This window comes from Muscardinus avellanarius, assembly GCF_963383645.1.
Source record: "Muscardinus avellanarius genome assembly, chromosome: 3".
NCBI lineage: Eukaryota > Metazoa > Chordata > Mammalia > Rodentia > Gliridae > Muscardinus > Muscardinus avellanarius.
The window spans coordinates 80,945,304-81,017,392 of record NC_137788.1 but is presented as its reverse complement, the minus strand read 5'-3'; the positions used below and the strand labels follow the sequence as shown (position 1 = coordinate 81,017,392).

Sequence of the window (72,089 nt, the reverse complement as noted above, 5' to 3'; positions counted from 1 at the left end):
CTAACTTCAAGCTCACCAATCTTTCTTCCTTCTCTCTCTTTTTTTTAAGCCCATTTGTTGTTTTTATTTAAATTTTAGTTACTGTATTTTTAATCTTTTTATAGTTTCTGACAGTTATTTGTATACTTATGTGTATATACAATGTGTGTGTGTATGTGTGTATGTGTGTGAGTGAAATAACTGCTTTGAATTCTTTGTATTCTATCTCCCAGATTTGGACATACTGAGAATCAGCATAATTGACCCTCTTTTTTTATGGGTCAAACATTCCTGTTTTTTGGTGTAGCATGTAATTTTGCTTGAAAACTGGACACTATAGACATGTTTTAGTGATTGGATTCTGTTAAATGTTCTTAGAATTATTGACCTTTGTTTTAGGTAGGTAGTTAACTTGTCTGGCCTTAGAATGTGAACTTAGTTTTTCCTGGGATATGTAGTAGCCGACATTTTTCTTTGGCTTGCAGTTGTTGCTTTTTTGGCTTGGTGTCTTGGAGTTGCCCTGTCTGAGTAACCTGGTTGTCATCCAGAGATTTGGGTAGAGTTTATAGTCAGATTTTGAAGCTTGTCCTATGTGTTTGTGGGTTTTTTTTTTTTTTTTTTTGCTTCCAGGCATGCTACTGATTTCTCCTGTTTTGATGAACCCAGGCTCAGGATCTGTCCTGGCACTTCAACCTTACAGGAGTTTCAGCTTTCTGCTCCCCAAACTGCACATCTGGGAAACATACTGTGCTGAAAAAGCAGCAAACTCACAGAACAGTTGTATTTTCCAAATGTAATATTTTGTCTGATCAGTTCTTATTTTTTTCCTCAACCCCCGTCTCCTCTCTCCTCTGTGTATACATTTGTCATCAAGTGATAAGGACACGGTTCATATTCAGAATTTTTCTTTCATCTCTCTATTCTTCTGTCAACCTTTCTCCATTTAAATTTCTGGCTACTTTTCTAGGCCTAAACTGGGTCCTCGGATGATACTATCTTTCTCCAGAGATAATTTATGGTTTTTTTTTTTTTTTTTTTTTTTGCAGTATTGGGAATGGAACCCTGGGACATTCTACCTCCAAGTTACACTCTCAGCCCTATTTCTTATTCTTTATTTTAAAACAGGGTCTCACTGAATTGCAAAGGGCCTCACTAAAGAGCTGAGGCCCTTTGAGCTGGCCGTGAACCACAATCCTTCTGTCTCAGCCTCCCAAATGCTGGGATTACAAGTGTGCACCACCATACCTGGCTTGCGATAATTTATGTTTACTTGGGCCAGACACCCTGGTTATATAGCAATTTGGAATTAATATTTTAGGGATTGAGATTTTTGCTCTTTGGCTATCTGGGTGTCTTCAATAGAACTGCAGTACATTCAAAAACACTTTCCTTTTGGATGACTAGAGTTCTCTGAAGTCTTAATTAGTAGTCAGCATATAGTATGTGTGGTAGTTAGATTTCTGTTGCTGTGACAAAATACTTAAGAGACAATTTAAAGGAAGAAAAGTTTGTTTTGGCTCCCAATTGAAAGGTTTCAATCCCTAGTTGCTTGTTGCTTTGAGCCTTTGGTGCCATAGTATGTCATGGAAGCTGGGAAGCAGAGACAGAAGGGAAGGGGCCCAGGTCACAGTGTTCTCAAGAGCATACCCCAGTGACCTAATTTCTTTCCACCAGGCCCCACCACCTTCTAGTAGTCAACTGAGCCTTTAGCATATGGGCCTGTGGGGACATTTAAGACCCAAACCAGGATAATATGACTCCCATCTTTTGGTATCCCTGATTGTACAACAGTGTCATATATACTCATCAGTTCCTTAGCTGCTTTATCTGCATTGGCAAACCACCTTAATGTAAAAGCGTCCCCATATGTTAGATTTACATCTGTAGGTTTCCATCTTCTGTGGAATCTTGGTTTGGTCATTTCTTATTGTTGTGTTAGTTTCTAATGCTTTCAAGTTGATGGTTTTAATTTATTTATTACCTTTAATAGGTCTCAGTGGGAGTGATGAAGATTAACTTGTCTTTTCTGCTACTACTGTAGTTATTCTAGGTATGCTTGGAATGATGAATGATTGTGATTAGGATGGTATCTCTTGGCTTGGATTTTTTCTCTGGTAACTTCATTCTTTTTTCTTCCATATTCTCTCAGTGAAGGAGGCAAAGGTGGCCACTGACTGCTCTGACTTAGATCATTCTCATAGTTGTTTCTGCTAAAGAATGACACTTTTCCAGTAGTTTTTTGTAAACATCCTGAAAAGGATTCTAAATCTCCCACTTTAAGCTATATTCCCATCTGTGAACAAATTACTGTGGCAAGGAGGACAAAATACTCTGTTTAGCCTGGGGATTGTTTGTTCATTCCTCTAACCAGGGACCTAGGATTGCGGTATCTTTGTCAGGTAGAAATATTTTCCTAAAGGAAGCTGGGCGTGGTGGCCCTCGCTTGTAATCCCAGCATTCCGGAGGCTGAGACTGGAGGATCATGTTTCTAGGACAGCCTCAGCTACTTAGTGAGGCCATCTGCAACTCGGTGAGACCCTTTTTCAAAATAAAGAATAAAAAATAGGGGATGTAGCTCGGAGGTCAAATGCCTCTAGGTTCCATCCCCAGACCCCCCCCCCCCAAAAAAAAAGAAAAGAAACATTTTCCTAAAGGAAAATTAGGGTGTCATTAAGAAAATTAGAAGGATTGATCATTAAATAAGGTAGGAGATTGCTTTGTAACAGTTTTCATAGACTTTGGGGTATCCTGAAAAGTTTTGCTGTGTGGTTGGATTCAATAAAAACTGTCTAGGAACAAAATTTCACAAAAATTACAACTGGTGACACTTTTCAAAAATTATATATGAGTTTGAAAAAGCTTGTAACAGCATGTTTTGTAAGTCACTGCTAAATAAAGAAGAAAATAATTTTTTTCTTTTTTTTCCTTTGTCTTCAAAAGTGAAGATCTGTAATGTTATTCTATTTATTTATTTTTTTTTTCGGTACTGGGGATGGAAGGCAGGGGTATTCTACCTCCGAGCTGCACCCCCAGCCCTATTTTTTACTTCTTTATTTTGAAACACTGAGTTGCAAAGGGCCTAAGTAGCCGAGGCTGGCTTTGATGCACAATCCTCCTGTCTCAGCTTCCCAAATGCTGGGATTATAAGCGTACAGCACCACGCCTGGCTCTCAAATGTTATTCTAAAAATACTGCTAAGGATAAAAAATTGAATTATGATATTGAAAATAAAATTGATATTCTAGTTAATTCCTGCTTATTCAGTTAACTATTACTGTATATTACTCTGAAGATTGGTTTAAAACTGTAAACATGAGTTATTAGAACAAGTTTATGAGTCAACTAAGCAATGTTTCTGGTTTTAGCCAAGTTTATGATTCTGCATTTAGCTAGCTGGTCAGAAAGGTGGCTTTGCTGGTTTTAGCTGGGTTCTATCACATGTTTGAGAGTTGATTGACTATAAGTTAACCTAAATGGGTTGGAACATCTGAAGTGTCCTCTGATTCTTCAGCAGTAAAGGTGTTTTTGTTTTTTGTTTTTTTGTGAGACTGGGTGTGGAACCCAGGGGCTTTTCTACCTCTGGGCTATACTCCCAAACCTATTTTATACTTTTTTTGCAAACATCCTGAAAAAGGATTAGAAATCTCACACTTTTAGCTATATTCCCATCTCATTAAGTTGCTGAGAGCCTCACTCAGTAGCTGAGGCTGGCTTCAAAGCTGTGTGATCCGCCTGTCTCAGCCTCTCAAGCACTGGGATTACAAGCGTGTGCTACCACACCTAGCAAAAGGTTTGTTTTCATGGTGGTAGTTGAGTTCTGAGAGAGCAAAAGTAAGGTCCCTTGAGGCTGAGGCTCTGAACTGATGAACTGACATCTCTTGCATTCTACTGGCGTTCCTTATAAAGTCAGTACCAAAATTATGGGTTTGGGGAAAAAAAATCTATCTGCTAATGAGAGAAACTACAAAGTTTCATTGCCAAATACGTGGATAATGGGGTGATACAGAATTGGGACTATTTTTGTGGTCATGTGTTTTGATCTAACTTATAAAATCAGATTAATTTTTAATATAAGTTTAGTTCTGGTCTGATATTTCAGTAGAAATTATGTTTGAGTATAGATATAAACTGTGTGTGTGTGTGGGGGGGGGTACTGGGGTTCCTGGAAACCCTTCTACCCCTACACTCCCAGGCCTATTTGATACTTTGTATTTGGAAACAGGGTCTCTTAAGCCAGCACAGCTGGCTTCGAACCTGCATGATCCTCCTGTTTCTACCTCCCAAGCGCAGGGATTACAAGCGTGCGCCACAACACCCGGTGTTTTTTATTGTTTTTAACATGTAGATTTAAAATAAATTTTTATCATATATCCATAGAAAATCCTTCTAAAAATTAGGTTCAATTGCTATTATAAAAACGATAGGCCCAGTATTGGTAAGGGTATGGAGAATAGGGAACCTTTGTACACTCTTGTTAGGAATGTAAGTTAATATAGCCATTATTGAAAACAATATGGAGATTCCTGAGGAAACAAAAATTAAAGAGTTCCCCTATGATCCAGCAATCCCACTTCTGACTATATTGCTAGAGAAATTGAAGTCACTATGCTTTAAAAGTTATCTATACTCTATATTAATTACAGCATTATTCACAGTAGCAAAGATATGAAAGCAACCCAAATCATTTGCTATTGGATGAATGGATAAAGTGAGTATAGACACAAAAGAATTCTTGTTCAGCTTTACAAAATAAGGAAATTGTGTCATGGTAGAAGACTTCAGGCTAAGTGAAACAAACCAGTAGAGAAAGACCAAAACTACATGATCTCAGGCTGGTTAGGAATGGGGTTTGAGAATTGAGAAAAGAGGCACTGTTTATCAAAGGATACAAACTTTGCTGGGCGTGGTGGCCCACCCTTGTAATCACCATGCTTGGGAGGCAGAGACAGGAGGATCACACAGATTTGAAGCCAGCCTCACGGCTTAAGAGACCCTGTTTACAAATAAAAATATAAAAAATAGGTCTGGGAGTGTAGCCTGGAGGTAGAAGGGTTCCATCCCCATTACCACCAAAAAAATAAATAAAATAAAAGGATACAAACTTTTCGGAGGAATACGCTTCCATAAGCTATTGGCACATACTAATAATATGACAATAATAAATAATGCATTGTATTTTTCAAAATTGATAAAACTAGATATTGAATGTTTTAGCACAAAAGATAAAGTTATGAGAGTGGATTTGTTAATTATTGTAATTTAATCATCTTACAATGTAAAAATATACCAAAACATCATATTGTACTTTGTTTTTTTTTTTTTTTTTTTTTCACAGTATTTTTTTTATTTTATTGGTGCACTGTATTCATACATCATAGTGGGATACAAACTTTTGTAGACATACATGCACACATCGCCCAGTCAGCCCCCACCCAATCCCCACCCCATTCTCTCCCCATCCCTCCTTCCCATTCTTGGCTTAGTAGTTGACATCTAGTATTATAGCAATTTATCCAAAATTAAAAATGATAATCTCACATAACAGTTTCATTTGTCTGATACCAAGCATTTGATGATTTAAAGATAACATTTCAATATTTCTTTTTGCTTTCTTTCTTACCAGAGCATATTTTTTTCTGTTTTTTTAGGTGAAACTATCATATATTTATATATTTATTTTTCAGAAAAAAATCTATCCTAATATGGAATATGAATTCTAGATACCCAAAACAATCTTGAAAAAGAACAAAGCTAGCAGATATATATTTTCTGATTTCAAACCATATAAAGCTACAATAATTGAAACAGTGTAGTACTGTTCTAAAGGCAGATATATAGACCATTGGAGTTAAATACAGGCCTAGAGCTAACTTCTTCCCTATATTGTCAAGTTATTTTTGACAAGGTTTCCACGAAGATTTGGTGGTGGAAATAATAATCTTTTAACTAAATATTGTTGAAAAATAATAATTACATGGAAAAGAATAAAGTTGGACCCTTACCTAATCCCACATACAAGTATTAACTCAAACTAGATAAAAGACCTAAATATAAATCTTAAGACTATAAACTTTTAGGAGAAAATCTGGGTCATAAAACCTCACAACATTGAAATTGGCAGTGATTTCTTGGATATGATTTCAATGGCACAGGCAACAGAAGAATATACAAACTCCCTAAAAAATAAAAGAAAATATTGTATATCCAAAGACAATGTAAACAGAGTTAAAAGTTACTAATAGAATTGGATAAAATATTTCCAAATGCTATATCTGAAGGTATATTAATATTCCAACTAGAAATCCTAAAAATTAACAACAATAAAGGCAAACAATACCCTTTAGAGATAGGTAAAAGACTAACATAAATAATGAATCTCCACAGATAACCAATCTTAGTTGTCTGTTGGATGGAAACTCTTGTTTCTCTGGTTCTGGTGAGTGTTACCTATTTCTTCTTTGTAGTTAATCTCTTTGAGTATTTTCTCTAGCGCTGGTTTTGAAGACATAAATTCCTTCAGTTTCTGTTTGTCATGGAAGCTTCTTATTTCTCCATCTAATTTGATAAAAAGTTTTGCTGGGTAGGAAATTTTTGGCTGGAAGTTGTTTTCTTTCAGAGTTTGGAATATGTTACTCCAAGCCCTTCTGGCTCTCATGACTTGGTTTGGGAAGTCTGGAGTGATTCTAATTGGTTTGCCTCTGAATGTCACTTGGCCCTTTGTTTTTGTTGCCTTTAAAATTCTCTGCTTGGCTTCCACATTGGTCATTTTGACAATTATATGGCGTGGGGATCCTCTTCTCGGATCCTGTCTAAAGGGAGTTCTATAAGTTTCCTGGATCTGTGTATCAACCTCTTGCTCTATATTTGGAAAATTTTCTGCTATTACTTCCTTGAAGAGATTGTTGATCCCTTTGGTATCACTTTCTTTTCCCTCCTCTATTCCAATTATTCTTAGGTTAGCTCACTTAAGATGGGCCCATATTTCTTCAATGTCAGATTCCTGCTGTTGGATATCTTTTTCTAGATTAGAAACTATGCATTCATTTTTGGATTGCTCATCTTCTAAGAGCGAGATTCTGTTCTCCATGTGGTCTAATCGGTTGTTTGTGCTTTGAATTGAGGCCTTTACTTCATTAATTGCATCCTTTATCTCTTTTTGGCTCTCTCTGAGTTCTTTTCGAAGCACCTCTATTATTTCTACAGTTATTTTCCTGATTTGATCTTCTAGAAATCTCTGATTTTCTGTTTTATCAGGTTCTGATGTTGTGGGGTTGTGCACATTCATTACTCCAGTGTTATTCCTCTTTCCCATGATTTCGGAGGTTTGTGCCTTCTCTGGGTTCTTCCCTTGGGTCACTATGGCTTCACTTAAGGTGCTCTGGATCTCGAGTCTGTATTATCTCAGACTCCACTACTCCTTTACTGGGTTGTATCACAGAGTCTCCGACCCAGGGAGTCGATAGAGACTGCTTTAAACTATGGGGGGTGCCAGGTTGCACGCTCTCCTATGGTGTGATATCTCTGCCACCACCACTCCCTCACTGGGTCAAGTCCCAGGAGGCACAATACTGGGATTTCTCCTCTGTGGCCCGCAATTTGACTCACTGTTCTTGAGTACGTAGATGTAGCTGTACTGGACTCGGTGAATTCACTGCTGCTGCCGCCGCCGGTGGCAATATGGCGCCTCTGCCACGCCCTCGGCCATGAGGCTGGCCTATTTTTTCTTCTCTGGTTTTGATTTCCACTCTGAATCCCTGCAGCGTGTGCTGAGCTCAGCCACTGGGAGCTTTAAATGCTGTCTGCGCCGAAAGATCCCGCCTGGCTGTTCCGCATCGGCTCACCTCGGCTTGCTGTAGCCGTCCGTTGAGTTCGCCGCTGCCGCCGGCAGTATGGCGCTGCTGCCGCGTCCTCGGGCGCGTGTGTCTCCTCTGTGGCCCTGAGCTCTGTTCTCAGTCCGCTTTCTCTCTGGAGCCTAGTCGTTTTTTTGTTTTTCTGGTGATGGTGTTTTCTGGCTATGAAAGGCGCTCTTTTTGTGGTAATGGAGATTGGTTGTTAGCGGGACTCTTAAGCCCCGCTTTTCTCGGTCGCCATCTTCCCGGAAGTCCCTGTACTTTGTTAATATGTACTATATAATAGTTATTTGTCAAAAATAAAATGAAATAAAAATGTTAAATGTGTCTAAAATGTGGTTTGGTTTTGGGGGAATAAATGCAGTTAAAATGTTTTCAGATTTTGAGGTATAACTCTGAGCAGAGCAAGAGTTCAGCAGTTGAAGCCATCTTATATAGATGGTATATAGTATGTACATGGATGTGGTGTTGGTGTCTTTAACTTTTTTTGTGGTAAATGTACATAAACCAAACTTGTAAAATCATTTTTAAGTGTGTATTCAGTTAAGTACACGTAGGTTGTCACTGTGTTTATATACACATATATTTCTCATAGAGAAATATATGTGTATATAAACACATATAAATATGTGTATTTCTCATAGAGGTTCAAGATCAAGGTGTTGGCTAGTTTTGTTCCTCCTGATGCCTCTCCCTACGATAGCCTTTCCTCTGTATATGCATCCCTGTCTCTCTTCTTACAAGAACAGAATGTTGGACTAGTGTCTAATCTTTACGACCTCATCTGATTTATTTACCTCCTGAAATGCCCTTTCTTCAAATACAGTCACATTTGGGGTTAGGGCTTCAGTATATGAATTTTGGAGGGAAGAAAACAAATCAGCATACAACACCTTTTTTTGTAGTGATGCATCTTAATTCATTTCCATGAGAAACTGCTGCCATAGTATGTTAACTTCCTTTGGATTAGCACAAACTGGGAGACTTTAATAACGGAAATTTATTCTTGAGTTCTGGAGGCCAGAACCTTAGTTATTATTAGAGGGCCAAAATCCAAGTGTTGGCACAGCCTTTCTTGCCCGGCTTTAGAGAAGTGCCTTCTCCCTCCCCGTCTCTCCCTTCTAACTTTCTTTGTACTGGGAATTGAACCCTGGGGGTTCTGCCTCTGAGCTACATCCCTATTCCTTTTTTATTTGGAAACAGGATCTCATTAGATTGCTAAGGATCTTGAACCTGTGACCATCCTATTTCAGGCTTCTAAGAACTGGGATTATAGGTGTGCACCACCATGCCTTTTCCTGATCCTGATGGCTTCTGGGATTCCTGGCTTTATGCCTTTAATCTTCAAGGCCAACATTTTCAAATCTTTATAATCTGTCTTCTATGTGTAGTCAAATTCCTCCCTGCCTCCTCTTAATAGGGATATGCATGTATGCACCTAGGTCTCACCCAGGTGATTCAGAATGTCTCAGTCTCAGATTTTCTAACTTGCAAATGCCTTTCCCCCCATATATGGTAACATATACCAGTGTCCAGGGTTAAGGGTGTGGATATAATTTATAGGACCATTTTTTTGGTAGCACTTTGTTTTTTAGCAATCATGCCCAGCAATTTATAATGGATTTTTAATGCTCTCACTTTGATTTTATAGTTTAACAGGTCATTGTGTAGTTCTGGCCTAGTGAAAGTTAAATCAGTTGGGTGGTAGAGACAATATTCTCATATAGACATTACAGAAAATTCTAGGTCTGTGGTTTTTCAGTGTGTGTTCCCTGAAATAGTACCAGCATCATCTTTGGAACCTGTTAGAAATATAAATTCTCAGACTTAACTGTAGGCCTACTAAGGTAGAAACTCTAGGGGCAGAACCTCACAACCTGTTTATTTTCAGCCCATCAGGTGATTCTGATGCATACCAAAGCTTGAGAGCCACTTTTCTAGATGATTAACACTATTACTACTAAAACTATATTTGTCTTACTCTCCAAATATCTGTTTAAGACTAGTACTTAAATGAATCTATGATTTCTGGTTTATAAACTTTTAGGGATAGAAATATTTTGTACCAATTCATAGTACTGATAATGATACATGTACTGATATTGTACATGATACTGATAATTCACAAAAAGATTGCACTGGGTTAATTTTTCTGTTTTATTTTTGTGGTACTGGGGATTGAGTGGACTGGGTTAATTTTTATCCATTGTGTTTTTATATAGATGTTGTTACTCTATAAAGTTGTGAAATTAATTTGCTCAAGAAGATTGCACTAGGTTGATTTTTATCGTTGTGTTTTTACTTGAATGTTATTTCATAAAGTAACATTTTTGTGTTCAGAAGTGATAATACATTTTGTTTTCCAGTCCTTGAAGATGTAAATTAATTTGTTAGCCTGAGTTTTATTATCTATTATCTGCTTTATCATCTTCTATATCCCATGCATATTTTGGGTTACCACACAGAATTTAATCTCTTATTCAGCTCTCATTGTTAGGCCATTGTTAGGCTTTTACTATCTGCCAGTGACAGTGCTAAAGTGAAATAAAGGAATTCTTGACCTCATTGTGGTGATGCTATGGATCAGAAGATAAGTAAGCGGACAGGGTTGATAGAAAGCTTTCACCTGTTGCTAATGCAATTGAGAAATGGAATTTTACACAGATAAAGAAATTTCAAAAGGCTCTGCCAGGATGGCTGAGCTAAATATTGAAGGATTAATAAAAGGTATTGACAAAATTAAAAGATTAGAAGATAGTAGTTGACCATGTGAAAAGGTATGAAAGTTGAGAGAGCCTGGACCATTCTGGGAATTAAAGAGGTTCAGTATGGTAGAAACATGGATAATAATCAAGCAGTAATTGGAGATAGATAAGGCTGAGATCTTTGATAAGTATTTTAAGCATGGAAGGGCATGTTCACAACAACCAATATAAAGTGACTGCTCATAGTTCTGAGAACAAATTTGAGATGATAGTAAGCTTGGAAATGAAAAAGTTATAGTAATCTAGATAAATTAGTACAGAACTTGAAGCATAGAAAACCATGGTCAGGATAACCAGTATAGACTGACTACTCAGACTTCCAAGAAGGACAAATTTGAGATGATAGTGTTTAGAAATGAAAAAGTTATAGTAATCTTGATAGAGAATTTTATGTATGGTGGTACCACTTTGGGGAATACAAAGTTCAAAATAGTAACAGATTGGTTTCTGGTAGGGGAGAAGAGATGTGTAGAGTTTAGACTGCTGACCTTTTAGAAACTGAAATGTAAAATAGGAGTAGGTAGATTTTTTTTGCAAAGTACATTTTCAGTGAATTTTGGGGGTGTAAGTCACTTTTTAATAGATTTGAGAGTCAAATTGAGGAAACAGCAAAGTATTCTTTGAACAGTGGTGCCGAGCCTTTTGTTAGCACTTAAAGCAGTATAAGTTTTTGTGATAACTATTAACATATTCTTTTATGCCATCTCATACTCTTACTTTTATCTTTTATTATTCTTGGCTTAATTTTGTTATGTATGTGATATTAGATAAGTAGTGATATAGAAATACATTTTTATTTTTACTTTTATTTTTTTGTGGTCCTGGGAATTGAACCCAGGGACATTCTACTTCCAAACTACACCCCTAGTCTTAGTTTATTTTTTTATTTGGAAATAGTCTCACTAAGTTGATGTGAGCCTCACTGAGTTGCTGAGACTGGATTTGAACTTGCTCTCCTCTTGTCTAAGTCTGCCAAGTACTACGATTACAGGTGTGCACCACCACGCCTGGATTACGTTTTTATTTATTTCTATTTTATTTGTGATGCTAGAGATTGAACCCAGAGCATTCTGCCTTTGAGCTACTTCCCCAAACTGATTTTTATTTTTTACTTGGAAAGGCCTCCCTAAATTGCTGAAGCTAGCCTCAAACCTGTGATCATCCTTTCTCAGCCTTCCCAAGTACTAGGAGGCATACACAACTATGCCCGGCTAAAACATGTTTTATTAGTAAATACAGTTAGCTTTCCTTATTCGTGGGTTCTGTATCCACGGATTTAACCAACCCTGTATTGAAAATATTTAGGGGGAAAATGTTTGTGACTTTTTCTCTTTGGTCCCTAAACAGTACTATATTACACAGCATTTATAATATGTAATATGCTATTATATAGCATTTACATTGTATTAGGTATTGTGAGCAATTTAGAGATGATTTAAAGAATATAGAAGGATATGCATAGGTTATCTGCAAAGACCACCATTTTCTATAAGGGACTTGAGCATCTGCAGATTTTTTGAGGGGTTGTGGAACCAAGTTCCTTACATATACTGAGAGATGACTACTAATTTTAGCTATTGCCCTTGCCATACTATTAATAAAAATAAGTTATAGAAAAATTTAGGAAGAGAACCAGAGGTTTGTTTCTCATTGTGAATAGTAATGTTCCTCAAAAAAAAAGGTACTTAATGATCATTTTCTGAGACTTAGATTGGTCTAGTATAACACTACTTTTTTTATACTTTATCAAGAAAAAAATGTTTTGTTGCTTTTAACTTTAAAGAATAGTGTATTGTAGATACTGTTATTCATACCCAAAACAAAACTAAATGATGTTTTTTATATTCATTCTTTTAGGTTTCATTTAATTTCGGATGAGATTGTTCTTGCAGCGAGATGTTAATAAGACAAAATCTGGGTAAGTAGAAGATTACTTTGTTAAATATTTCAAATCACGGTAGGAATAATACAAAAAGTTTGTTTTTAAAAATGTGCTTTCAAAAGTCAAGAATCAAAGATTTTTTTTAGTAAAATTTTAAAATGTGAAAATAGACTTTTTGACAAACAGCTCAATTGATTTGATAGGAGTAAAAAAGCAACTATGAAATTATAGAACTAAATTCTTAGTTTTCTTCCTTACTTTGAGGTTATCTAAAACAAACAAGTTTCTAGTAATTGTTCTAACCTGTTAGCAAATCAAGTCGATCTGGCTTAACCTCAAGATTACTTAACTTTTCACTATTTATTTATTTACAAGATTTGTTGAACTGCTTCATTGCTTTCCTTAGTTGATTATGGTCATTGTGAATAGTCCTTGCTTTTGTGAATTTTACTTTATTATTTCTGTTACTGAAATCCTCCAACTTGTGACTTAAAAAAAAGTCATTATTAAAAAGTTACTGTAGTGTTCAGAATTGTAAATGATTGTTTTAATGTTTTTTTTGTGTGTGTGTGTGTGTGTGTGTGGGTATGTCTACTCAGTGACTTTTCTAACATAGCTTTCTAAGACTCTTAACTCTGGAAAAACTGAATTGTGATTATGTACTTTTGGCTTAGCATGTTAAAGAATGCTTTTTCAAGAATATAAGCTGTTAGGTGCTAAAAATCATATTATTGGCATGTGAATATGGCATCAGAATATAAATAGAGTTAAAAAAGAATACATTCATAAAATTGCAGTTTACTTGGTCTTTCTCTAATCCTACCAAATATCCAAATGTTTTAAGTATCAAAATGTGTTGACTTCAATGTTTGTTTAAAAAAATGCCTATGATGATAAGTGCTATAATTGAGTAATGTATAGTTAATGTAATTTCAACCATCACTTAGTCATACTTCAAAGCAAAAATTTTCTTTCATTGATAGTATGCACTAACAATTCTAGTTTAGTTTATTTACTCTTTTCTGAATAAGTGCTTATTTTTTATTATAGAACCTTTTATGTGGTAGGTTTTGTATGTAGAAATATTTTATTTTTTACTTAATATTGGACTATTTCTTTTTCTAAAGTATTTTATTTTTGTGGCATTTGATATAAAGAACACTATCTTCTTGAGATGGAGAATAAGACAAACTTACAGATTTTGTTTGCTAGTTGAATATATAGTGAGCTTTTGTTCTCATTACTTATTAAGTTTGAGATCGCATGTGGGGTGACAACTGGTTTAACTTATTTGACCTTACTTTATGTTGTTATATAAAATAACAATTTTATATATTTTTTATCATGGTACAATTTACATATGGTAACATGTAAAATTTAAATCATAGAGCTGAATAACTTTTATCTATGTTCACACATTTAACCTTCATCTAGATCAAGATAGAGAAAATTTTAGTATACCAGAAAGTTTCTTGTGTTCTTCCCTTTCCAATCTAGTAGCCTTCCCTTGAGGTAAGCGTCTTTTTGAATTCTATCTGCAGTTTGTTTTAGCTATGTTAGACTTTATAGAGATAGAATTATATATTCTTTTGTATCTTACTTTTGTCATGTTTTTGAGTTTCATCCATGTTACTGTGTGTGTATGTATATATATAAATAAACTATAATTTTTGAGTGTGAGTGGAATTGGGGATTAAACCCAGGGGTATTTTACCATAGAGCTACACTTCCTGCCCCCCTCTGTTTTTTCCATTTTGAAATAGGATCTTTGCTAAGTTACTACACATTAACCTCAAACCTGCAGTCAGTCTCAGCCTTCCAAGTACTGGGATTACAGACATGTGCCAACTGTGCCCAGCTTTCTATAAAATATTTATATGTTCTGTCTATAATTTTGTTTATTAGGTTATCTAAGTCTCTGGCCTTACTTGCCTACCTTTGTATAATCCTTCCCTTTCTCTCTCTCTGTCTCTTTCATTGTCCTTCATTACCTGTAGAATAAAATGTAACCCATGTAACCATGGCATGCATCATTTCATTAGAGCTGTGCTCACAGGCCTAGAATTATATAAATAAACTAAATATATTTCTTGCCCTGGTTCTAGTCCCAAGTATATATTGTTACATTCTCCAACAATTGCCAATACTTTTTCTCCTGGCTACCAGGTTATTTTCTGAAATAGTCTATTCCAAGCATCATATGAGCTTTGAAGTTGGCCTGCCTGTACTGCAATAGGTTGTATTTAAACTGTAAGTTCTTTGAAAGCCAACACCATCCATGTCTCATTTATCGTAGTAGTATAATGCTTAGAATATTTTATGTACTCAGTGAATGTTAAACATGAATCAAGGGACATAGTTCTCATCAGACAAATAGGGATTCAGAATGCTGGCTGGAATGGGAATTGGGCATTGACATTTTAATTGCTGTTTGGCCATATGGAGCCAATGAAGACAATCCAGAGGCAGCATTATAAGCGTTTTGAAAGAGAGAATGTCCTTTAAATCTTTTTTTAATCCAGTTGAATAAAACGACTAATAATACTCTTATTCAGAATTTAAGACTATTATTGACTTTGATTACTATTTCCAAGCAAAGCATTCATTTATATTGTAGAAATTGAAGTATTTGCTACTAGAATATTCTCTTTGTGGGTTTTTACTAGTTATTTATTTAACTTGAAGATTTTCAAAGATGTGTTGGACTATTATAAGTAGATGAGGAAGATTGGTCACATATACAAGAAGTGAAGAAAACTTTTCCTCCTCCCTGATAGTGAAAAATGGAGGATGAAATCTTGAGCTGTAACATTTTTGTTTCCTGTAATTAGGAAGCTTGCTATTTATTGAAAATTTTATTTTGTCATCATAGGTACGTAATACAACATATATAAATGAATGTACTTTCTTAAGAATGAAGCATTTTTAAATTTTCAAAGTATTTTGACTAGTGTTCTTTTTATTTAAAATTTGGCTAGTTGGGTTGGCTGTAGTAGTCACCTGGGATTTTTATGCTTGAAGCTTGACTGCCCTCTAGCAAGTCCAAAGCAAGGCGAAGTTCTCCATTGGGATGCATCTTCTCCTCAATGCAGCTTCTGCTGTGGAGGTTGAACAGAGTTGAATATTGGTTGACCCCTTCGTATGCTATTCATTTCTCTCCGTATCATGATTTTCTTACATCATTACCAAGTATAGAACCTCAATTATCTTTTATTTCATCCTCATGTCAAGTGTGTTTAGTTTTCTTGTTGATTTGGTCATTCAGAGAAATTTAACCATGAAACTGCTTGATATATATGGCTCTATAAAGATTTTAAACTAATTTTTCTCTTCAAAGGCTGATGGGTATACCTCACTTCTAATATTTTCTTTACCATTTGAATTGGGCCCTGAAAAAAGTTGTAGAGTTTTGATTGGAGAATGACTTTAGGAAAGTTGGGGGCGGGGAGAACTTTTATTTTAGTTCTTAGAGATTACTTTGTATAGCAGTTTCTTTCTTCCTTCCTTTCTTTCTTTCTTTCTTGCTTTCTTGCTTTCTTGCTTTCTGTGGTATTGGGGTTCCTGGAAGCCCTTCTACCTCAGGGCTACACTCCCAGACCTATTTTATATTTTTTTATTTGGAAACAGGGTTCATTAAGCCAGCAAGATCCTCCTGTCTCCACCTCTCAAGCATGGGGATTACAAGCGTGCGCCACTATGCCTGGCGTATAGCAGTTTCTTTTAACTGGATGTTTGTATTTCCAAATTTATTGGCATTTTCTTAAATGTATTGGTGTTTATATATATATATATTTTTTGCGGGTATGGGGATGGAACCCAGGGACATTTGACCTCCGAGCTACACCCCCTGCCCTGTTTTTTCTTCTTTATTTTGAAACAGAGTCCCACCAAGTTGCAGAGGGCCTCACTAAGCAGCTGAGGCTGTCCACAAACCATGATCCTCTAGTCTCAGACTCCTGAATGCTGGGATTACAAGTGTGTGCCACCACGCTGGGCTTGAAATTCATTGTTTTGAATTACTTCTTAGTTTTGTTCTTTTGAACTATTTAAACAAATATGATTTTTTTTTTTTTTTTTTTTTTTGGTGGTACTGGAGGTGGAACCCAGAGGCTTTCTACCTCTGGGCTATACTCCCAGACCTGTTTTATATTTTATTTGGAAACAGTCTAAGTTGCTGAGTGCCTCACTAAGTAGCTAACTAAGGCTGGCTTCAAACCTGTGTGATTCTCCTGTTTCAGCCTCCCAAGCGCAAGGATTACAAGCATGTGCCACCATGTCCGGCATAACAAATCTGATTTTAAACCCATCAATAAATAATCCTGTGAAAGTCTTCATATTGGTATTAATTTAATTATTTCAGTTACACTTAACAATATCAGGTTCAGAATAATAATGGCTTGAGGTAAGGTGCATAGTTGTAAAGGTTGCACCTAAGTTTTCTGACTTCTTAGTGACTGTTCTTTTGAGGTGACTGTTAAAGGTGATATTTGAAACTTTTGGACTAAAGGCCTCCCTGTAATCTAATTGGTGTTCAGTAAATATTCATTTAATGTTTTATTGGTTCATCTAATGGTGCATGAATTGGTTGTTGGTTTTTAGCTCATACTTGATACTAGTTCCTAGTCTTAGGAAGAAAGATTATTAGACATGAAATTAGAAGTTTCAGTGTTGTGATAGTCTTATGTTCCTGAAAAGTAAGGGCACTATGTGTTTGATTTGTTAATGTATATTTAAGCACCTAGGGCAACAAATATTTATTGAATGATCAAATGGAAATATTACCTTATAGAAGAATGACAAACTGAAACTTGAAGGAAGTTGATAATTTATCTAGATAGAAATTTGGGGAAGGACTTTTAGTAGAAAAAAACAGCGTATATAAAAGATGAGAGGTAAGTGAAAGGGAAAATTGGTAGAACTGAAAAAAAAACCCCACGTTTTTGAGTATAGAATTCAACATAAGGTGTGGGGAGTTGAGTGGCTTTTCCTGAGATGGCTGGGCCATTTTATTGACACTTTTATAAACCATTTAAAAGGAATTTGGATTAATAAATTAATGAGAAACCATTGAGGGAGTTAAAATGTAAGGAAAGGATGTGATAATATCTGTGGGATTATTGTTGTTCGGGGCTGGGAATGGAACCCAGGGCCTCATGAATGTTTATGCACATGTCCTACTGTTGAGCCCCTTTCCACCTAAAATATTGATACTTTAATGTCTAATATGATACTTTAATATCTAATCAAATTTTCTCAATTAAGTAATAGCAGTGGCATATACTGAAGCCCTGTGATTAGAAGGAAAATGGATGGGGGATTAGAGAGGTGACTAGTGAGTTGGATCCAGGGCATTGTACCTCCGTGCTACACCTCTAGTTCTATTTTTTAGTCTTTTTATTTTTTGCAACAGGGTCTCACTGAGTCGCAAAGGGTCTCGCTAAGTAGCTGAGGCTTTCAGGGAACCTCTATCCTCCAGTCTCTGCCTTCTGAATGCTGAGATTAAAAGCGTGTGGCACCACACCCAGCTTCTTTGGACTCTTCTTGGCGTGCCTATCGAATATTTCTTCCCTCCCTATAAGGAAAGATACTTCTCATAATAGGCTTATTAGGGGAAAAAGGGAAAGTAAAAAACTGACCTTCTGCTGGGGTGTGGTGGCGCAGCTTTTAATCCCAGTACTTGGGAGGCTGAGATAGGAGGATTGCTGGTTGAAGGACAGCCTCAGCAAATAGTGAGATTTTTATCAACCTAGCAAGACTCTTTCAAAATAAAAATAAAATAGGGCTAGGAATGTAGCTCAGAAGTACTAGGAATTTCCTGGGTTTGATCCCTAGTGCAACCAACAAAACAAAACAAAACTGACCTCCCAAAGTAATATGGCCTGTTTCTGCTGTTTTCAAACGCAGTCACATGTTGAGCTGTTTGGGTTCAGGGGTTCAACATATGAATTTGGGCTGGACACAAGTGAATTTGTAACAATGAGCTCAAAATATTCTTCTGCATAAATGATTTAATAGGGTGAATTAAATTACCCAGAATTATTTATTAGATGCTGCTTACTGAAGAATATCTGTCAAAGATGATGACTTTGATTTTTGTAATGAATACTTAACCATAACTTTAAAATATAATAATAAGATGTAATGTACTGACCAGATTTGTGACTTTTGGTTTGCTGTGGTCAATAAATATGCATTTATTTATCAGTATATACTTAAAGTATTTAGGGAGAGAGCTATAAATCTGGGGAGTAGTTACAGTAAACCCTAATTTTATGTACTTATGGCACGATTTTGTAGGGAGTGCTAAGGATTAAATCCAGGGCTTCAATATGCTAAGACTGTACTCTTACCCCTCAGCAACACCCCTACCCCCACAAATTTGTTTTAAGAATTTATTCTAACCTATTTTAATTATCATTATGGTATTACCATTAAAGAAACAGTAAGTTTGTACTTACTGTCAAAATTATATAGTTCAGTTTGGGTATAGTCATTGTTTATATACCAGGAAGCTAATGATAGAATAATAAGTGCTATGAAGATTTAAATTATTCTTATTTTCTCAATTTAGAAAAGTAGTAATAGTATTGGAACCATTGTCTAGAGTGTGCTTGTTTCTCACATCACATATTAAAATGAAATATATGGCCATATTGCCACCGGCGGCAGCAGCAGAGAATTCACCGAATCCAGTACAGCTACATCTGCGTACTCAAGAACAGTGAGTCAAATTGCGGGCCACAGAGGAGAAATCCCAGTACTGTACTCCCTGGGACTTGACCCAGTGGGGGAGGGGCGGTGGCAGAGATATCACACCATAGGAGAACGTGCAACCTGGCACTCCCCACAGTCTAAAGCAGCCTCTCTCGACTCTCTGGGTTGGAGACTCTGTGATAAAACCCAGTAAAGGAGTAGTGGGGTCTGAGATACTACTGACTCGAGATCCAGAACACCTTAAGTGAAGTCATAGTGACCTAAGGGAAGAACCCAGAGAAGGCACACAAACTTCCGAAATCATGGGAAAGAGGAATAATACTGGAGCAATGAATGCCCACAACCCCACAACATCAGAACCCGATAAAACAGATTTCTAGAAGATCAAATCAGGAAAATAACTGTAGAAATAATAGAGGTGCTTCGAAAAGAACTCAGAGAGAGCCAAAAAGAGATAAAGGATGCAATTAATGAAGTAAAGGCCTCAATTCAAAGCACAAACAACCGATTAGACCACATGGAGAACAGAATCTTGCTCTTAGAAGATGATCATTCCAAAAATGAACGCATAGTTTCTAATCTAGGAAAAAATATCCGACAGCAGGAATCTGATATTGAAGAAATATGGGCCCATTTTAAGAGAGCTAACCTAAGAATAATTGGAATAGAGGAGGGAAAAGAAAGTGAAACCAAAGGGATCAACAATCTCTTCAAGGAAGTAATAGCAGAAAATTTTCCAAACATAGAGCAAGAGGTTGATACACAGATCCAGGAAACTTATAGAACTCCCTTTAGACAGGATCGGAGAAGAGGATCCCCACGCCACATAATTGTCAAAATGACCAATGTGGAAGCCAAGCAGAGAATCTTAAAGGCAACAAAAACAAAGGGCCAAGTGACATTCAGAGGCAAACCAATTAGAATCACTCCAGACTTCCCAAATCAAGTCATGAGAGCCAGAAGGGCTTGGAGTAACATATTCCCAACTCTGAAAGAAAACAACTTCCAGCCAAAAATTTCCTACCCAGCAAAACTTTCCATCAAATTAGATGGAGAAATAAGAAGTTTCCACGACAAACAGAAACTGAAGGAATTTATGTCTTCAAAACCAGCGCTAGAGAAAATACTCAAAGAGATTAACTACAAAGAAGAAATAGGTAACACACACCAGAACCAGAGAAACAAGAGTTTCCATCCAACAGACAACTAAGATTGGTTATCTGTGGAGATTCATTATTTATGTTAGTCTTTTACCTATCTCTAAATAGTATTGTTTGCCTTTATTGTTGTTAATTTTTAGGATTTCTAGTTGGAATATTAATATACCTTCAGATATAGCATTTGGAAATATTTTATCCCATTCTATTAATAACTGTTAACTCTGTTTACATTGTCTTTGGATATACAATATTTTTTTTATTTTTTAGGGAGTTTGTATACTCTTCTGTTGCCTGTGTCATTGAAATCATATCCAAGAAATCACTGCCAATTTCAATATTGTGAGGTTTTATGACCCAGATTTTCTCCTAAAAGTTTATAGTCTTAAGATTTATATTTAGGTCTTTTATCTATTTTGAGTTAATATTTGTATATGGGATTAGGTAAGGGTCCAACTTTATTCTTTTCCATGTAATTATTATGTTTCAACAATATTTAGTTAAAAGATTATTATTTCCACCACCAAATGTTCGTGGAAACCTTGTCAAAAATAACTTGACAATATAGTGAAGAATTTAGCTCTAGGCTTTTATTTAACTCCAGTGGTTTATATATCTGCCTTTAGAATAGTACTACACTGTTTCAATTATTGTAGCTTTATATGGTTTGAAATCAGAAAATATATATCTTCTAGCTTTGTTCTTTTTCAAGATCGTTTTGGGTATCTAGAGTCCATATTCCATATTAGGATAGATTTTTTTTTCTGAAAAATAAATATATAAATATATGATAGTTTCACCTAAAAAAAATAGAAAAAAAATTTTCTGGTAAGAAAGTAAAAAGAAATATTGAAATGTTATCTTTAAGTCATCAAAAGCTTGGTATCAGACAAATGAAACTGTTATGTGAGATTATCATTTTTAAGTTTGGATAAATTGCTATAATACTAGATGTCAACCACTAAGCCAAGAATGGGAGGGAGGGATGGGGAGAGAATGGGGTGGGGATCGGGTGGGGGCTGACTGGGAGTTGTGTGCATGTATGTCTACAAAAGTTTGTATCCCACTATGATGTATGAATACAGTGCATCAATTAAAAAAATAAAATAAAATATTAAAAAAAAAAGAAAAAGAAATATACACTCCCCAAACTGAAATATAGGAAATTAGCTAGTTGATTAGGTTTTAATTTTTTTTGGGTGGGAGATAAGTTGCCTATTTTCTCCTCATTTTGATATTATCCTGTAGTGAACTATATTGCTTATATAGCCTTTTAAATTTTTAGTACATATCAATTCCTTTATATATATTTGATGTTATTTACTTCAAGGTAAAAATGACTGATGAGGCATGTGAGTGAATATGACTTACATATATACACTAATTGATATAAGGCCTATAATACCAAATTATTTTTCGTGTGTGTGGTACTGGGAATTGAACCTAGGGGCCTTCTACCTCTGAGCCACACTCACAGCCCTATTTTTTTATTGTTTATTTTGAAACAGGGTCTCACAAGTTGTGGAGGGTCTCACTAAGTAGCTGAGGTTGGCTGTGAACCTGTGATACTCCTGCCTCAACCTTCCAAGTACTGGGATTCTGAATATGCATCACCACATGCGGCTTTCCATACACTTTTGATTGATTGTATAGTAATATATTAAGATAAGTTTGAAAAAAAAAAGACAAATTTGTATCTTTAGTACACACACTGGTGACTATAGAGGGCCTACCAAGAGCCATGTAGTGTATCTGATGAAACCAGTTGAAGTTAAAAGGAAAATTTGCTTTAAGTTCTGTAATTGACTGATTGCAGCAACTTATTGTTCATTTATAGTTAGCTTATTTTTTTCTGTGTCCCTTCATTTAGGCTGCCCACCACCTTCTAGTTGCTCAAAACACAGTTCATGCAACATAAGGCAGGGTTCTTTTGGAATCATGGGGAGGAGTTTTCTTGTAACTTAGCTCCATAGGGAGAGAAACCATAATCATTTGGGCCTAGTTTGAATATTTGAAAGCTGAAAGGAGCAGTTCTGCAAGAACATATGACAGAGGAACTTGAGAGAGTTGAGGAAGGCTTTCCATAATAAATGACCTTGAGAACTAATCTGAAGGGAGATTATGAGTTAACTAGATTTGTGTGATACAGGGTTAAAGAGCAGAGGATATCAAACCAAGTGAACTGCATATACTGAGGCCCTATGATTAGAAGGAAAATGAATGGGGTTTAGAGAGGTGACTAGTGAATTGGATCACTGAGGACTGGTGGGAGGAAAGGGTGAGACCGAAGTGGAGAGGTATGCAGGGCCCAGCACAACTATTTCAGCTGTATTAAGGATTTGAAGCTATGTTCTGAGAGAAAGGATAATAGCTACTATTTTAGATACCAGGGACATGTCAGTGAAAAAAACATGTCTTTGTCTTCTAAAAGCGTATAGTGGGAGAGAAAAAAAAAAAACCCAATCAAATATATTAGTAAGAATACCTGTGTGCTCTATATGAACTATGAAGAAAAATATAAGTAGAGAGGTGAATAGAATTACTATCTTATTTAGAATGGTCTAGGAAGAATTATGAAGGAGATAATTAGGCACACATGTGAAGGAACTGGTCCATACATGTGGTTGGAGGTAGAACTTAAGGTAGAGAACATTAAGGGCAGGTAGAGTACCTGAAACATGGTCAAAGAATAGCAAGGAGGCCCATGTGAGTGGTAGAGGATGAAGTCTAAAACTAAGCACATTGTAATTGGATTGAACATGAACTATATGACACTATTTTGATAAAGTTTAATACTAAAATTTGTCATTTGCTGGTAGGACTTCATGATATAAAATATTTTGAGCTAGGTTTGATGGTATAATTCCAGTATTTGGGAGGCTGATCACAGGTTTGTGGTCAGCCTCAGCTACTTAGTGAGGCCCTCCCCAACTTTAAGATCTATGTTTTGTCCTCCTTCTTTCCCTCCCCCTCACTCTTTTATGAGTAAAGATATGACTATTTTGGGGAGTATTTTTTAATTGAAAATAAATGGCACACATTTAAACTGTACTTGGTGCGCTCTCCCTCCCATCCCCGTTTCCCCTCCCCCCACCTCTCAACAATATAGCATGGTCCAGGGTAACCATGCTATATATTCATAATTTTACATATTCGGATGTAGCCCCTCATTAATCAAGTTCAGCCTTCTTCCTCTCCTATCCTTTCATTCAAACTTTGCTGAGATTTCCCTTCCATTATCGGGAGTCCCTCTGGTATCCCCAATGCTTCCTAGTTTGGAATATTAGAGGAAAGATATGTCCCTACTCTTTCTGCCTCACTTTCTTTTTGCGGTACTGGGGATGGAATCCAGGATCATTCTACCTTTGAGCTACATCCCCCGCCCATTTTTTTTTATTTTTTATTTTGAAACAGGGTTTACTAAGTTGTGGAGGGCCTAAGTAGCTGAGGTTGGCTGCAAATCTGTGATCCTCCTGTCTCAGCCTCCCAAGTGCTGGGAATATAAGCATGCGCCACCACACCCAGCTTTGTCCCTTTTTTTTTTTTTTTTTTTTGGTGGTACTGGGGGTGGAACCCAGAGGCTTTCTACCGTCGGGCTATACTCCCAGACCTATTTTCTATTTTATTTGGAAACAGGGTGTCACTAAGTTGCTGAGAACCTCACTAAGTAGCTGAGGCTGACTTTGAACCTGTGCAATCCTCCTGTCTCAGCCTCCCAAGCACAGGGATTACAAGCGTGTGCCACCACGCCTGGCTTAGCTTTGTCCTTTTTAAAGTAAGAAACATATACTCTTAACTCACAAGTTCAAATATAGAGTGGAGTGTTTTGAGTTGAATTATGTCTCCCCACCATACCCCATATTTCTGTATTAAGATCTAACCTCCTACTCCCCGGAGTGTGACCTTATTTGGAGATAGGATTTGGAGATAGGATATGTATGTGGTATGTATATATGTATGTATTTGAGATAGGATATATACATACATACATATATGTGTGTGTGTATATATATATGTATGTATGTATGTATATGTATATATGTATGTTTTGGAGATAGGGTATGTATGTATGTATGTATGTATGTATGTATGTGTTTGGTACTAGGGACTGAACCCAGGGGAGTTCTATCTCTGAACCATAATCCCAAGTACTGGGATTACAAGTGTGTGCCACCATGTCTGGTTGGAGATAGGGTCTTTACAAAGATGCTGAGTTAAGGTGATAATGGTGGGCCTTACTCCAATTGTAACATGTATTTTGATAAAATGGGGACATTTGAGCACCAAGATATTCATAGTGGGAGGACGATGGGAGAAACATTGGAAGAATATGGCCATTGGAAGTCAAGGGAGATCTAGAACAGATCCTTTCCTCACAACCCTTAGAAGGAACTAACCCCACTGATACCTTGATCTCAGATTTCTAGCATCTGGGACTGTGAAAATAAATTTCTGTTATTTTAAGTCATCCAGTATGTAATATTTTGTTCTAACAGTCCTAGCAAACTAACACAGGTTTTAGATAAAGAACACAAGTTGTTTCTCTACTCCTCCTTTGCTCTTTCTCCTCCCCCCTCCACACCTAGCAAGGGTAACAGAACACTAGGAAACCTTTCAGACCTTTTGCTCTTTCAGCTTGTGTGCGTGAGTGCACTTATATCTTTTAGGAAAATGTGGTTTTGAAATATAAATCCTACAGCATTATAGTCATAGTTCCTTGCCTTCTAAGAAAGTTTTAACTTTATAATTCTGTCATAACACATATAACTGCTTTCCAAAAAAGTTAACCTCTTCTCTTGTTTCTAAACTTTCATCAAGATTATACAATTGTTTTTTTTCCATTCCAATATAATATTTCAGTATATCTTTTTCTGTTACTTCCAGGTGATATTTTAGGAAAAGAATTTGCTACCACTTGGTGGCACTACACAGCTTAAAATCAATTAGATTGTCTGTTGTTAACTGTTGTTTTTCACAAATGACTAAATTCAGAGGGGATCTATTTGATATGAGCAACTTAATATTGAAAATGTATCATTTTTGTTGTGCAGATACAATAATTATTGGGATTGGGAAATATGGTTCTTATTAAAATGTGATGGAATATAAAAATCTAAGCCAAGGCTAAGTTTAGTGGGTAGGTATACATTTTTGGTAAATCTCCTTTAGTTCAGGTATAATTTGTCATTTGTGTAATTTGTCATTCTACCTTAATCCTATAAGTCTGTATGTAAGAAAAATATTTTAAATATTAGTAACAAACATCTTCAGCTTTAATATTAATTAGCATTTTTCAAGGTATGTATTTTATTTTATCTTATGTAAAGTGAAAAAGCTGAAATTTTTCAGGTGATCAAGGTAAATAAAACATTAGGAATATAAAATTTAAAGATATTTAATGGGTTTTTCTGTAGTATATTGAAAACCCAAGCCATTCTTTTTTAGGATCTTTTACCCATTTTATTTAATTATACAAAGGATCTTGAAGTATAAGAAGTGAAAATATATCATGTTTCAAGACATGATTTTTACTCCTGAATAATTGACTAATACCATAATAAGTATTTGTCTAATATATTGTTTTCCAGCCAGGTGTGGTGGCCCATGCTTGTAATCTCAGCATTTGGAAGGCTGAGACAGGAGGATTGCAGGTTCATAACCAGCTTCAGCTACTTAGTGAGGTTCTCTGCAGCTTAGTGAGACCTTGTTTCAAAATAAAGAAAAAAAGTTGGGCATGGTGGTACACGCTTGTCATCCCAGCATTTGGGAGGCTGAGACAGGAGGATTGCAGGTTCGTGGCCTGTCTTAGGTACTTAGTGAGGTCCTCTGCAACTCAGTGTGATTCCTTGTTTCAAAATAAAGAATAAAATATTGGGCTAGAGTGTAGCTTGGAGGTAGAATGTCCTTGTAGTTCCATTCCCAGTACTACCAGAAAGAAAGAAAGAAAGAAAGAAAGAAAGAAAGAGAGAGAGAGAGAGAGAGAGAGAGAGAGAGAGAGAGAGAGAGAGAGAAAGAAAGAAAGAAAGAAAGAAAGAAAGAAAGAAAGAAAGAAAGAAAGAAAGAAAGGAAGAAAGGGCTGGGGGTATACCTCAGAGGTAGAATGCCCCTGGTAGAATACTCTTCTATTTCCAGTACCACACACATACACAAACACACACACAAAAAGAGTAATAATATATTACTTTCCAGGTTATATATAAAACACAAAAGATAGCACTTTATATATTTTTAGAAATTAAAATAAAATATGTACAGGAAAATGTTAAAAGTGTAAATTTATAGCTCAGTGAATTGCCACAAAGTAAACATTTTCTGCTGTCAGCAAGCCAGAACCCCTGTGTTTTCTTTCCCAATCACTATTCTTTTCCTTTTTCCTGGAATAGCCACTAGGCTAACTTCAAATAATGTTTTTTTTCTTTGCTTGCTTTTGAACTTTTATATAAATAGAAGTATACAGTAGTACTATTTAATCCCTGGCTTATTTTGGTCAACATTATTTTTGGGAGATTCTTCAATATTGTCAGATATAGGTACAATTCACTTCTACGATTTTATGATTTATCTTTTTACTATAGGATTTGGGGGCTGAATAATGCTGTCATGAACATTTTTTAAAAAAACATGTTTCTTAGTCATGTTATAGTTTAGATCTGGAATGTCCCCCAAAGTATCATGTGTTGATGGCTTGGTCTTCAATGTAGCAGTGTTCATGGGTGGGACTTTTAGAAAGTCATTTCATCATGAAGACTTTAACCTCATGAGTGGACTAATCTGTTCATAAGGTGGTAGAAACTTCAGAAAGTGGGGCCTAGCCAGGAGTGGTGTGGTGGCACATGCTGGTATTCCCAGCATTTGGGAGGCTAAGACTGGAGGATCTCCGCTCGCGGACAGCCTCAGCTACTTAGTGAAGCCCTCCGCAACTCAGTGAGACCCTGTTTCAAAATAAAGAATAAAAAATAGGGGGTGTAGCTTGGAGGTCAAATGCCTCTGGGTTCCATCCCCAGACCCGCAAAAAAAAAAAAAAAAAAAAAAAAGGAAGGAAGGAAGAAAAAGAAAGTGGAGCCTAATTTGAGAAAGTAGCCCCTTGGGAACTGTACTTTGTTTCTCTCCTTTCCTGCCACCACAAGGGGAGCAGTTCTGTTGTTCTACCACTTCCTGCTATGAGTTTTCTTTTGCTAAAGGTCCAAATCACTGGGACCAAGTAAGCATAGTTGAAACCGTGGAAACTGAGCCAAAATAAATCTCCTCCTTTAAGTTGTTTTTCTCAGGTATTTTGCCATGATAAAAAGGTAAAACAGTGTGTATGTGCAACATTTATGTTAGATGGATACCAGATGATGATTCTGGGTCACCAATGTGTGAAGTAACATAATTGTTTTCAAAATAGTTGTATGATCTCTTCAGTAGTATATGATTGTTCTTGTTGCTTTATATCCTCATAAATGCTTGGTATAACAGTCTTTTTTTAATTTTAGCCCCTCTTGAGAATGAGTTTTCCTGATTTCAAATAAAATTTAGTACTTTTTTATAATTTTTTTTTATTTATTTTTTTTTTTTAGTTTCTTCTCCCACCTCACCAGTTTTTTCCTCCTCTTCTCTTCCATTGGGGTTTCTATCCTTTTGTTTTTAGGAATTTTAATATGTTCTAGTTATAAGCTCTTAGTTCATTAAATTTATTAAAAATATATCCTACTTTGCCTTGAATTTCCTCTCAGTGTTATCTTTTAATGAAAGGAGGGTCTTAATTTTAGTGCAGCTCAATTTATGATTGTTTTCCTTTATTTTCATAACTGAGTGGGTGTAATACTCCTGGCAACTGGTAGGTTGGGGTAGGGATGCTGCCAAAATGCAACCATACTACAATGTATAAAATAGTTATCTAGCCGGTGTCACTAATAATAAGGTTGCTTTTTCCCCTAGATACCAGTAGTACTCAGCCAGTATGACAGTCTAGAATGTCTCCACACATTTCCAAATGATTTAAACCCAGTCGATATTATTTGAACTTAGAAAAAAGTTTTAATCGTTTATTTTTAAAATAGTATCTCGTTACATGGTAATATAAATAAAAATTTATGAAAAACATACTTTGTATAATAATGTTTAGTGAGAAAAGCAGCATTGTTTTGCATTAAAAAATCTCTTAAATGCCTTAAAGTTGTTTTTATTCTCATACCTGCTTCTGTTTTAATGTTAGGATATTACAGGTCATATGTCTTCTGGAAAACTCAATTGTACACTGGTGATAAAATGAGAATGAAAAAGACAAATATAGTTCTGGTATTATGAAAATAGTTTTGGTATTTAAGTATTTTCTTTCTATAGTTAATTAGTGGTCCCATTCAAAACACTCTTCTTTCCCTACTAAATGGTCTTGGTACCTTTGTTGAAAGTCAGCTGGCTATAGGGTATTGGGTTTATTTCTGTACTTTCAATTTTATTCCGTTGGACTATATGTCTACCTCTCTGCCAATCTCAGTTTTGCTATTATACTTTTGTATTAAGTTTTCAAAGCAGGTTGTATAAATGGTCCTACATTGTTTTTCTTTTTCAACATTATTTTTTACTATACAGGGCTTCTTGCAGTTTTATAGGAATTGAGGATCTGCTTTTTTTTATTTCTGCAAAAAGGCCTTTAGCATTTTGATAAGGATGCATTAAATCTGAAAAACACTTTAGGGAGTCTTGAAATCTATGAATATGGCCTATATATTTAATTTCTTACAGCAGTGTTTGATAGGTTTAGTATTCATGTCTTTTACCTCTTTGGGTATATTTATTTTTAGAATATTTTTAAATTATTGTTTTGGATGCTATTTTAAGTAGAATTTTCTTAATTTCTTTTTCAGACCATTCATTGCTAGTCTATAGAACCACAACTGGATTTTTGGGTGTTAACATCATATCTACAAGTTTGCTGACTTTATCTAGTAGTTTTTGTGTGTATGTGCATGCGCATGTGTACACACATACTATGGCGTTTTCTTTATATAAAGAATAATTTCATCTTCATGTAGAGATCATTTTTCTTTCTATTCAATTTGGATTTTTTTTCCCCATACTGGGGATAGAACCTAGGGACATCCTACTTTAGAGCTACATCCCAGCCCTATTTTTTATTCTTTATTTTTATTCATTATTTTGAAACAGCGTTTCATATATATCATATTGATTTTCTTTCTCATGTTGAACCACCCTTGCATTCCTGGGATAAATTCCACTTGGTTTTGGTATTTTTTTTAGAATTTTATTGGTACAATGTAATTATTTACTGTAGTGCAGCTCAAAGCGATGCATTCATATATACTCACAATCTCTTGTTTGTATGTTATTTGGTTTGTTTCTCTCCTCAAGCCTAATTTCCCCCTCCATTCCCTTCTCTCCTGATCCCATTCCACTGGTCTATATCTTCATTATCTTGAAGTCCCATTTCTTTTCTTTCTTTTCTTTTCTTTTCTTTTTTTTTTTTTTTTTTTTTTGGTGGTACTGGGGTTCCTGGAAGCCCTTCTACCTCCGGGCTACACTCCCAGACCTACTTTATATTTTTATTTGGAAACAGGGTCTCTTAAAGCCAGTGCGGCTGGCTTCGAACCTGCGCAATCCTCCTGTCTCTGCCTCCCAAGCGTGGGGATTACAAGCGTGTGCCACCACGCCCGGCGTCCCCTTTCTTTTCTATTTTCTCTCTAGCTTCCACATATAAGAGAAAACATATCCCTTGACTTTGTGTGTTTGGGGGGGTACTGGGGGGTGGAATCCAGGAGCTTTCTACCTCTGGGCTATACCCCCAGCCCTATTTTTATATTTTATTTGGAAACAGAGTCTCACTAAGTTGCTGACAGCCTCACTAAGTAGCTGAGGCTGGCTTCGAACCTGTGCGGTCCTCCTGTCTCAGCCTCCCAAGCGCTGGGATTACAAGCGTGGGTCACCATGCCAGACATCCCTTGACTTTTTGAGACTGATTTCATCTCAGTATAATGTTCTCTGGTTCCATCCACTTTCCTACAAATGATATAATTTCTTCTTTATGGCTGCGTAGAACTCCGTTGTGTGTATATAGCACATTTTCTTCATCTATTTATCTGTTGCCAGACACCTAGGTTAGTTCCATAATTTGGCTATTGTGATTTGTATCACAATACAATATGCATGTATCACTATAATATTCTGACTTTTTAATTATTCCTGAAAATATACAGAGGAGTGGTTATAGCTGGGTCATACGGTGATTCCATTCCTAGTCTTTTGGAGGAAACTCCATACTGATGTTCATAGTAGCTATATTAATTTACAGTTCTGCCAACAGTGTATAAGCATTATTTTTTCCAGCATTTAGTATTGTTAGTTGGTTTATTTTTTGTTTTTTTGTTTTTTTGCATTACTGAGGAATGGGACCCAGGGGCATTCTACCTTCGAGCTACATCTCCAACTCTATTTTGTATTCTTTATTTTGAAATAAGGTCTCACTGAGTTGCAAAGGGCCTCACTAAGTAGTAGAGACTGTCTGCGAACCCTCCTGTCCCAGCCTCCCAAATGCTGGGATTACAAGTATGTGCCACCACACCTGGCAGTAGTATTAGTATTCTTGATGATTGCCATTCACACTGGAGTTAGATGGAATCTCAGTGTAGTTTTGATTTGCATTTTCCTGGTTATTAATGTTGAATATTTTTTCATATATTTTGTCGACCATTTTTATTTTTTCTCTTAGGCAATGTCTATTCAGCTCAGTTGATTACAAAAGCAGTTGCCTGCTTTTGGCTTTGGGGTTATTTGTTCTTTTAGTGTTAAATTTTTGAGTTCTTTACATGCTCTTATTTTTGTTGTACAAAAACTTTTTACTTTCATACCATGTCATTTATTGATTCTCATTTTTATTTCCTGAAAGTAATGTGCTTTGAGGATTTTTTGTTTATAATCATAAGTGTCTATAGTTTTCTTTTAGCATCTTTGTTAGCAGAATGCTGAGCTCATAAAATGTATTAGGACATGTTCCCTTCTCATCCATAGAATTTACCAGGAGAACCATCAGGTCCTTTGAGAGACTTTTCCTTTGAGGGTGGTTTATTTTATTTCTGATTTAATCCGTATTTATTATAGATTCTTTAAGAATTTCTTTTTCTTCTTCAGCTAGTTTTGGTAGTTTGTTTCTAGATTAGCTAATTTGTTGATTATCTAGTTGTTCATGGTACCCTAATAATCTTTAATTTTTCTCAATTCTGCAGTAAGGTTTTCACCTTTTTTTTCAGTATTGGAGATAATTCTACCTCTAAGCTATACCCCCAGCCCTTTTTTTAAAATTATTTATTTATTTATTAGATTTTTTGTGGGGGGGTACTGAGGGTAGAACCCAGGGGCCTTTTCTACCTCCAGGCTATACTCCCAGACCTATTTTATACCTTATTTGGAAACAGGGTCTCTCTCCCTAAGTTGCTGAGAACCTCACTAAGTAGTGAGGCTGGCTTCAAACCTGTGGGATCCTCCTATCTCAGTCTCCCAAGTGCGGGGATTACAAGCATGTGCCACCACACCCGGCTTTTATTATTTATTTTGAAACAGAGTCTTAAGTTGTAGAGGCCTCACTAAGTAGCTGAGGCTGGCCATGAACCTGAGATCCTCCAGTCTCATTCTCCCAAGTACTGGTATTACAAGTGAGCGCCAACCACACCCGGCTTCCACTTTTTTAAAATAATAATTTGCATTCTATTTTTTTCTGAATCAATTTCTTTGTTAATTTTGTAGATCTTTTCAAAGAATCAAATTTTTATTTCACTGATTTGGGGGGTACCAGGGATGGAAACCAGGGTCATTATACCCCCGAGCTACACCTCCACCCCTATGTTTTTATTTTATTTTATTTTATTTTATTTTATTTTATTTTATTTTATTTTATTTTGGTGGTACTGGGAGTGGAACCCAGAGGCTTTCTACTTCCGGGCTATACTCCCAGATCTATTTTATATTTTATTTGGAATCAGGGCCTCACTAAGTTGCTGAGAGCCTCACTAAGTAGCTGAGGCTGGCTTCGAACCTGTGCTATCCTCCTGTCTCAGCCTCCCAAGTGTGGGGATTACAAGTGTGCGCCACCACGTCCGGCCACCCCTATGTTTTTTTTTTGTTTGTTTGTTTTTTTTGTTTTGTTTTGTTTTGGAAACAGGGTCTCACTGAGTTGCGGAGGGCCTCGCTAAGTAGTTGAGGCTGTCCGAGAATTGTGATCCTCCGGTCTCTGCCTCCCAAATGCTGGGATTACAAGAGTGCACCACCATGCCTGACCTATATTTCACTGATTTTTTAAAAAAATTTAAATTATTAAAAATTGTACACACAAACACAACAGGTACCGTGTACTGTTTAAATCAGGTTAAATATGCCCAGTCAAATATGTATCTTTTATTATTTTATTTTTGTGGTACTGGGAATTGAACATAAAGGCATTCTACCTCCAGTCTATACCCAGACCAGTTTTATTTCTTATTTGGAAACAGAATCTTACCAGGTTGGTGAGAGGCTGTCCTCAAACCTGCAGTCCTCCTGTCTCAGCCTCTCAAGTACTAGGATTACAAAAGTGCACCACTATGCCCTGTGTATCATTTCTTTATGATGAAAACACTCAGAATCCTTTCTTCTAGCTTTTGAAATTTTTATCATTATATATGGTCACCTTACTGTGCAGTGACATATTAAAACTACTTACTGCTAACTATAATTTAGTACTCTTTAATCAACCTTTTCCCATCCTTCCCCCTTCTAGTCTCCTCTTCTAGTAATGATGGTTATACTCTCAACTTCTGAGATAACTTTTTTATTTTATTTTTCTTATTTTTTATTGTGCATGTGATCATACATCTTAAATGTACATGTATCTTAATATACAATGCACAAGATGGTAGAGGCATACAGGTATACATCACTCATTTCTTTATATCTTACATATGAGTGAGATCATGAGATACTTTTCTTCCTGTACATGGCTTATTTGACTTAACATAATGGTTTCCAGTTCTATCCATTTTGTACCAAATGGCAGAATTTCTTTCGTTTTATGGCTGGATTGTACTTCCTTGTATATTTCTACCACATTTTTAAAATCTATTTTTGAGTTGGTGGACATTTAGATTGTTGCCATTTCTTGGCTATTGTGAAGTGTTGAAATAAACATGGAGTGCAGATATCTCTTTGACACACTGATTTCATTTCCTTTGGAGAAGTGAAATATATACACACATACATACCCAGGAGTAAGAAAGTTAGATCATATGGTAGTTCTGTTTGTTTTGTTTTGTAACAGAGACTTGCTGTGTTGTCCACTGACTCAGATATCTTGGTTCAAGTGATCCTACCTCTGCACCAGGCTTTAAGTTGTTCAGGCACCTCTATGTGGATTTCCATAATGGCTAATTAACATTCCCTTCAACAGTGTGGAAGGTTGCCTTTCCTCTACATCCTGACCAGCACTCTTTTGTCTTTTGATACTACTTATTTTTACTGGAGTGAGATGGTATCTCTTGTGGTTTTGATTTGCATTTTCCTGATGTGAAGTTCAGCATTTGTACCTGTTGGCTGTTTGTATATCTTCTTTGGAGAAGTATGTCTATTTAGGTCTATTGCTCACTTTTTAATTACTTTTTTTGCTGAATTTTTTGAGTGTCTTAACCCCTTGTCAGATATAGTTTGCCAGTATTTTTTTTTTAACAGTTCTGTGGGTTGTCTCTCTATTCTCTTGCTTTTTAGTTTGATGCAATTCCTTTTGTTTCTCTTTTTGCTTTTGTTTTCTGTGCTTTGGGGAGGGGGTGTCCAAAAAGTCCTTGTCCATTCCAATGACCTGAAGCATTTCATCTATGTTTTCTCCTGGTCGTTTGATGGCTTTAGGTCTTATATTTCAGTCTAATCTATTTTGAGTTGATTTTTGTAACTGGTAAGAGAAAACTCTATTTTTCTAATCTCATATCATCTCTAACATATTTTTCTTTCTTTTACTAGCTTTGGGTTTATTTTGCTCTTTTGTAATTTGAAAAATGTAATATTAGGATTTTAATTTGAGATCTTTTTAAACTGTAGGTTTTATAGCTACAAAATTTTCTCTGCATACTGCTTTTGCTGCATCCTGTAAGTTTTAGTATATTACATTTTTCTGCATTTTTAAAATTCACCATCATAAGTCTTAGAGTCTGTAGGTAAGGAGTACTGAAGCTTGGATAAATCCTAAAATTAAAGGAGATAGCATAAAATTAAATTAAAGATAAAATTAAAGAAAATACTCATTTAGTGAGCAGAAGAATATTTAGTAGTTTACTTACATACACAATTACCTTGTCTAATGCGAATGTTTTGTAAGATATTCTTATGTCTGACAGTAGACATCATGATTTAGCTGAAAGCCTTATAAGACATTGAAAACGTTTTTCTTTCTTAGTCTAATTATTGTTTCTTTAAATATCTTTTATTCTTTTTTCTTTGCTTTAAAGGTTTTTTCATCTTTTATTGTCATTGGTTTTACTGTATATAGTAAGTATATAATAAGTATCTATGTCATAAATGCATGTATAGTATATGTATTTTTTTAAAAATTGTCTACCTTGACAGTTCCTGGTGTTCTCAGAAGTTGTGGGTTGATGTCTTTTGTTAATTTTAGAAAATTATCAGCCATTATATATACACATATACACACACGTGTGTGTGTGTGTGTGTGTGTGTGTGTGTGTGTATACCTAATATTGCTTTTATACTGTTCTCATCTGAGTTCCAAGTAAATGTATGCTAGATCTTTTACTATGTCCTTTTTGGCTCCTCCTCCTCCTCCTCCTCCTCCTCCTCCTCCTCCTCCTCCTCCTCCTCCTCCTCTCTCCTCCTCCTCCTCCTCCTCCTTCTTCTTTTTCTGTACTGGAGATTGAATCCAGGGACATTCTACCTCTGAGCTACACATCCCCAGCCCTCTTTTTTTATTCTTTATTTTTGAAACAAGGTTTCACTAAGTTATGGAGGGTCTCACAAGTTGCTGAGGCTCCCATGAACCTGTGATCCTCCTGTACTGGAATTACAAGCATCTACCTCTGCCGCCCCCCCACCCCCTTTTTTTTGCGGGTCTGGGGGGATGTAACCCAGGGACATTCAACCTCCGAGCTACACCCTCTGCCTTGTCTTTTTTTTTTTTTTTTTTTTTTTTTTTGAAACCAGGTCTCACTGAGTTGCAGAGGGCCTCACTAAGTAGCTGAGTCTGTCTGCGAATGTCGATCCTCTGGTCTCAGCCTCCCCAATGCTGGGATTACAAGCGTGTACCACCACGCCCGGCTCCCTTTTTTACATTTTTAATTCTTGTGTTTATCTTGTTTCATTTTGGATGCTTTGTTCTGATCTTTTTCTAATTTACTAATCATTTCTAACTGTATGTAATTTCTAGATTTGTTGCATAGTTGCTAGAGAATATGGTCTATAATGATTTCTATTACTGTTGGAAATTTCTCTGTGGTCATAATGTATAGTAAGATTTTTCCACTTGTGATTTGAAAAAAAGTCTTAATTGTTTTAGAGAATTCTATGGATTTGGTCAGTGGTATTCAAACTTTTCTTTGTGTACTCCCTAAAAGAATTTTGGAAGCTATGGCACTTTTAAGTTGGTATTTTGGTACAAGTTAAAATAATTACCTATTTGTGTTGTGTTTGTGTGTGGGGTTCTACACAACTGGGGATTCAGCCTAGGGCCTTGAACACACTAGGCAAGAACTATACCACCTCCTCAGCCTCTCAGCCCAATTACTTGTATATATGATATATTTACATATATACCTTAAGTCTAATTTTGTTAAACTCTTTACACAATAAATTCTTTCAATATATAGAAAATATGTTATTAAGAAAGCTGAGCTCTGTGGCTAAATCAAGGGTTAAAAGCTTGTCTTCACTTTTTTTTTTTTTTTGTGCTTGGGATTGAACCCAGGGGCATTCTACCTCTGAGCTACACCTCCATCCCTATTTTTTATTCTTTCTTTTTAAACATGGTCTTACCAGGTTTCGGGAAGCCTCACTAAGTAGCTGGGGCTGGCCATGAACCTATGATCCTCCTGTCTCAGCCTCCCAAGTACTGGGATTACACGGGAGCACCAGCATGCCTGGCCTGTCTTCACTTTTAAAATTCAAATAAATCTGTTCATATATAGCACTGTTTACCTTAGTGCTTCTGAATTTTAATTTTAAGACTGGGAAGTGGGGAGACCTGAATGAGAAAGGGAGAAAATGAAGTATAGAGTAGGAGGGACAGACAGATACACACTGGAATCTTGAATTATTTTTCAAAGAACTAAAACTATGTAGCCTTTAAATTTCCTTATTATTTGCTTTGCTTTCATGATACTCTCCATGAAGAAGATAGTGTTCTCAAACCTCTTTTTTTTTTTTTTTTAATTTAGGTCCCAAAAGGTTTTTAGACACTAAAGCACTTGTTATATAGTAAGGAGTCTAGGTGTCATGCTTCGCAACCTTTGTGATATCTATTGTGTTTTAGTTAGCTTTTCATCATTGTGACCAAAGTGCCTGACAAGAATAACTCAGATGAGGAAAGGTTACATTGGTTGATAGTTTCAGAGATTCAGTTAGCTGTTTTAAGGCCAGACCATCCAGGCAGTAGGGCATAGCAGAGGAAAATTGCTTAGGGCAGCCAGAGCAAGAGGAAGGGACCAGGGGCAGATGGAGTCCCCAGAGCCATGCCCCCAGTGACCTACTTCTTCCAGCCACACCCTATCTACCATTCAGATTATTTATCCATCGATTGATATGTCCACTGATGGGGTTAGACCCCTGCTTCAGTTATTTCACCTCCAAACATTTTTGTATTGCTAACACATAAGCTTTGCTCTTAAAATATGAAGATGAATTATGGTTTTTTTTATTCCCTTGTAGGTAGTTAGGGGTTTCTTTCACTTTCTGTTTTCTGAAAATAAATTGAATATTTCCTTTATTTTTATAGTTCTGAAATTTCCCTGGGATTTGTCAAGTTTTTCTTCATCCTGCTGAGCCCAGTTAATCTGGAGATTGCTATGGATTTTGAACTCTGACATTTTTCTGTTGTGACTTTTACTCCATTCCCTGTTTCTATTTTGGTAATTTCAACCTTGTGAATCAATTCTGTATGTTTCTTGTATTTTTTACTTTTAATTTTTTCTCTACCCTTCTTAGAAAAGAACTTTGCTCTGAAAGAATGGTTTATTCAATTCTAGCCATATCCACTCTGTTTTTTGATTCATCCATTGAGGGTTTTGCTGTTATTGTCAGCAGTTTTTCTTTTCAAAATGCTTTTGTTATTCTCCTCCCAAGAGCAAATTGTGTTTCTTTTTTTAAAATCACACCAGTTAGCCGGGCGTGGTGGCGCACGCTTGTAATCCCCGCGCTTGGGAGGCAGAGACAGGAGGATCGCGCAGGTTCGAAGCCAGCCCGCGCGTGCTGGCTTAAGAGACCTTGTTTCCAAATAAAAATGTAAAAATAGGTTTGGGAGTGTAGCCCAGAGGTAGAAGGGCTTCCAGGAACCCCAGTACCACCAAAAAATAATAATAATAATAATAAGTAAATAAATAAAAGCACACCAGTTTAATCTGAGGATTTTAAGTATATATGTACTTCATTCTAATGATTAACTTTATAATTTTAACATACATTTAAATATTTGTGATTTCATTCACTCTTAAGAATTAAAGTCTAACTTCTCTAAAATAATACTCTTAAGCACACTAATTTTAGCCATTTTCATATGCCCCAAACTATTCGACACATTTTTGAGATTGTAGAGGGCCTCACTAAGTAGCAGCTGAGGCTGTCCACGAACCACAATCCTCCTGTCTCAGCCTCCCAAATGCGGGGATTATAAGCGTGCACTACCACGCCTGGCTTGATTCATATTCTTTTGTATAAAATCTGATTTTAGTTTTCCATTTCTATTCTTTCCAGGAGCCCTTGATTTTGTCTGTACAAGTTTGTGGTTTTATCTGCCAATATCTATTATCTATCTATCTGCTCTCTTTTTTCTCTCTCACTCTCTTATTTTATTGGGGTTTTATGAGAGGGGAGTTAAATTCATATTCTTGATAGACTATAAGGAATCAGAAATTGTTAAATCTTAAGGGTCTACTTTATGCCCTTTTTCTTATAGCACAAAGTTCCCTGCATTGCTTACTGAATATTATTTCACTGAAGTCTTGCTTTTTCCCACCAGAGACTTCCTGCTGTACTCTCTCTTTAGCCTCTGCCTATTTGTCTTGTTTATTATATACTGGGAGTGGTAAAGCTTCTCCCAGAGTCAGAGTACATACTTGTCATAGTGCATATTCCTAGGGTGCTAAAATATTCTATTTCCCTGGATGTTCTGGTCATAATTCTGGGTCTTGGCTTCCCCAACAGATTTAGATAGGAGTAGTAAAAAAAAAATTCAGTGTCATCATTCCCTAAAAGAAATAAGTTAATGGGATAAGGGTGCTGGGAGGTAACATTTTTTGTTGTTGTTGTTTGTTTTTTGGTGGTACTGGGGATGGAACCCTTCTACCTCCAGGCTACACTCCCAGACCTATTTTGTATTTTTATTTGAAAACAGGCTCTCTTAAGCCAGCGAGGCTGACTTCGAACCTGGGCGATCCTCCTGTCTCCACCTCCCAAGCGCAGGGATTACAAGCGTGCGCCAACACGCCTGGCTGGGAGTTAACATTTAATGAGTAGTTACTAAATGTCAGGCCCTATGCTTCAAGTTTTATGTACATTGTCTTGTAACCCTCTCAGATTTATGAGTAAGTTTTGTGCCTCTTGCTGATGAATGAACACCATTTTGCTTCAGAGCAGAAGTTGTGGAGCGGTTCTCAAGCTGGGCGTGGTGGTGCATGCCTATAATTCCAGTATTTGGGAGGCTGAAGACAGGTGGGTTGCAGGTTTTAAGACAGCCTCAGCAGTGAGACTCTCATCAACCTACAAGACCCTGTTTCAAAATAAAAATAAAATAAAAAATAAGGCTGAGGTTATAGCTCAAAGGCAGAATGTTCCTGTGTTCAACCTTCAGTAACAAAAACAAAAAACAAAACAAAGGAGGGTTTTCTGGGCACTATACTATAAAATTTAGCTAAAGTCATTTCTCTTCTGTGAGGCTTCTTTGCCTCACAGGACCTTCTCCTTTTGAAGAGAATATATGACCTGTATTACTGGGGACATAACATACTGCTTTTTATTAATAGCAGTTTTCTATATACCCATATCCTATATATGCTTCCCTAGTTAGGTCACAGTACAGTAAAGAAGAAAGCAAAAAAACAAAAACAAAACAAAACCCAGTGGAACATACTGATTAGTAGTGTTAATAATAATTAAAAATTTTCTGAAATATCAGTTATACATATATCCTTTAGTGTACCCATTACAAAATAGTAATGTCCTGTTGTTTAGTTTGGTTTTATAAATTAGGTCAAGTTGAAATCATGCATTCAGCAAAGTCTCTTAACTGTTCAAACTTGCCACTTCTGACTATGACTTCATTCTTCCTTCATATGATTTCTTTGTTTTTTTGTGCTGGGATTGGCCCCAGGTGTACCTCTGAGCTATACTCCTAGGTCTATTTTATTTTTAATTTTGAAACAGGGTCTCACTAAGTTGCTAAAGGCCTCACTAAATTGCTGAGGCTGGCTGTGAACTCTCAGCTCAGTCTTTCAAGTATTGGGATTACAAGCACATACTACCATACTCAGCTGTAAACTTTATTTTAAGGAAAGTAAATTACTTTTATTTGAAGTTTTACTATCCTAAATTAAGATAATTATAAAGTAGTGGTTACCTTGGAGTCTTGAAAATAATTGGATTTTTATTGACTTCGGAAAAAAAGGTAAATTGAATAAAAATAAAACTTTTTCTACTTCTGAAAGAGAATCTCACTTTCCTATTTTCGTTTTTTAATTTGCTTTCCTTGCTGAATACATATATTTGAATAGGTAAGTTTAGTTTTATATAATTCAGGTTTACTATTTATTAAAGATTTTTATAGGATTACAGAATTATTTTTTGCATTCTGAACCTTCCCTTTGAATAAAATTGTAAATCAGTGAAATAATTCATTCTGTTCTACTTTCAATTGCATATAACAGCTCTTTTTGTTGTTTTTTTCAGTGGTGCTGGGGATTGAACCCAGGGTCATTGTACCTCTGAGGTACACCCGCAGCCTAATTTTTTTTTATATATTTTATTCTTTATTTGACATGGTCTCCCCTAGGTTGCAGAGGGCCTCACTAAGTAGCTGAAGCTGGCCATAAACCCGGATCCTCCTTGTCTCCGCCTCCCAAGTATTGGGATTACAAGCGTGCACCACCATGCCCAGCAACAACTTTATTTTCTAAATATGATATAATGATGTGATAAACAAGAATTAATGGAACTTTTATAATGAGAGATTTACTTTATTAAAATCTAAAAAAATTAAGAACTGTACATTTAGATATTTATGTGAAATTTTTACTTTCTGTGAGTTTGTTAAATTATTGGAGTATTAGAAGAAGGAAACTAGCATATATTTGTTACATTCAAGTGATTAGGCTAGATATACTATTTTTGCTGATACATATTCTGTTGGGTCACCTTTTCCCCAAAATGAAATAGTTTCATCTACACTGGCAACCTGTTAGGGCACAAATCATTTCTTCATCTGTTGTCAGAAGTCTCTTTGAAGTTGGCAGTATTTGCATTTGTAGTCATGACACTAACTTTTATGTGTATACTTTAATTTTCCTTGATCTTGTGGAATCTATATGGTTGGGATAGAAGTTTCATCAGCAGAACTTTTGAAGATTCTTTTAAGTTTTTCAAGTACATTCTTAACTTTTTGTGTGTGTGCTACTAAGGATTTGATTTAATTTTATTTGTGTAAGCATATGCTTTGTTTTTCTAGGACTTTTATTTCTTCCTTTTTGTGGTACTGGGGATTGAATCCAGGGACACTATCTCTGAGCTCTACTCCAGCCCTGTTTTATTTTTTATTTTGAAACAAGGTCTTACTAAATTGTGGAGGGCCTCACTAAGTTGCTACGGCTGTCTGCAAACCTACAGTCCTCCTGTCTCAGCCTCCCAAGTACTAGGATTACAAGGGTGTGCCACCATGCCCAGCTTCCTAGGACTTTTAACACTCTTACTTCTTTTGTAGTATTTATAAAATACCACAAAACTGAACATAAAGTAAAAATCCATCATAAACTGAAGAAAACCAAAAGACCCAAAGTAAAATGATACGGAACCACATGCCTGTGTCATTCACCCTATCAAGGTGACATGATCACTTACCTTATTCTGACTACGTCAGAGGATCAATAACACAATGAGCAGCCATTCCATGCCTGATATGACTTAGTCTTCTCCTTTACTTGCAACTGTATTTGTTGCCTTGCCTCTCCCATTTGCAGAATTCTTCCTTAGGGAACTTAACTTCTGATTAGTAAACAACCATTTGTTTTTCTACTACTATTGATTCTCATTGTTACATAATTTTGTGTTTGTGTAGACTTAACCCTCCCCCCACCATCACCCTTGCAAAATTACTTCCATCAGTTTACCATAAGGCAGCACAATTCTTAATATATGTCAGATTATGTTTAGCATATTTTGTGGTAAGAATCATCTTGTGTTATTAGTACCTTACTATTTGTATTATTTTGGTAATGAGGACAGTACATGGTATCAGGAACAAAACCATTGAACAAGTTTAATGTAATTTGGTTTGTCATGGCAGTGCCACATGCTACTGGTAGTAAAATCCTGTACCCAATGTATTTTATTTTTCTGTTTGTAATTTGTATCTTTTACAGATGTTTAGACTCTTACTTTTTTGTATTGCCATTAGAACCAAACTGGCTTAATTAGTAGGATAGTTTTGTAGCCTCAGAATATTTTCATTGCTCAGGGATCAATTTATCAACATTATGATTGACTAAAGGGTTATTTTAGATGATTGTAAATTTAGATAATATGTTTAAAGTCTAGTATTTTAATTCTCACTCTAGTTTTTATCTCATTGTTTCAAATAGTGTTAAATGATAATAATAACTAAATATTAAGCCTCTATAATACATATTGAAAGGAACCTTAGAAACCACCCTACCTGATCGCAAACTCCATATTTCCTTTACTTTTTTTTATTCTTTTCAGTATTAGGGATGGACCCAGGTGCATTCTACCTTCAAGCTACACGCCCCGTCCTCTATTTTTTATTCCTTATTTTGAAACAGGGTCTCACTAACTTGTGGAGAGCCTCACTAAGTAGCTAAGGCTGGCTGGGGACTTGTGATCCTGTCTCAGCCTCCCAAGTGCATCAACACCACCACGTCTGGCTTCCATATTCCCTTTTAGTGTTCCCTGGCACATAGACCTGCTGAAAAATTTTAATTCGAATTCACTGTTGCATAAGGCAGTGCTCTGAAATGAAGTGTTCCTTTTCCTTGTTTTTCTTAGTTTTGTGGTGAAACCCACAACTTTATGACTTGAATACTTTGATTATGTATTTGATTTGATTATGCTTTCTAGACAACAAGCCTTCAAATATTTAAAAATTGTTAATTGTTAGTTGGTAGATTAAATGTATGAAATTGCCTCTTCATTTTATTTTATGGTATGGTTTTCAGAATCTGCCCCATGCTGGATACATTTATAAATATTCTCTATATTTTTTAGTATTTCCTTTCAGTATGGCATCCAGAATAAGAAACTACCTGGACAATACGACTATTGTACACTTTGTTTTTTGACTTGGGCACTGGGTAAAATTTAGGTGTACATGCTTATATATTATGTTCAGGCTTAAATACTGTAGTAATTTAAGTATACTTAATTAAGATTTAGTTTGCAATTAGGATGACAGTTGTCAGTGGTTGTTGTTGTTTTTTTTTTTTTTTGACCCAGTCTCATATACTACTAACTGAAGTTGTCATGTATTCTTAAGAATAATTAAAATGAACATAAGGTTGTGAAAACCTGACAGATCCTAACTATAACTCAGCTAGTGGGCAGCATTATAATTTATTTATAGCTGTGTGATACAGTTATTAGTGAACTAATGTAGAATGAGGGCAAATTGTACTGTACTTTTGTATGAACGTATACTACATGATAAAGGTTGTCGTTATGTAATAAGTACTCACAAAATGTTAACCTGCTTGCAACAAATACAATTAATAATGTACATAAAAGAATGAAATTAAGCTAATTTTCTACCAAAAAAGAATTATTCATGAACAGAAAGTGGACAGCATAGATTTGATGACAGGAAGGTTGTATCTCATCTGAATTACTGAGTGACCTAGGAAGCTTGCTCAGAGGGATTACAGAATAATTATGTTAATATGCAATTATCACCTCATTTCTTCTGTAGTAACCTCAAGATGTAGTGTAGTGAGGGTGTTATAGCAAGTGCTGATAGTTTGCAAAAATACTGATGTTTGAGATTTCTGAGACAATAAGTCTAGCTTGAGGCATATAAGTGATGATCTGTCATCTTGAAGACAGATCTGACCTTTGTACTTTTTTTTTAATGCTCACAGTGTATATCTGGAGGCAGTTATAGCTGTAGAACTCATTATGATTTCCTAGATACTGAAATATGTTTTATGTAGATTTTAAATTCCCATTTGCAGCTTTTTAAAAAGTGTGTGATTTTTTTTTTTAAAGAACATCTTTAAGTTCAGTTAAAAGAAAAATTCTGTAATTATATGGGAAGGATATAGTATTGGTGTCTAAACATTAGTTAAAAAGTTCCTAATTGATACAGAAAATTCATTGAGTTTGTTGAACTGGAAATTAGGGGGTCTAAAAACATAACATAGTTTATTCTTAATTATTAGCTTTCCTTTTAAAAACTTAATGAATAATGCCTACCTTCAAATATGTCTCTACTTTGTTAGTGTAACATTAAAATGGTATGTATGGCTCTGTAAATGTATATTTGACTATACAAAGGTAGTTCAAAAACTGAGATAGTATAAAATTAGCTTGTAGGTCAAGTGCTTTCTTACCTGGATGCTACATAATTCTCAATGAATAGGGAAATAAATGTCAAAACTCTAGATTCATTATTCAGTGCAACAGAATTTGGTGATTCATTAATTTTTATTGTATATAAGTGCAGTTGATGTATGAGTCTTGAATACTGAACATTTAATAGTTAGGAATTAAACCAGGATTTTTTTTTTTTTTTTTTTTTGTGGTACTGGGGATGGAACCCTTCTACCTTCGGGTTACACTCCCTGACCTATTTTATATTTTATTTGGAAACAGGGTATTTTAAGCCAGAGGGGCTGGCTTCGAACCTGCATGATCCTCCTGTCTCCGCCTCCCAAGCACAGGGATTACAAGCGTGCGCCACCACGCCCGACAAACCAGGAAAATTTTTAATTGAGCCTGAAATACTAGCTTACTGAGTCAGTTTCTTAAATCATATTTTCTAACTGATGCAGTAGATTCGTAATGTGCTAAAAAGTAATTATTAAATTGCAGGCAGCTAAGCCATACTTCATTTATGTGGGTGTGAAGGAAAACTTTTGATTGTTAAAGTCCTAATTTTATATATTTTAACTATATAATTTTATTTTTTTTCTTTGCTAGATGTGGTTTATGAACCAAGTATTTGTTGTACATACATATTTTCCTACATTTTTAGCAAAAAATAGTTTGCAATCTTCAGAATATGAACTTATAAAAAGCTCTTATAAAGGACTTAATCTGGCAATGAGGATACAGCCTCCAAGCCCACATGATATTCTCATAGTTTGTCACCCTGCTGTTCAGGGGGTACCAATGAAGTTGCTTTAAATGGGAAGCGTCTGTTCCATCTCTGAACCTCTAACACCAGAACAGATGGGTGGAACATAGAACATGGAAGGTTTTACCTCTGAGGTGGTAACAGTGAAGCCACTCATTAACACTGAATTTACCACTTCGTTAGCAACGTCGCTTCCTGTTGAGAAAAGCTAATATAGGCTTTCAAATTGACTGAGCATATATTTGTCTACCTCTGTGATTATAATAAATAGGAACAGAAAGTATCTTTGACTAGTTTCTAAAATGTCATTTCAGATGTTTGAAATTGTTGCTGTGGAGGCATTTTACTTTTCCTGTCTAATGAGAAGTATCAGGAATTGGTAATAGTGTATTATCAGAGCTTCCTTTTCTTTTCATTGACATTTGCACGCTGCTTCCTAACACATGTTTATGTGCTGCCCATTTTTAACTTCTGTGTTTGTGATGTAGAGTTTCCTGCTGGGTGCTGCATTAGCACCATTTTGGGGTGATATCATTGAATATGATCTTATTGGAAGTCTATTTTTATTACTGTGAAAGTTTGCTGATCTTAAAACAGGATTCTAAAACCTAACAGATGAGGAATAATGATTGTTGGTATAAATAGCGTCAACGAAAGATGTTTGTAATAGTTTGTGATATTTGTTGAATTAAACATTTTTGGAAAGAGTAAGACATATATAAGTGCTTGTTCTAAGTTATGGAAGGAAGATGTTATTAGAAACTTTTATTCTTGAATTAGATTTAATGTTTTTACAAAGCATTGAATTGGTATTGTAATAGTGGAAATATTGAAATTTATTTAAAATGCCTTAATTTCTAAATATTGGATTATACTGTCCTACTGTCTTAAAATAGTATTATTTACAAATTAAAAATACTGTAAGAGAAAAATGTGAAGGCTTTTATCTCAAGAACAGAAATTTTGTCTTACTACTGTACCTCTTAATACTAGAGCAGTTCCTGGTACATGGTAAGTGCTTGATAAATATTTGGAGAGTAAATAACTAACACCAACTATTATACAGAAGAAAAGAAGTGTGAAGTTTATGGCATATTGTTCCTTCCCTCCCTTTCATCTAGAATCAACCCAGGGCCTCACACATGCTAGGCAAGTGCTCTACCACTGAGCTACTTCCCCAGCCCTGTGCCAGTACTTGTGATAGTTAACACTTGAGGTTGCCAAATAGCAGATTATTTAGAATGGTAGATAAAGGATTAATGGAAATTTGGGGAGCCTTGCTGTGATTGCTCAGTTAAGAAATCAGAACCACAGTGGAAGTCTTACTAGAATGGAGTATCCATCCATATTTCATAGGAAAAAAAAACAGTGATTTTATAATTTGAGAGCTTTTACTTTGATTTTATAAATTTTTTTTATTCATTCAACACATATTGCCTTAGCAGTTCTGCCAAGTGGTGTGTGCTAGCTTCTAGACACATGATGGGGACAAGGTAGTAGTCCTTGCCTTCAGAGGGCTTATATTTTTCTAAGAAGTACAGTGTGGGTTTTTTTTTTTTTTCCCCTCCTTTGGTGGTACTGGGGATGGAACTCTTCTACCTCCGGGCTACACCCAGGCCTATTTTTTATATTTTATTTGGAAACAGGGTCCCTTAAGCCAGCAAGGCTGGCTTCAAAGCTGCGCAATCCTCCTGTCTCTACCTCCCGAGCACGGGGATTACAAGTGTGCTCCACCATACCCGGCTGGTGTGGGATTTCTAAGAGCAGAATAAGATCAGGTTGCCAGGGAACTCTTCATAGTAAGAACAGTAATTACTTCCATGATATGAATGTCTCCATTCACAAGTCTCCTGTCCTTTTAAAATAATTGTGCTCTCTTCTTAAAATGATTAAATAGCATACATATTTTATATGAAATAAACTAAAATATATGTTTATGATGTTTCATTAAAAAAAAAGTTAGGCCTCTGAAATATATCATCAGATCATAAATGGAGTAACTGTATGTAGAGATAGCCTAGAATTTGGGAGCTTGATATATACAGTTTTTAAGATGTTAATTTTAACTTGATTAAAGTAATAAGGAATGAATGCAGATCTATGAATAAAGCATTTTTTAACCAGTAAAGCATTGGTAGAATTTTAGGAGAACATTAAACATCTTAATAGCAAATTAGTCTTAAATATTTTAAAAATAAAAATTACTATTTTATTCATGAGCAATTGATGTTGATACCAAATATATTCATTCAAATGAAGTTTTTTACTGAGTAGTGTTTTGTTACCTTTCTCCAAGAATGAAAGTTTATGTGATAAAACTTACTTCTGCATAATATTTGAAAATTCAGATTATTCTGTAGTAAAAATGATTACCCTTAATAAGCCTGCTTGAGTGAAATAATTTTCATTAGCAAGCTATTTGTGCAGTTTTAATTTTTCAGTCTGTGGTATATTCATATATATTGTTTGAGTGTATGTTGCATTTTTCTAGACAATTTGTATATGTGCAATATTGAATTATTGCCTAGCATAAACAAAAGTTTTGACCTTTGAGATACATTTAAAGTGCTTCAATTTTTTGGAATGTTTCTTCACTCATGGGAAATTATTGGGCTCTGGATAGAAAGAGTAGAATAAGTTAATAAAAATGTATACTTTCAGCTCTCCATACGTTCTAGTAGTACTTTTTTCCATGCAAATCTAAATTTCTGTTTTCCATTTTCTAGACTAAATGTGTTAAATGGGCATGCCAACAATATGGATGATTTGAAGATAAACACCGATATTACTGGTGCTAAAGAAGAACTCCTAGATGACAACAGTTTTATCTCAGAGAAAGACAGTGGAGTTCATAAACCAAAAGATTGTCAAACATCATTTCAGAAAAACAATACATTGACTCTGCCAGAAGAACTATCAAAGGACAAATCTGAAAAAGCCTTAAGTGGAGGCCAGTCTACTCTGTTTGTTCATGCTGGTGCTCCTACTGTTTCTAGTGAAAACTTTACCTTGCCTAAAGGAGCTACTGTTAATGGACCAGTTTCACACTCCTCAACTAAGACTTCCAATATGAATAAAGGCAGTGTTTCATTAACCACTGGACAGCCTGTGGATCAGCCAACAACAGAATCTTGTTCAACTTTGAAGGGAGCAGGTGATCTTCAGCTGTCTACACCACAAAATACAAGTCAACATCAAGTTCTATTTTTGTTATCAGATGTAGCACATACTAAGAATCCAACCCATTCCATTAAAAAACTACCTACCTCTATTTCAGTTGGTCGTGACATTCAAAATTCAGTAGGGAGTAGTATAAAGTCAGATAGCACTTTAGTAAATCAAGTAGAGGTGGGTGAAGATCGTGAAGATTTATTGGTAAAAGATGATTGTGTCAATACATTAACAGGAACTTCCTCAGGTACAGACGAATTTAGGTCAGAAAATGATACAAATTGGGATCCCCAAAAAGAGTTTATTCAGTTTCTTATGACTAATGAAGAAACAGTGGATAAAGCTCCAGTTCCTTCTAAAGTAGGACTAGAAAAAAAGAGAAAGCGAAAAATGGATGTAAGCAAGATAACACGTTATACTGAGGATTGCTTTGGTGACTCTAATTGTGTACCCAATAAATCAAAAATGCTGGAAGTTGATTTTCTGGAACAGAATGAAGAGGTGCAAGCAATAGACTCACAGAAGTACACATTAACAAAAGTGAAGCCTGAATCAGCTGATGAAGACTTGGAATCTGTGGATGCTTTTCAACATCTAATTTATAACCCAGATAAATGTGGAGAAGACAGTTCACCTGTTCATACTAGCACTTTTATTTCAAATACCTTAAAAAAGAAATGTGAAGAGAGTGATTCTGAGTCGCCTGCTACTTTCAGTACTGAAGAGCCATCATTCTACCCTTGTACAAAGTGCAATGTGAATTTTAGGGAGAAAAAACACCTCCATAGGCATATGATGTATCATTTAGATGGGAACAGTCACTTTCGCCATCTTAATGTCCCAAGGCCGTATGCTTGTCGAGAATGTGGGCGGACATTTCGAGATCGCAATTCACTTCTAAAACATATGATTATTCACCAAGAAAGAAGACAGAAGTTGATGGAGGAAATTCGTGAATTGAAAGAACTTCAGGATGAAGGAAGAAGTGCACGATTACAATGTCCTCAGTGTGTGTTTGGTACCAACTGCCCTAAAACATTTGTGCAACATGCTAAAACCCATGAAAAAGATAAAAGGTACTATTGTTGTGAGGAGTGTAACTTCATGGCAGTAACAGAAAGTGAGTTGGAATGCCATCGAGGCGTTGCCCATGGAGCAGTGGTAAAATGTCCTGTAGCCAATTCTGATATAGCCCAGAGGAAAACACAAAAAAAGGCTTTGATGAAAGACTCTGTTATAGGATCATCCAAAAAATCAGCAACATATATATGTAAGGTTTGTCCTTTTACCACTTCAGCCAGAAGTATTTTAAAAAAGCATGTGGAGTACTTGCATTCCTCATCATGTGTTGATTCACTTGGTAGTCCTCTTGGGCTAGATAAAAGAAAAAGTGACATCCTTGAAGAATCAGTAGATATTGATAGCACTAAACCAGTAACTAAACAGCAGTCAACTACATTTCCAAAGAACTCTGCTGTGAAACAAGATGTAAAGAGAACATTTGGATCAAGCTCACAATCGAGCAATTTTTCAAAATTCCATAAACGGCCACATAGAATACAAAAAGCTCGGAAAAGCATTGCCCAGTCAGGTGTAAACACGTGCAGTCAAAACAACTCTCCTCACAAGACTGCAGTGGCTAAAAGCACTGACCAAAAACCCAGGTATTGCCATCAAGCAACAAAAGAAAAATCTAATGCTAAGGCAAATAGCAACTATTTATATAAACAAAAATATGAAAACTACAGGATGATAAAAAAATCAGGTGAATCATATCCTCTGCCTTTCAAAAAAGAAGTTAGTTCATTAAATTCTTTACATTTGTTTTCATCATCAAGTAATTCTCACAATAGTTTTATTTCAGACCCTCATGACCCAGACACCAAAAGACCAGAAAGCTTCAAAGACCACAGACGTGTAGCTGTAAAAAGAGCAGTTAAGGAATCTGAGAAGGAAAGTTCTGCTGGAGGAGAAGACTTGGATAGCTATCCTGATTTTTTGCATAAAATGACTGTTGTTGTTTTACAAAAACTTAATTCTGCTGAAAAGAAAAATAGTTATGAAACAGAAGATGATAGTTCCTGGGATAATGTTGAACTAGGTGACTACACTACACAGACCATAGAAGATGAAAACTATAATGATCTTAATCAAGAACATGTAAACTTATTTCCTCTATTTAAAAGCAAGGTGGAAGGTCAAGAGCCTGGAGAAAATGCTGCCCTTAGTTATGATCAAAATGATGGCTTTTATTTTGAATATTATGAAGATGCTGGAACTAACAGCTTTTTACATGAGATGCATGATCCTCAGCATTTAGAAAATGCAGAAACTTCATTGTCAAAGCATGGTTCTGTTTTTCATTGGTCTGATTTGTCTCTTGAAAAGAAATCATGTCCTTACTGCCCAGCAACATTTGAAACAGGTGTTGGGCTGTCAAATCATGTCCGGGGACATCTTCACAGAGCAGGTTTAAGTTATGAAGCCCGTCATGTTGTATCACCAGAACAAATAGCCACAAGTGACAAAATGCAACATTTCAAAAGAACTGGCACAGGGACACCTGTTAAGCGAGTTAGAAAAGGTAAGTTCTCGTGTGGATAGTTTGGGCTAATATATCTGTTCAAATCCAGATGATTTGAAAGTTTTGTTTGAATTTGGTCTAACTAGAATCATATAATTTCACATTTCAAAGTTAAGTCATTTTTAGGGTGGTTAATTTGTAAAAAAAAAAAATTCTGATATTACTCTTAAAAATTGTTTTTTTAGCTATAGAGAAATCTGAGAGCACTTCAGAACACACTTGTCAGCTTTGTGGCGGTTGGTTTGATACTAAAATTGGATTATCAAATCATGTTAGAGGCCACCTGAAAAGACTCGGAAAGACCAAATGGGATGCTCACAAATCTCCAATCTGTGTTCTGAATGAGATGATGCAAAATGAAGAAAAATATGAAAAAATCTTAAAGGCACTGAACAATCGTCGTATTATTCCCAGACCATTTGTAGCTCAAAAATTTGCATCAAGTGATGACTTTCTCTCTCAAAATGTTATACCTCTTGAAGCATACCGTAATGGCCTAAAGACTGAAGCTTTGTCAGTGTCTGCATCTGAGGAAGAAGGACTGAATTTCTTAAATGAATATGATGAAACAAAACCTGAACTGCCCAGTGGAAAAAAGAATCAGTCTCTTACATTGATAGAACTTCTTAAAAATAAAAGGATGGGAGATGAAAGAAATTCTGTTTCTTCTCAAAAGATCCATAGTCAGACAGCAAGAAAGAGATTTGTACAGAAATGTGTTCTTCCATTAAATGAAGACAGTCCGTTGATGTATCAGCCACAAAAAATGGACTTGACTATGCACTCAGGTAAGAGGTCAATCATTTATGACTATCTTTACAATTTACATGTATTTCAGTTATGCTTTCTTTAGTGGAATATTTGTGGAAAATTCTTTCTAGAATCTTAAGCTACTTTTTTGTAGAACAGATTGATCATTTGATCATTTTTGTATAACTCATCAATTGATTCTCATCATCACTGTGCCTCATTTCTTGGTCTGAATGTAAGGTGAGAACAAAAGCAAAAGAAACCACAAATAAAAAGATGGTCTGTAAAATATTTTTTTTTTTTTTTTTTCCTGTGGCTGAAGGATGGTTATGGATGGGAGCTTTATGTTGTTCAAAAGCGTAGCATTACTAAAAAGGAAAACTCTGTCATATTTTTGCCAGTGCTCAAGAGTGTTATGTTTTCAATATTTAGTTATTGATTTTCCCACTGTTTAGGTAAAATAAAACAGATTCTTTAAACTGAATGGATTGGTGTCTGTTGTATGTTACGATTAACCTAAAGAGTCCTTTCCCTTTCTCCAATTCCTTATTGTATTGTGGGGTAGTTTGGTTTTGAAGAACTGTTGTGAGAATATAACATGTTTGCTTGGGTTTTTGGATTTTACAGTAGTGTTGTAATGGAAGAGAACAGATGATTTAGCTTAGTGCTTGTGCACCAGTAGTTCTTCCCTTTCAAAGGAATATTTTGAATATATTAGCAAATGATGTGGCAGATAAAGTAGCCAAACTTTATTTGGTATTGCAAGGTCTGGTATATATGTTTAGAAGAATTTTAAGTCTTTTCATCAGTTTCTTTTGGAGGTTAAGAATCTTGAAGGTTTACATAGTCTTTTGTTTCTTTTGGAGGTTAGGAATGTTGAAGATTTAATCTCATACTAAATTGTTTTCAGGTAATAGTTATTGGCCAATGGGTAATAATGAATATGATTACAGTAATGTTTATAAGTTTACTTTCAACAGGCTTTGGGATATCCTGAATATTTGTAATGCAGTTTTAACTTAAGGGATGATTTCCTTATATTTTAAGTGGTCTGAAAAATGACTTATCTAGTCTGAACTTCTGGTCAATAGGGCTCTTTCTTTCATACAAAGAGAGTCTTTCAGAGTCAGTAGTTTTCAGAAGGATAAAATGCAGGGAAGATGTGTTAGTTGTATTGACCAAGTACTTGTAGCACTCTTCATAGAAAGAAAGCATACTTTGTGGCTATCAAAGTAATGTTTAAGAAACCAGTTGAAACATGTTGGGGGAATGAGGGCTGTCTAAGAAGTTAGGAGTTTATTGTTTCAACATGTTTTCTTTCCTGTGATGACTAAGATGTTAGCTTGTTGATCATTTATTTAGCACAAAGATTTTAGCAAAAACTTCAAATCATTAACTTTCATTATTGATTGCGCATTCAGAGTAATGAACATAAAATGCCCTGAATAAAATGTTGTGTCTAACAGCTGTTCAGTGGTGTGTTTTACCACCTTTTCTCCCAGCCTTCATCAGAAAGCCTAATTTAGTATCGAGCTTTTTACGGTTTTTGTGGGTAAAACACTTTAATTACCACTTTGTCAACTAGACTTTTAAATTCTTTTTATTGGTAATGTTGTAAGCTTCTAAAACTTCTCAACAGAACTGTGCTATTCAAATCACAGGATTGTATTTTCTTAGGTCTAAGAAATGATCTGCGTAACACAGAAATCTGCAAGAAAGTGATAATAGGTGTTAAATCCAGAGGAGCTAAGAAGTTCAAGTCACTCCTCTTCCAACCTTCCAAAGAGCATGGGTTGACTCTAAATACTAACTACAAACTACTAATAGTTAACTTACTTTCCTCTCCTTATTTTAAGTTAAACTAACTCAATGAACGTTTCTAAACCCATCTTTATTATGGTACTTCTCTACACCCTTTAAGCTAAGAAAATTTCACTTTTTGAAGTGAGAACTGGATTATAGTTTTCTTTTGAATGATAGGTATGCCTGTGAAGCTTAGAACATGTGTGCATTGCAATACGACGTTTACAAGTGCTGTTAGCCTGTCCAACCACTTACGCGCTTATGCACGAAAGAAGAGTGCTGGACTTTTGACTGGTACAGGTATGTTTGAACAGATATCACAGCAAGTCTGTTTGATACAATACATTTTTTTTTCTCACCAGACTGGTGCTAATTCAGATGATATTTATAGCTTTCTTTGGTAAGCAATAGTTGAGTCTGAATACACATTAAATTTCAGCCTTGTAAACTATCTGATATAATTTTAAGCAAGTGACTCTTTTTTATTTGGCTCATATTGATTTGATTTGGAAAAAATAACCCAATAGAGGTGTGGAACTTTTGAGCCTATATTAATCGAATTGATTTTTAAATTTACCTATTTTTGATTTTTAAATTTATTTTTATTAGTAGATTCCAGTAAGACACCTCTCTTTGGTAAAGAAAAAAAATTTTTTTGTAGTTCTTTCTGGAGAAATGTTTTACTAGAAAAGAAACTCACTGTGAAATTAATATACAGAATTGATTAGAAAACTAAACAAACTAAAGAGTTTTCATTAGTCTATAGATTTTATCTTTGAAAGGGGCAAGCCTTAATGATGGCCCCTTGTGATAACTGAATAGATTTTTCTTTTAAAGCCCCTAAATTATATTTAGGATTAGTAAATATAGCTATATACATGTATCAGCATGCACATTTCTGTGTTATTTTTGGTTGGCTAGCCCAGCCTTGCAGATACCTCTTCATACCACTTATTTGTGAAATTTTTGTTAGCTTTCTCATATGTAATATGCTTGTTACCTTGCAAAATGCTTTGCTCTTTTGTTTGTAGTCTTTCAAGCTACCCTATGTCAGCAAATCCCCATTTCTCTCACATCTTAAAATATGCCCTTTTTTTTCTAAATACATCTATATGAATCTTTTTTTGTCTAAAATACTTTTTTCAATCTTTTTTATTTCTCTTGCTCTTTAAGATTACTACTTTCTGCTTTTTCTAGTTGTTGTTTACCCAACTTTTTGTTCTTCCTCATGTCCTATGACTTTCATCCAATATGTTCTTGCAAGCCAAAGAAACACTTATATTCACACTGACATCTTTCTTCTGCTTCTTTGCTTTATTCCTTGACTTTTGACATACAAATAATGAGGTTGACTGTTGACCATTTATAAGGGGAGTAGTGAGTTTTACTTTACTGGATCTGTATTCCTACTGTGGGGATTATAATTTTTAAATAACCCCACCTTCATTAGGCTTGTAAATGATTGCAGACATAAGATGCAAGGGGCAATGAAAATAAGCAAATATAGAAACACAGAATCATGACTAATGTTCTCATAGCCACTGCATCTTTATTGAATACTTTGTGTCAGATATTCTATGTAGTTTATATGCATACCATTTAAAAATAACCATATGAGTTGTAGGTACTATAATTTTCTCCATTTTACATAGGAAACTAGGGCTTGGAGAAATTTAGCCATTTGCCTGAAGTTATATAGTTAATAAATAGAAAACTTAAAATTCAAGTCAGGGTTGTCCTACCTTGGATCTTTGCTTTTAATCACTCTTCTCTGCTATATATAGGAGATTCTTTTCTTGGATTTCTTATTTTAGGATGAAAGTGATTGAAAGTTCTAAAAATAAAGTTAGGTTTAAGGTGGGAAGCATTCTGGTGAAGACAGCAAATAAGAGTCTGATTAGAGCGGGGACTTCTGAAATAATTAGGCCTAGATTAGATTTTTCAGAGCATGTAAATATTTTATTCTATTTGAAAAGATTATTCAAATATTCTGTGGGCCAGGGTCTTTCCTCTAGACTTTCTTGACCCATTTTTAAAAAATGCTTTTAACTCATCTGAAAATCTTTTAAAACTTGGGAATAGTTGCTTGTCAATAATGGCAGTAACATTACCTTTTATTTAAAAAAAAATATTGTCAGCAAGAAAGCAGAATGAATAGGAATATAGTCTAAGACATCGAGTAAAGAAGAGGATTTTGCTTCTAAAATATTATTAAAAATTCATATGTTACTAATTAAATACTATGTCAAAAGTGCTAAGAAAATAGATTGTGTATGTCAGTGCTAGGCAAGAGGAAGAGAAATGAAAACCTGAATAAAGTCTTCCTTCTGGAGAAACTGGTGTCCTTTTGAGGAAGAGAAATATTTATTCTAATTTATCTCTCTCCAGGTAGTTTTGAGTAGGCTGAGAAAGATACTCTTAGTTGCCCAGAATATGTATTTGTTCCTGACTCATATACTTCTACTGTGATGCTCCTCAATAATTTTTTGGATTGCTGATCTCTTTAAGATTTTTAAAAGCAAAATGTCCTATACCAGCAACATGGAATTATTCATCCATAGATAAAAAATTTTTCTGTGTGTAGTTTTTGCATATCACCCAAAGGCTGTCACTCAATGGGCCCTTCCAGTGGCAGAAGATAAGAGAATGGGGATGTCATATAAAAATGAAATAGAAAGAATACAAAGCTAGGAATATTAGAGCAGTAGCATATTTCTTTTTTTTGTAAGTAGAAGATACTTAAGATGTAAGAATAATTAATATCAAAACTAATTCTATCATCACAAGTATAAGTTAAAATGTCTTTCCTAATATTAATAAAAGGAACTGGTAAAGAAAGTAGGAGTTTTGAAATAGAATCCATACTTAGGTTAAATTGTTGAAAAAGAATAATTTCACAGATTATAATTTTCCTAGAATCTAGCTTATCTTCCATAGGTTCAGGTAAATTACTTAATAATTTTCCTATATCTTCAGTTATAATTTGTGAAGCCATTTTGATTTTTTAATGGATCATTGGCTAAAGATACTAGAATCAAAGGATTACTTCACATTCTATTTTATAAATTTAAACCAAACTTTTTAGTCAAGAATTGATTTGTAAGTAGAGGCCACACTAGTGATAGTCTTTTTCAAATTTTAGTTCTTTTGATTAATATTCTACAGACTCATACATACTTTATCCTGGTTAATTTTATATAGTTTCTTAGAAATATTAATTTTTATTAAAAATCAGAAACTTTATGGTATAATTCACATTAAGTGCTATTGACCTTATTTTCACTATTTGCTTTTTGTGCTTAGTATTTTACTTAAATGTGTTACATACTGGCAATAGGATAGTATTACTGAGTTTAATTAATAGAGTATTACACATACTGGTTTAGCCTTGTCCTGACTGAGTAAAGATGCCTCTTTTTGTCTTATAAGTGCCCTGAATTGGGTGACAAATGTTATGGTAGCCCTGGTTATTAGAATTTCTAAAACATTTTCAATGATAGAAGGTGAAGTTTATTTTACAAACCTAACCTGCAGTCAAGAAAAAATATTTGTATCAAGATCAAAGTAAGCCTGGTATGGTAGTTCATGCTTTTGTAATCCTAGTACTTGGGAGGCTGAGACAGGAGGATCCCAGGTTTGAGACCAGTTTAATAAGACCCTGTTTCAAAATAAAAAATAGTAAAATCATGGAGGGGTGAGTTCAATTCCCAGCACCACCCTACCCCCTACCCCCCAAAAAATCAAACTACGAATGAATTTCAACTGGTAAGAAAAGGGAAAAAGAGTCAGAGTAGAATGTTGTGAAACAAAAAATATCTGTAAGATGTTTGCATATTTGCACAGAACTTCTCATTGTTACTTATTCTGTTATTTCTTAAAAAGAAGGAAGAATAACAGGCTTTCAACATTATTATTGGGACTTAATTTTACATCTTGACCTCATATACAAATTTATACATACATAAAAGCCCTTTCATTCACATACCTGAATGGAATGTGATAAACTGTAATACTTCTTCTGTATGTTCTTACTCATTAAAAGTCAATACTAAGCCTGGCGTGGTGGTACACACTTGTAATCCCAGCATTCGGTAGTCTGAGAACGGAGGATTGCGGTTTGTGGACAGCCTCAGCTACTTAGTGAGGCCCTTCATAACTCAGTGAGACCTTGTTCCAAAAATAAAAAGACTAGCCAGCTATGGTGGCTCACACTTGTAATCCCAGTACTTGGTGTAGCTCAGAGGTAGAACCACCCCTAGGTAGGTCCAATCCCCATTATCATTACCCCCCTACTCAAAAGAAAAGAAGCAGATAAAAAACAAAATGTAAGCACAAAGGGTGAAATTTGGGGATCAACAGGTATACCACTCCTAAAAGACTTAAAGTCAACTTACTATAATAATACATACATACTCATGTTTGTTAGACAATTCACAATAGCCAGGCTATAGAAAAGCCCTAAGTGTCCACCAAAAGATGGATGGAAAAAGAAAATATGGTATATGTACACACAGTGGGGTTTTATTCAGCCTTAAAGAAAAATGAAATTGTGTCATTTGCAGGAAGATAAATAGAACTGGAGAGCCTTATGTTAAGAGAATAAGCCAGACTCAAAAAGTCAAGGGTTTATGTTTTTCATATGTGGAAACTAAAAAAAATAAAAAGGGATCTCATAAAAATAGAAGTCAGTAGAGGGGGGAAATGAGCGCTGGAGGAGGGTGAGGAAGGGGAGGTAATGATATATGAAATTGATCAAATTTTCTTATGTGAACGTCACAGTGACCCCCATTATTATACATAGTTACAATTAACCTATAAAAATGTTTTTAAGAAGAATAGACTTCACAGGAATGTTATTCTAATACAGCCAAGATTAAAAGGAACTAAAAATTTAACTTTAAATAATGGATATTAAAAATGGATATTTCTTACAATCAATACAGAAAAATGTGAAAATTTGCTAAAAAATAGTAGTAAAAGAAGAGGAAATTGTTGGAGAGTCTGATAACAGGGCAATGTTACTAGAAATGAACAGAAGGGATAATAGATATACAGCTAATATTATGGAAGTAAGTAGGACTTGGCAAATTAGAGATAGAATAATAATAAAGAGAAAGAATGGCTCAAGGTTTAAATCTTGTTCCTGGAAGGATGATTGCAATCATAGAGTTAATAAATCCACTTGGATGCTGTCTACTAGAAGGATAGACTTCATTTACTTCTGTCGGTTATTTAGCAACACATCACCTACCTAACCACTATCATAAAGTAAATAACCACACTTATTGAACCAGTGTTTTGGTCACAGTGACAAAAAGCTAACTTACATGGAAGATGATGGTGAAAATAAATATTTTTGAAGTTACTATTTGTATATCTGTATGCTTAATTCCTAATTGGAAGGGGAGCATTGCTTTTCATAATAATAAACCACTTAAACTGCTCATCTTAGAACAATAATTGGATTGACTTTGTTGCTATAGTTGTAAGCAAAGAATTCATGTTGGTAGCAGTAGGAGTAATTCTTTCCAGTTTCAAATTGCTGTAGAGAGTAAGGATTTAACAGATTTTCTGTTGGGGAGGCCTCGTTTTTAAGAGTGGGAGCTTCATGTAGTCCTTCTCATTTAGGGTACTAGCTACTCAGGACCCAGGAACTACTACGTAATTTGCTGAGTCTAGTGAAAAATTAATATGTAGTGTTTTGTTGCTTAAAATTACTAATAATTTTTAGAATGCATTAGCAAGTATAGGGACCTGAGCAGCTACATGGGCCACAGTGACATACTCATGAAACTAGTGTCGTGATACCTTATATAGACAGAAAAGTGTAAGCTTAGAAAATAAGAATAGCTTTTCAACATATGGCTACACCTTCCCCCCACCCTTGTTTTAAACAAGCTAACACATTTCTTTAAAAAATATTTTCCAGTTGTGCCTCAATGAAAAAATATGTTGTTTGTATGATCTTTTATATGCTTGGGGCATATGAACCTTAAAGGATTAGTGACAGCATTTAAAATTGAGTTTGTCTCACTCTTGTGTACCTATTGGTACATGTGCATTATCCTCTTTCCACCTCACCCCTGACACCTTCACCATCAGCTTTTTAATGGCAATAGAATGGTAGTTTGCCTATTTGTGCTATTCTATGTCTACTCTCTTCCTTATAGCTGTTGTTTACCCCAACTTTCACATGCCAATTAGATAGGAAAACATCTATTATGTTAGCTTTTACTGTACACCATTGCTATGGTTTGAATGATCCTTCTAAAATTCAGGTTGAATTTTAACCATTGTAACAGTTTAAGAGATGGGATCTTTAAGAGGTGATTATTACCACTGGGGCCCCACCCTGTTGAGTGACTGTTATGTGAAGGAATAGGCTAGTTATTGAAGGAGAAGATTCCTGATAAAGAGCCTGGTTTGCCCAGTTTTTTTGTTTCCCATGTGTTTACTTGCTTTTTTGCCATGTTATGATACAGTACAAAGACCCTCATTGGCCATAACAAGTATTTGAAAGTGTGAAAGCAGCTTAGGAACTGGTAATGAGTAGAGGGTAGAGGATGGAAGAATTTGGAGGAGCCAGGAGGAACAGGCTAGGAAAAGCTTGTATTGCCTAGGAGTTTTTTGTTGTTGTTGTTGTTTGTTTGTTTTGTTTTGGTTTGGTTTTTGGTAGGTCTAGGGATGAAACCCAGGGGCATTCGACCTCCAAGCTACACCCTCAGCCCTATTTTTTTTGTCTTTATTTTGAAACAGAGTCTCACTGAGTTGCAAAGGGCCTCACTAAGTAGTAGCTGAGGCTGTCCGTGAACCGCGATCCTCCTGTCTCAGCCTCCCAAATGCTGGGAGTGTACCTCTAGCATGTAACACCAGGTACGAGGTTCCAACTTGAAAGCTGAAGCCCTAACTGATCCCAGGAAAGCTATGGGAGCGGGGCTGCCTAGGACTTTCGGGGTCCAACCCTGCCTCCATTGTATCCAGGGGGCACATAAAAGGTTATTCTGTAGTTTTAAGGTTTAATGTTGTCTTCTGTTTTAGATTTTGGAATTACTTAGGGCTAAGTACTTATTTCTTCTTGTCTATTTTGCCCTTGTGGAATGAAAATGTATATCTTATGCCTGTCCTACCATCATATTTTAGAGGTAGAAATCTTACTTTGACTTTATAGGCTTAGTAGAAATCTTATTTTGACTTTGTAGGCTAATTTAGTGGAGGAAATTTGCCTTAGGATCGATCAATTGTGCCTTGATCCTCACATACATCTGATTTTGATGAGACTTTGAATTTTTGGCCTCTTGAGTTGGTGCTAGAACTTTTAAATTAAAAGACTTGTGGGGTTATTTGGATAGAATGGATATATTTGTATGTGAGAAAACATGAGGTGTGGGGGGTCAGGTACAGTATTGAGCTCTGTGGTTTGGACTGTCTCCTCCAAAGTTCTTGTTGAAATTCTATTGCCTTTGTAACAATAGGGCCTTTAAGAGGCGATTGGGTCCTTAAGGCTCTATCCTCATAAATGGATTTGATGCAGTTATTTTGGGAGTGTATGATGCATCACAGGAGTGGGTTTCTGATAAAAAGGATGGGTTTGTACAATTTCCTCTGTCTTATGTATGCTCACTCTCCCTCTGCCATGTATGACTCAGCAAGAAGGCCTCATCCAGATGTTTATCCCATGCCCTGGACTTCCCAGCTTCCAGAACTGTGAGCCAAATTTCTAACTTATCCCACCTGGTATTCTGTTAAAACAGCAGATGATGGACTAAGACATCTAGAAATGCCAACAATCAGGGAAGAAACAGATGAAAGGAACTAATAAAGACTTGAGCTGGGGAGGATCGTTGCAAATAAGATTTTGGTGATAAATGTTATGATATGCTTCTGTATCACAGAAGTTTCAGATGTTTTGTGAAATCCTTATTTTCTGAAGTCATTTTTACAGTGAAGAAAAAAATGAAATTCATTATAAACAATGCAATTATTGTATTGAATGGGCAGAAAGGTGGAAAAGGCAAATATTTTATTTAATAATGTTAGAGCAAAAAGTCACTTCTTTTGTTCTCTGTATATAACTACTAAATAATTGTTTGAAAAATAGATGTGAGTTTGTATTTCTGTATTACCTATGATATGCTATTCACTGATCTGGCTTGATGTTTGGGACGTGTTTCATACAGTATTGTGTTCTTTTTTTGAGAATTCATTGTGTATCACTTTCATGGTTCTGTTTGATCAAAATAGCTGTGTATTATAAAACTATTTGTATATGTCTTTACAGCTCAGTTCATTTTTCTCACAAGTAAATTATTTCCAATACAGTTTAGACCTTTCATAAAATCAGATAACTTCAAAGATTTTTGACAGTCTTGTGGTCGAAGTTGATCACTTTTGAACAATTTTCGGCCACCCTAAAGAGCCACCTCAGGAAAGTTTGAGTAATTGATTCTCATGTACGTGTAATGTGCATGTATGTATATGTGTGTGTCAGACAGACACTGGGAGTTGAACCCAACAACATTCTACCTCTACACTACACCTCCAGCCCTCTTTATTTTGATATGGGATCTCGCCAAGTTGCGGAGTGCCTCACTAAATATGCTCAGGCTGGCTTCAAATCTGTGATCATCGTATCTTAAGCCTCCTAAGTACTGGGATTACAGATATACACCACCATGCCGGCTTGGTTTATTTCTTTCTAAAGAAACACACATATAATTCCAGTAATTGGGAGGCTGAGCCAGGAAAGTCTCAGGTTCAAGACCAGCCTCAGCAATTTGGGAGGCTGAGACAGGAGGATCACAGGTTTGCGGTAACCCTCAGCTACTTAGAGAAGCCTTCTGCAACTTAATGAGACCCTGTTTCAAAATAAAGAATAAAAAACTGGGCTGGGGATGTAGCTTGAAGGTAGAATGCCCTTGGGTTCAGTCCTCAGCACTGCGCGCGCACACACACACACACACACACACACACACACACACACACACACACACATGAGACCTCATTTTAAAGTAAAAAAGGAGTTGGGCATGGTGACTCACACTTGTAATCCCAGTACTTGGGAGACTGAGACAGGAGGATTGCAGGTTCACAGCCAGCCTCAGCTACTTAGGCCCTCTGCAACTTAGACCCTGTTTCAAAAAGGATAAAAAATAAGAGGCTGGGAGCCAGGGGTGGTGGTGCATGCTTGTAATCCCAGTACTTGAGAGCTTGAGGCAGGAGGATCATCAGCCACCTGTAACAGAGAGGGAGAGAGAGGGGGAGGGGGGAGAAAGGGGGGAGGAGGAAGGGAAAGTTTGGAGGTAGAATGCCCTGGGGGAGGGGGAAGGGGAGGAGGAGGGAGGAGAAAGTTGAGGGTGTGTGTGTGTGTGTGTGTGTGTGTGTGTGTGTGTGTGTGTGTGTGTGGTACTAGGGGTGGAACCCAGAGGCTTTCTACCTCTGGGCTATACTCCCAGACCTTTTTTATATTTTTTATTTGGAAACAGGGTCTCACTAAAGTTGCTGAAAGCCTCACTAAGTAGCTGAGGCTGGCTTCAAACCTGTGCGATCCTCCTGTCTCAGCCTCCCAAGCACGGGGATTACAAGCGTGCGCCACCACGCCCGGCTAAAGTTGAGGGTATAGCTTGGAGGTAGAATGCCCTTGGGTTCAATCCTCAATACAAAAAAAGCAATTAGAGTCAGAAGAAAACTTAAGAATTTCTAAAACTGATCTAGTTTTGTGCATATTTTAAATATGGATTCAATATCAGATGTAAAATAGTTTAGAAATTAAAAAGTTGTATGGGACTTTCTTTAACACTAATAAGTACAAATAAAACCCTACAATGAAGAAAGGCTTTGTATAATGAAGTTATTTGGATTATTCACATAAGCAACTTTGTTATACCTTTGCCTGTTTATCACAAATGTTAATGAGCTCTTGTATGCTATAATTGAGTATTTTAGAGATATAAATATAGAATCCTTTTACTAATACTAAATATTAATTATAGAATACTTTAATATTCTAGGGATTCCTGGTATAGCCCAGAATAAAACTTTTTTCTCTATATATATAATGAAAAACTGTTAAATTAGAGTGTTTGCATAACAGACATATTTGTGTATCATCTTTTCATTTAGTGGTTACCATATAGATATCCTCTTTGTGTACATGTTAACACATTACTCAGCTCCTTATAGATTTTTTTTAAATGTATAGGCAGCATTACAGGACTAGAGCTGGTATCAGAAAAGAAAACTTGTCCTGCTAATTGTATTCATGTTTCAAACATGTACTAAAAGTATATTTCAGAGACTAAGAATTTTTTTTTTTTTTTTTTTTTTTTTTTGGTGGTACTGGGGTTCCTTGAAGCCCTTCTACCTCCGGGCTACACTCCCAGACCTATTTTTTTTACATTTTTATTTGGAAACAGGGTCTCCTAAGCCAACGTGCGTGGCTGGCTTCGAACCTGCGCAATCCTCCTGTCTCCGCCTCCCAAGCGCGGGGATTACAAGCGTGCGCCACCACGCCCGGCAAGACTAAGAAATTTTTTAAGTAATGATGAAGATATACACTGGCACTCAAGTTTAATTTTTTTTTTTTTTTTTGGTGGTACTGGGGTTTCTGGAAATCCTTCTACCTCTGGGCTACACTCCCAGATCTATTCATATATCTTTTTTCTTTTTTTTTTTTTTTTTTTAATTTGGAAGCAGGGTCTCCTAAGCCAGCGAGGCTGGCTTGGAACCTATGCAATCCTCTTGTCTCCGCCTCCCAAGCGCAGGGATTACAAGCGTGCGCCATCACGCCCGGCAGAGGTCTTGAGTTTTTAATTTCTAAGCCTTATGTTTATGTTTTTAAGTATTTTCAGTGTATGAGTTTCTCTAACCTTACTTAGGGCCACAGCTACCAAAAATTAACCAATCATATGCTGGCAGAGTTGTTCTGCTTTTCAAGATCATAATACTTTCAAAAAATTGTTATCACAAAAACAATGACATTCTCATTTAAACTTTAGATCTAATCATTCACAAAAGCCTAAAACTTCAGTTAAAGTCCATATAGTATCAAAAGTCAAAGGATATTATTTTTACTCTATTATAAAGTCTAAAATATTTCTGTACCTCAGAGTACACATGTCCAGTTCCATTTCAAAATGTATCATCTAAATGTGACTTACATGTTTTGTCATTGATAAACATTCTTTGTATACTTTATCATCATCTTCTGTCCTTCTTCCTCATTTTGCTTTACACCCCTAATATTAGCATTCTGTGAACATAGTTTTTAAGGGTTGTTTTTAATGTATTCTATTTGTATCCTATGGTAATTTATTTACATTTTAAAAGGAGTTTGAATACAGTATGGCAATTTTGACAACCAGCAAGCTCATCAAAGTAAGATTCTACCTGTAATCTCATAATATACCAAATGCTTGCTCTGCTCCACATTACAGAGGCAGTGATTGTACATGGTTTATCTTATAGGTGGAAAAAGTAGCTTATGTGTAGAAGGCACTTAATCTTTTTAATTACCTGAACTCTTAATAGTGTATCAATCATTAAAATCCACTTAAATTCAAATTACCAGAGCAACCAGGAAAATATGCTACTGGTAACAAAGTACATGGTACTTTTTTTTCATACTAGTTGTGAAACCCCTAGTTTCTACACATAAGCTAGACTTATTAGTGATTCTATCTAAAATAGTGAAGAATGTGTGGCTGCAGCAGCATATTTAAACAAATGTTGCAGAGGTATTGGATTAGAATGTTACTTAATAGAACAGACTCCCATTCATATGCTGTCAAAATGTCGGTGATTAGTTACTGGGTTTTGCTTTATTTTTACCCTAGAAGTTTTGTTGAGTTCCTACTGTGTGTCAGGCTCTTGACTGAGATAACTAGTGAAAACCTTGTAAGGTTTTTCTTTTTCCAGATTGTGTTTGTTTAGCTTTGAGTTAGCCATTCTTTAATACTTGACTTCCAGTAGTTCTTTACTTACTACTGTGGACTCTTGTTCTAAACGCTAAACAGAAAATTTAACTGTGAGTCTTAGATTTTGCTTTTAAACAGGCAACAGGAAGCTGAGACCAATGATTTGAATGAGATTTAGGCTTCTTATGTTTATTAATTTTCTGTGTGGCATTTCTGTCAGCAGTGCTACTTGCCTACTGTAAGGAACTATGTTTACTGGTTTTTTAATAGTGTCATCTGTTCTTTTGGAATCTGGACTTTGAACAACTCAGTTCACAGAATCATTGAAGAGCCAGTTTCTGTTCTCTCTTACTTAGAATTTTTTCAGGAGATTTCACATGACAGAATAAGAGAAGAAAAGCCATTTGAATGACTCTTCTGTTACATTTGAATCCCTGTCCCTTGGATCTCTAGAGATAAACTCTTACCTTCTCTTTCTGCTAATTGACAAGCAGCAGCCTGGATTACTATCATCCCTTTGGCCAAAGGAATGGAGTATCTGTATTCAAAGACTTATAAAACATTATGTCTATCTATTTCAACCTATAAAAAGTATCTTTTTCTTTATTAAATCAGATTTTTGAATAAATTATAAGTCAAGTAATAGAATTTCAAGAACAGTTAGCATTAAAATTTTTATTTGCCCTAATATAAAATCTTTTCTCCCCTCTCTTAATCAATTTTTAAAATAAAATATTGGAGAAATATAAAATGAAAAATGTAAAGAATAGGTAGCATCAAACACTGAATCCAGCTTTAATTGATGTGAGATAATAATGGATTTATATTTTTTCTAGTAAAATAAAATTTATATTTGCATGATCATACATGTAATATAGATTGAATTAAAAAATGAAAGTTGAGCTTTTCCCCTTGAATTGCTGTGAAAATTGATTTTATTACATTGTTTTTGTTCCCTTGCTCATTTTTAAAGCATGTGAAACCTACTTATTAGAGTAATAATCAGAAACAAATTTAGTTTTTTAATGATCTTAAAATGATTTTCCTGGAAATAAGGAGATTTAACCAGATGTTAAAATATGAGTGAGCAAGAGTAGATTGACCCTTATTATAATTGTTGATCAGCTTAGTAGTTTCCATTTATTTAGTTACATTTTTTTTTCAGTTCTAGTTTGGTATGGTAAAGCATTATTTGAAAAAAGTCATGTAGGACAAATGGTTGCAGATAACATTACTGCTGCTTTTAGAGATTCAGCTGCAAGTTAGTGCATGCCTAAGCAAATAGGGAAATAAATGCAAACTTTCTGACTTGATTTAGGTGATCTGACTTCTAAAAATATGCTACATATGTATATTTTAAAATGTATAAAGAATGTTAAGTCTTTCTTTTCTCTTTTTTAGCCTTAGATTGTAAGCAAAAGAAATCAAGGTCAAGATCTGGAAGCAAGAAGAAAATGCTAACATTACCTCATGGTGCTGACGAGGTTTACATTCTCCGATGCAGGTATATTGCCACATCTGATCAGTTTCTTCAGATTTTGCTTTGAGACATATTAGTTATCTTAATTTGTGGCACAGTACATTCTCAAACACTCAAATTTTAAATGGACTTTTGAAGACAGGCTTGAAGTCTTTTACTTATGCTATAATGTTCTTCAATAATTAATGAATCAAATTTTATACAGTAGCCAAGAACCTCTGTTATTTATAAAGGTAGCTTTTAGTTGTTGTGTTTTGTTTATTTGAATTAATTTGATACAGTTTCATTATTTACTCTTAAATTTCTGCTTATTGGGAATATATTTTTCTTTCCCTTTATCTATACTTCCTTCCATACACTCACACAGAAATATTCTTAGACATGAGATGTATAGGTATTAGAACTGTTAATTTAACCTAAATAATGTACCTGCATCTATAAAATTAATGGAGTTTATTATAGCTGTTACTAAACATAGGAATTAGTAGTTTTGATAGTGTAGTGAATCACCAGCTTTATTTAGAAACTTTCAGACAAGTGCTATCTATAGTATGTGGTAAAGTTTATTTCTTATGTTTTATGGATTTTATGTGAATTAGTTTTAAATAAAAGGAATTGGTTATATTAAGAGAACTGTTACCAACTTCTTCTATAGGTTTTGTGGCTTAGTCTTTCGAGGACCTTTGTCTGTTCAGGAGGACTGGATTAAGCACTTACAACGACACATTGTGAACGCTAATCTTCCACGGACTGGAGCTGGCATGGTGGAAGTCACATCACTACTTAAAAAGCCTGCTTCCATTACAGAAACTTCATTTTCTCTATTAATGGCAGAAGCAGCTTCATAGAACCGGGATTCCTTTTAAATAGCATATTTGAATTGGATGTAAATTTGAAATTGTCTTTCTTTTTGTAAGCCACGTTAAGTTATCTGTTTATAAATACTAAAGCAGGAAAATGGGGAAAATTGAGTTACAGTGACATCAGAGCAAATTGAATACTTAAAAACAGTAAGTAGTCTATATATTTTATATAGGGTGGGAGATGTGTTTTTAAGATTTACTAAGTTTTTGTTGGTTAACTGTTCACTCAATAAAAGATCTTACATGTAAGCAGCCATTTATAAACTGTTGCACATGGATATGTATAGACAGACTTATTGGAAAATTATGTTTTCTGCAGTGTTACCAGAATCAAGGCTCTGTTTATTCCCCACAAGACTTGCATAGAAAAATAAGATATTATATTTTGTTTGTATGTATTTAGTGTTTTGTATAATACCAGGAACTGCTAACTAAATTTACTCAACTTAGGGCATTAAATATCATGTACTTCATAGTTTGAGACTGTTCACTCAAATAGGGCAGAGTACTATTCTATCTAGTTGTGTAAGTGTTTTTTAAAAATCACACGAAACGGTTTTTTTTATACTAAAAAGTGGAGGGAGATTTGTTTAAACAAGTATTTCTAAAAGAAATATGTACATAGTCCTGGAAATTATTTGTGGTAAGGAAATATTCTTTACTCCAGTTGCATTTCTCAGACAATAAAGTGGTGCATCCATGCTACCTCCTACTTTGTCAACAAAGATGCTATTTACCCTTTACATTTTTGTATCATAATAGATTTTAAAAATCTAATGTTCTTTATTGCAAGACATCCTTTTGTTAACAGATTTGTTTCTTTTTAATGTTTTACCTGAAATTTGACATGCTTACAAGACAGGTTTGCCTCTTACTTTATTTAACATTGTAGAAATGTAATAAACAGTGCTCACTACACAATTTAGAATAGGCTTTCTCATTTATATTATCTTCCAAATTTGATCAGTTAGCAAAACTTAATACACCAATTAAAATATTTCTACATATGATGAGAATGTTTACAATTTAAATTTTAGAACTTGTTTTGGATGTGATTATATGTACGAAAATTGTGTAACACTATGCTCATGCTAAGAACCGACATAACGGAATTACTGAAATAAATGTGCTGTGAGGAATGGACAATCTGGTGCAGGTGTCTTGGTCATGATAAATTGTGACTTTTCTTCTAAATTATTTCTAAAAACAACTTATTTTTATCTGAAATTAGATTCCTTTACAAAAAACAGTTTCGTATGCAAGCACCATTTCATTTAATTTCATGTAGTTTGGCTAATATTCAACTGAGGATATGCATTGATACTTTTCTTCATATGTAAATAAAGTTAAAAACAATTAAGGAGTATTTTGGTAGCGTTATATACATACCTCACTGCCAGTGAAATTGCTTTCTTATGGTATATCTCCTTACCAGAAAAATCTCTAAATAAAAAAAGACTTAAAGAAAATTATTATGTTTATAATGTGAAGTATTTTTTGTCATTGGTGAAAATAGTCTACTTGAGATTGTGTTGCACAGATTTAAATTGTTTATATATGCCAGTTTACAAGATTGTTTCTAGAAACAGTACATTGGCTAAATTAATATATGTCAGAAAGATAACTTTCCCCCTTTCATGATTAATTAGACATTTTAATCTGCAATCATTTTATATGTGAAATTAGGAGGTTAGAGTAAATGTATCATTCCCACCCAAGGGTTTCCTGATTCCCAAAATACTACATAAAGGAGAAACACAAGTTGTTGTTCTTCAGGTTTTTTCAAAAGGCCTAATAGGTTCTTTACTTTTGACTTGAAAGTATAACAAGTCTGTATATGTTGGTCATGTCTTACTGAGCAAGTTTCATTGACAGTTATATCTCTCTGATAAGAGACGGGGATGTTCTGCTAAGTGACACAGGTTGCCCTCAAATTAACAAAACCCCTGCCTCAGCCTCCATAGTAGCTGGGACCATAGGCACACTCCACCACACCTAGCTCAATGTATTTTTTTTTTTTTAATCGTCAAACATACTACATAGCAAGTAGAGTTCAGAAATTAAAACGAAAAACTATACGTTAGAGGTTCTAGTCCAAAGACTAGCAATTGTTAGAGCCTCTTTCAGCCCTAATTCTTAGAATTTTATAATTTTGTCTTATCAAAACTATTATGTATGAATACAAGAAGAGTTACTATTTAAAAGTAATATACATTGCCATATAACTTTCAGGTAATTTATATCTCTTAGTATAATCCTAGACAAAATCTAATTGAAATCTACTCTGAAAATCTCCTGATGGAGGGAGGGTTTATTAAATATGACTTGTTTTATATCTTCTGAACAAGTTGGTAGAAAAAGGTTATTTTGAAGTGCACACCTGTTCTAGCTACTACATAGACTGAGGTAGGAGGATCTCTTGAGCTCAGGAGTTTGTCAGCCTGGACAATATAATGAGATACTGTCTCAAAAAAAAAAGTTGTTTTTAATTTATATATATTTGATTTCTTAAAGATACAAATCCAAAGAGTTGTTTGTAAGCTGCTGGGGGGTGGGGTGCTGGAGATTGAACCCAGGGACATCCGGGCTCTGAGTTACACCCCCAGCCCTATTTCATTTGTTATTTTGAAGTAGGGCCTTGCAAAGTTGCAGAGGCTGGCCTCAAACCTGTGATCCTCCTGTCTCAGCTGCCACACCTGGACACAAATTATACCCAGGGTTTTTCTTTTGGGTCTTTCTATGTTAACTTTCAGTTATTGCACTAATCCCTTGGTTATATGTGCTATTTCATTTTTTCATATTAACTCTTAGGAATCCCACTAATCCTTAGGTTATACTTTTTGTTTTATTTTGCATTTGCTTATGGTCACTTTTGATGAAGAACAGTTTCTTAGTTTTAATATAATCAAGTTTATCCTTTTACATTTCTTACTGTCATTCTTGGTTTTTGTTTGTCAAGGTCTTTATTCATTTATTTCTTGAATAATATTACCATGAGGTCTGGAATTCTAGATTGGCAGTTATTTTCCTTCAACATATTGAAGCTATCAGTCTACCACTTTCTTCCTTGTTCTTGCAGGTCCAACTGTTGTCCTTTTAGAAATAATCTGTCCTAAATTTCCTAGCTGCTTTTATCTTTCTCTCAAATTTTCTAAAGCTTTGCTATAGTATATCCATGTGGGGATTTTAAATAGTTATTCAATTTCAGGATCTCTTTTAGATTTTTAGATTCGGGAAACTATCTAGCCATTGTCTCTCAACTAATTTTTCTGCCCTATTTTCTTTCATATAGGTTTTTTCTTTTAGGAACATGATATGTTTTTTCATCTATCTTCATCTTGTATTTGGGACTCCCAACTAAATATATGCTAGATTTGTCTTTTTTAGCCTTACTTTGTTCTCTAGGGATTGTTTTAACCTTCTCTCTTTTCTCTGTATCTCTCTGGGCTTTAATCTCTCTTGACTTCCTCTTCACTAATATTTTCAGCTATTATTAAGCCCATCCACTAATGTCTGATGTCTTAATTTTATAATTTTGTTTGGTTATAGAATATCTATTGCTTCTTTTTCAGTTATACTTTTTCTTGGTTTCTAGGACCCTGGCTTTTTTTTTTCTTAATAGGTCCATATTATATTCTACATTTGATAATGCTGGAAAAAATAATTGTGATTTAAATAAATATGATTCTCTTCATGGTTGATTTTTCTATTTGTACATGGTGTCTGGTTTTCTTTTGTGCCTGAATGTTTGACTATATTTTGAATGTTATATTTGAAAACTATTGGTAACTACTTTGAGGCCTACAATAGTATCTTCCCCCAGAGGATTATAATTTACTTCTGCCACATATCTAGGACTGCTACTAGTTTAGAAAACCTTAATTCATGATAAATTTTGAATTTACCTGATCTAATCAGGTAAGCAAAAGTTAGGTTATAAGCTAAATTTGGGGAAGGCTGGTTTATATCTGGTTTCCTTTTGTCCTGTGGGTATAGTTTTATTCTGCTAGACCCATGATACCATCAAATATGCAACTAATTTGGGAGGCTAGAATCATAGATCTGAGGCCAGCTTGTGGTAACTTGGCCAAGACCCTGTTTAAAAATAGAAAGGTCTGGAAGTGTAGTTTGATGGTAGAATGCCTCTGGATTCAATCCCCAGCACCCCCCCCCCCACACACACACACCATGAACCCTGATATCTTAGGTATTCATACCATACAGGACATGTCCTCTGGGCTAAAATAAAGTTACTCCACTAAGTGGCCTCACTAAGGTTCTTTTTCTTTCTGACTCAGTAAATCTTTATTATCCTGTTAGCATCTGATGCTTGTATGGCATTTTTGTTTTTATTAATCCATCATTTTAAGAAATCCTTACATACATTTCTGAGAATAAGAGGTTTTTGTATTGGTTTACTCAATACTA

The 72,089-nt window shown here is 35.3% G+C and overlaps 1 protein-coding gene across 3 annotated transcripts; it reads left to right on the top strand.

The window, feature by feature from the left end:
- Positions 1-12,468: 12,468 nt before the first annotated feature.
- Positions 12,469-67,646, top strand: ZNF644 (zinc finger protein 644; the record flags this gene model as incomplete). Of its 3 annotated transcripts, none has more annotated exons than XM_080691748.1 (6): positions 12,469-12,512; positions 47,825-50,034; positions 50,134-50,853; positions 51,039-51,641; positions 66,720-66,822; positions 67,454-67,646. In XM_080691748.1, 6 exons carry the CDS (start codon positions 12,469-12,471, stop codon positions 67,644-67,646), a joined length of 3,873 nt encoding a protein of 1,290 aa, XP_080547874.1. The 3 variants fall into 3 exon arrangements, with proteins under 3 accessions (XP_080547874.1, XP_080547872.1, XP_080547873.1); XM_080691746.1 differs by adding an exon at positions 53,584-53,706 and having other exon boundaries at positions 47,825-50,853; XM_080691747.1 differs by having other exon boundaries at positions 47,825-50,853.
- Positions 67,647-72,089: the final 4,443 nt, after the last annotated feature.